The following is a 66,123-nucleotide window of genomic DNA, read 5'->3' as shown; positions in this document are numbered from 1 at the left end:
GTTCATACCCACAGAAGATCATTTTCTGGAACCTCGGATCACCTTTCTTCCATTGAGCCTTTGGCACAAGCACCCAGGCTTCACAACCGAACACACGGAAGAAATGCACCTGCGTTTTTTTCCGGTGCAACAGGAAAAACAGTGTGTCACCTATAACCGAGTTATAGGACCTATTCATCGTAAAGTTGGCCGCCCTCCACGCTTCACTCCAAAAGCTCTGAGGCAACCCGGAGTCACACAGTAGAACCTCCGTAGCTTCAGCCAGAGCTCTACTCCTGAGCTCTGCCACGCCTCTCTCCTGAGGAGAAGTGGCACCCGTCACCTTGTGACGTATTCCCTTCTTGCTGAAAAACTTCTGCAGAGCAGACCCAGTAAACTCTGCACCTTGGTCGCTCCTGAACCCCTGAACCTTGGTGGAGAACCGTAGTTCCACCTCCGCAACCCAATCTTTAATTAGTTGCACTGCCTCGCTTCGCTCCTTCAGCGAGAAAGACCAGCCATTCTGGCTAAAATCATCTGTCAGCGTCAGCACAAACCTGGCCCCACCCAGACTCGGACTTTCCATGGGCCCAAACAGGTCTGTGTGCACAAGCTCAAAAGGTTTTGTGGTTACCCTCTCCTTTCTGGGATAACTGCACACTTTTACCTTTGCCCTTTTGCATGCCCTACAATCTAGGGATCTACCACATGCTTTCAGTTTGCAACCCTTCGTGCACCTGGGCAACTTCTGGACATCTTCCAAACTGCTGTGCGACATTCTCCTGTGCCACAAGTGAACACAAGAATCATGACTGGGAACACTAGCACACCTCGCCTGTGCTGTCTTGGTGTCTCCCTCACCCTCCAGAGGTGTCTCCAGAACAAAGAGATTGTTCTTACATGCCACGTTGACTAGTTGTCTCCCACCCCTGGAAATGGAACAGACATCATTTTCAAAGCAAACCTTATAACCCTCCTTTACAAGAGCAGGTACAGATAAAAGACAACAATGTATCTCTGGCACAACGTAGACTTCCAGCTCCGCCTGTAAAAAGGAAACAAAAACATTTGCCACGTTAGACAATGGCCTCTGTGATCCATCAGCAAATACAACAGTTTTCCCAGCTGAAACAGCTCTGCAGTTCCGCATTTCGACACTAGGTGTCGCTGTTATCAGGTGATGGCTGGCTCCAGAGTCGATCACCCAGCGCATCATTCTGTCCTTACTGGAGTTGTCCTTAAGCGTTGCCATGGAAGCAGTAAGATGATAAGGACTGTCTTCACTCCCTGAGTCCTCCCTTCGCATTCCCATGCTGGCCTCCTCTCCTGGACTGGCTGCCATGGGAAATGACCTTGGAGACATCCTGCCCGGCCTCTCTGGCTCTCTGCGGACAGGATCTATGCAGATGGTTGACGGAACCACAGACAAAACATTGACGAATGGAAAAAGCATGAACAGTACTTTCAGCTGACTTGGCCCCCCCCCCTGCAACCGGATGGGCTCCCTGTGCCAGCTCGGCCCTCTCTGACACGGCGTTCCTGTTCGTCACACAAGCGTCACATACTGTCACATACTGCAGCGTAAGTTCTGCGGGATTCATCGACTCCAAAGTTAGACACAAATTGTCATAACTTTTGTCCAAAGAGCTGAGCAAAATATAAACTTTCAGTTCCTCAGAAAAGTTGACTTGCAACAGCCTCAACTGGTTGAAAACAGAGAGCATCTCAGTTACATGCTGTCTGATGCTGTCACCTGGACGCAGCTTCATCTCAAACAAGCGTCTAGTGGTGTGGATCTTTGCCCCAGCTGTGGTCCTGTGGTGCACTCTTTCTAGTGCCTGGTAGGCCTCATGAGCAGTCTCAAGCCCTTCCACCAAAGGTAGCTGTGAGCCCTCCAAACTGAGCACTATAGCTCCCAGGGCTTTCTGGTTGCACCTTTGCGAGGCATGAGCAGCTGCGACCTCTGCTGCCGCTGCACCGGCTGCAGCTTGCAGTGGGGGCCCTTGGACCGCCTCCCACAGCCCCTTGGCTACCAGCCAGGCCTTCAGTTTCCTGCTCCACTCCTGCCAGTTCTCTCCGTTCAATTTTTCGAATGGGACGGTGTATGATTCATGGCTGTCTGCCATCCTCTTCCCCGGGGCTGAGCGTACTCACGTAACAGCAGCTCCTCCGGCACCCGGCTCAGCAGACCAGATCCTCCCAGCGAGCTCCTCTCTGCCTCAAATGGTAGGCACAGCTCCAACTGGCTCCAGCTTCTCCTCAGCTGGCTTCCCCACCCCCCACAGGAAGGACTCAGCAACAGCCTCAAAGCTTGGCTGGCTTCCATAACCTATGGGGCCAAGTTGGCGTCCGGCACGCTTCTCAGCTGTGCCACTGTGCTGTCCGTGCCAGTCAAAACCTCTTCCAGCCTCTTTGGCCCTTTAGCAGAGTATACACAGTTGCAGTGTGTGGGTAATAAATCAGACTGCACGCAGGCTTTCTTGCTTATCTCCAACAGTCTTTAATCTTGTAGAAAAACATCGTAAATCCAGCCCGGCGACAAAGCGCACATCTTTCGCCTCTCGGTCAAAACCGAAAGAGAACTCACACACAGAGAAAGATTCCCGTATGTGAACATAGCCACGCCTCATGATGTGAGACGTCACTCAGAACTGTTAACCCGCCCGGTTTCGAATCTTCCGTTCCTGGGTAAGGTGATTGAGAGAGCGGTTGCTGAACAGCTTGGTATGTTTCTGGATGAAACATCGGCTCTGGATCCATTCCAGTCCGACTTCCGTGCTGGTCATGGGACCGAGACGGCTCTGGTCACCCTAACAGATGATCTCCGTAGGCAGCTAGATCGAGGCGGGTCAGGGCTGCTGATTCTTCTAGACCTGTCAGCAGCCTTCGACATGGTCGATCATGAACTCCTGGACCACCGCCTTGCCGACGTGGGGTTCAGGGCACAGTCCTTCAATGGCTGTGCTTGTTTCTCTCTGGTCGGGGACAGAGGGTGGCACTTGGGGGGGAATTGTCATCGCGCCTCTCCTTGGTGTGTGGAGTGCCTCAGGGTGTGATACTCTCCCCGATGCTTTTCAACATCTTTATGCGCCCCTTTGCCCAGCTTGTCCGGAGTTTTGGGCTGGGTTGCCATCAGTATGCTGATGACACCCAACTCTATCTGTTGATGGATGGCCATCCTGACTCGGCCCCAGACACACTGTTCAGATGTTTGGATGCTGTGGCTGGATAACTGTGGGAGCTGGTTGAAGCTAAATCCTTCGAAAACAGAGGTCCTGAGGCTGGGACGGGACTATATGGGATTGGGTGGGGGCAACTCCCATCTCTTGCAGGGATGCAATTAATGCCAGCACCGTCCGCTAAGAGTTTGGGTGTAATCTTCGACACCTCTCTTTCCATGGAGGTGCAGATTGTAGCTATAACAAAGGCAGCATTTTTTCATCTCCCCAAGCTAAGCAGTTGGCTCCTTACCTCTCTCGCCCTCACCTAGCCACTGTGATCCACGCGACGGTCACCTCCAGACTGGATTATTGTAACTTGCTCTACGTGGGGCTGCCCTTGAGACTGAGCCAGAAACTCCAGTGGGTGCAGAATGCCACGGCGAGACTCCTTACGGGGTCCTTGCTGCGAGATCACATTCACCCAGTGCTATACCAGCTGCACTGGCTCCAGGTGGAGTACAGGATCAGGTTTAAGGTGCTGGTTTTAACCTTTAAAGCCCTATACAGCCTAGGACCCTCGTACCTACGGGACTGCCTCTCCTGGTATGTCGCACAGAGATACTTACGGTCTTCAAATAAAAACATCTTGAAGGTCCCAGGCCACAGAGAGGTTTGGCTGGCCTCAACTAGAGCCAGGGCTTTTTCGGCTGTGGCTCCGATCTGGTGGAACGCTCTGTCACAAGAGACTAGGGCCCTGCGGAACTTGAAATCTTTCCGCAGGGCCTGCAAGACAGAGCTGTTCCACCAGGCCTTTGGGCAGGGCACAGCCTGACTCCCTCCTTCGGCAATCTTCGCGGAGCTCTGGCCCAATGGTTGCCATTGGTTTGATTTGAGTTAATTTTATAATGAATGATTTTACAGTGTTGTGTTGTTCTGTTGTACTGTTTTATTGTTGTTAGCCGGGCTTCGGCTGGGGATTGCAGGATATAAATAAAATTTATTATTATTATTATTAATTCTAGCACTGTAAAAGCTCTTCCATTGGACCTGCCATTTAATTCTACAGCAGCATGTGTATGTGGATTTCATTAACACCTACTAGGTTTGAATACTGAATCTCAAGTAATCATCCTCAGTAATCAATCCTACTCTAATAAACTTGACCAGCTACTTGTGCTCTAGGTAGGCATTGTCTAAAATCTCCAATACCATCTGTTTGATTGTTTGGTTAAATTCTGCCATGCTGATTTTTCTGCAGGCAGCTCATCAAAAAGCTTCTTCACTCGTTGCTCCTGCAGTATGCTTTGCTTTCTCAGGAGCTCCAGAATTTCCAGGTTGACATGCTTTGACATCAAAGGGTCTCCGGCTTTCGGTACATGTTCAATATTGTCAGGTGGGGGTGGAGGATCCATGTCCAGCATGCATTCATCGGTTATGCCAGAGCAATACTGTAATCACATACACATATGGTGGTCTTAACGTTTATTTCTCAAAAAAACATGCAATTGATAAGAAAGTAGCCAAGACAAATGTGCCACGGAAGCCCATCAACCCTTGCAAAGGCTGAATAGGTAAAGGTTCTTTTGGCATGTGGGTGGAGGAAATAAAAAGACACCTGTTAGGATGGGTAGTGCAGAAGGCAGGAATGCTAACAAGAAGAAAATCCAGAGCCACTGATTGTACTTATGCCCCCAGTCCTCGTCTATGCTGAGTACTACAATGGCAACAGAAATTGAGAAGGAGGAAACTGCCAGGCAGTGGCATCCCCATGTCATAAGTGTGAAGGCAGACAGGAAGGGCCTGGCAGAGGGCAGAATGCCGTTATATCAGTTTCAATTGCACAGCCTGAATTTGGCTCATCAACTCTAATGCAACAGCTCCCACTGGCCAAATGGACCCTTTCTCCACAGCCTATCTCAACACACCTGAATGTTTTAGAGCTAATGGCTTTGGACAGGGAAGCAACTAAGAAAATGAGAGATTGCAAAGGACTAGAAGGATCAATTCTCTTTTATCTTTTTATCATTTTGCTGTTCCTTCCTTTCCTTGGTACAGGCTATGCAGGAGAAGCCAGCTGCTTCTCCAATATGGAGGTAAGATGGTAGTGAAGGCAGCAGAAAGAAAATGGGAAATAACTGCTTCAAAATTTTACAACTGGGATAAATCATTCCTGGTATTCAGATATATGATTGGGGCATTGGGGGTTGTTGTTTTTTGTAATCCAAAAGCTGAGGGTTTTGTGGGGGGAACAAACCAGTGTATTGCATGACTTCTACTTATCTGGAGGTAGAGGGAAAGTGGGGAAGATAGTGGCAAGGTGGGTGTGGTTTAAACACATCAATGGATCCACTCCACTGATCCTGCTTGTTTGTTTATACCATGCTGACCTCGCTTCCAACTTGCGTTTCCCTCTCTACCTCCTGTTAAGCAGCAGCAATGTAACCAGTCGGAGGTCAGGTGAGCAGCTGTGCCCCATCACACCCTGCCACTGCTGTAACCCATCATTGTGCAATGCAGTGGCATGTAAGAAAATGTGTCCTGCAGTTGCTGTGTCTCCTTAATTGCTAGGTACACCCACACCTCCAACTAAGCTGGCGTGGTTTTGAAATGGGCTGGCACACCCCATTAAGGTGTTATCCACCCTGCATTGTTGAAACTCTCACTATGTGGGCAGTGAGAACTTCAATCAATGATGCTATCAGGATGACAAGAATGGAGCCACTTCTGAATGAATACCACACAAAAATTGCAACAAGTATGATTGATTTCCCATGACTGCTTACTTGACTATTTTCTGTAGATATTTCTGCAGCTTCCATTATTCTAGCATCATTATTTTAGTATAAGGAACTAGGCACTTTAGAGTAGAAAAATATTATGCACAGAGCGTGTAAGCGGATCTCGATTTTCTTGCTTTAACACAAGCAAAGCAAGAGCTGCTTACTTGGCTTCTGTCCCGCTTTGCGCAGCTCTCACTTTGCTTGCTCATCCCTTCAGAGGCATCCTTCAGCTCGCGACCGCAGCTGCAGCCGAGGAATCCCTCTGCCGTCCAGTGCTTTCGCTCCATCAAATGCTCAGACATTTCCCCTTACTTTTTAGGAAGAAAAAAGTGCTTGTTATGGAGCGGAAAATATGGTATTTCCATGGCACAATCTATGTCCATGGCACCATGCCAATGACCATAATACTGTGAGGCATCATCCCAGCTCTATTGTTACACACCCAGTGATTTTCAGATCTAAAGCTTGGCCTTTGTTCACAGGGCCATACATCATCTTCAGAAACAAATGCCCAACAAATTCTTGAATCCTGATCAGCCTACTCTGGTATTCATAACTGAGGCTATGGAAGAAAGAAATCAGCTAAGATGGAAACTTGAGTCTTTCCGGAGCTAAAAGATAAAGGAGACTGTGTGTTTGTGCGTGTGTGTGTGTAAAAGCCTAGTTGTTCTAATCACTCTGGGCAGCTTAGAACATAAAAACCACAGCAACACATCATCAATTAAAAACTTCCTGATGCAGGGTTGCCTTCAGATGTCTTCAGAAAGTTGTGTAGTTATTTATCTATTTGACATCTGATAAGAGGGTGTTCAACGCGGGGGGGGGGGGGCAGTGCTAATGTGGGGCGGGCACCAGACCCAGATTCATAGGTGTGTTGGCTGTTTTCGTTAGATCAGTCACGAATTCCAGCTATCTTTTTGTTTTCTCTACTTTTCTTGCTATAAGTTTAAAATGATTTGCATTATAGGGCTCAAATCTTGGAGCACCCTTTTATAATCATAAAAGAAGTGCCACAGTTTTAATACAGGTAATTTATAGACATTACTCTTTCACATGTAATATTATTTCATGTTTCAGTTAAACACTCGCCTTCCCATTATACTCTTTGATTCTGCCTCTATTAGTGCAAGTTCCCCAAAAAGGGGAATTCTGGGTGTATTACAGGATAGGGCAGGAAACCACTTGTATGTCTTCAAAAACGTAGGACCTTCTGCACACACAGCAGGAGCTGAGCTACTGAGCTAGGGACCCTTCCAAATAATTCATATACAATCCAGCACAATTCTGTGTATATCAATTTAATTTTAATAACATAAGTATTAATGCTTCCTATTACAGACACCTCGTCAGAAACACTGCAACTGTTTTATATGGACTAGTTAGCTTTGTAATGCTTATCAAATCGTTCTGAAAGAGCTCTTAATATATTTCCTGGCCTTTTTTGGTGTTTATCCCGAAGATTTTCAAGTGCAATCTTCGCCTGTTGAAAGAAAACCAGAGGAATACATTGTGTTAGAGGAATAGATTGCAAAATAGGTGTTCACAGTTATTAATATCTGTGAGGAAAAAGCTAAAGGGATCAGAACCAGAGGCAACCCATTTATTCCAGCTATAGAAGCACAATATGTAACTTATTTCTGGGACACACAACTGACTTTGTACACAGAGATGTGTTGCATGAGAGTCCTTGTCTCTCAACCCTCAAAAGTGGCTGCTTCAACATGGAGGTTTGGGCCGGAGCAGCCAAGGCCAGGAAACCCCACTAGGAAACTGCTCATCTCTCAGTGAATCCAGCCCACTCTCTTTATGTTTACCAAGGGCACTGTATGAGATTGGCAGAGAAACAATCAAACATATGTGCCTTGGGCTGCTTGGTACGCAGTAGTTACCTTGCATGGTTGTTACAATGTAGGATAAAAGGAGCGAACCTCAGGACAACCAAGGCATAACCCCTCGCAGAAAGAAATTTCTTATCTGCCCTTTAAACAGGCAATCAATACCTGAAACTTGATGCAGCAAGAAAACAAGCAGAAAGTGCTTGGAGAAGGATCAGGCATACTAAACAACGTTCCCACCCCGTTCCCATTAGCCACCAGGACCTTACATGCACCTCCCCTTAGCCCCCTCCCTTTGGGACTCAGCTTCCCAAGTTTTCCTTGAGGAAGGGGGGAAGTGTAACATCCCCTGCAGGAGCAGGTAGAATAAGTCATGCAATGTAATACCATACAAATAGTATCTGTGTTTGACCTTGTCTTCAGTGAAACGGCATCTCATTTAGGAGCTTGCTGATGCACGAGTAATAACAAATTACAAATTAGCTGCAGGTTCAGAGTTGATAGCTTGGTAGTTGGTCAGGAATTATGGCACCATTTAACAAAGCTGTATCCAATGCTCTCTTAAACACACATCAGTGTGTACATGCAACATATATCAATGTGTACAATGAATTGTCTTCCTCTTAAACCCTCTCCATATCCTCAAAAATTAACACTACAGTGGCTTGGAGGTACCTTATCAGGCAGATTCTGGGGCACATAGTGTAGGGTTGCCATATGTTTGGGAAATCCCAGACTGGTCCTTCTGGGGCCATCTGGGGGGTTTCTTTTTTCAATTTTAAGGAAATATCTGAGTTGTGTGTGCGCTGTTTCGGGCTCCTACGTGAGTGGCTCTGGTTCTGTTTTGTGCATGTGGGCAGTTGGGGTGTGAAAAGGGCAACCCCCCCCCAAAATCTCAACTTTCTGACCAATGGCCCCAAAGAAGCTCAGCTCAACAACTTTTTATGCAATTGACCAAAATTTTCATCAGGAGCAATTAGAATAAGATCTATTATTTGATTATTGATATACCATATTTTTCGCCCTATATGACACACTTTTTCCCCTCCAAAAATGAAGGGGAAATCTGTGTGCGTCCTATGGGGCGAATACAGGCTTTCGCTGAAGCCTGGCGAGCGAGAGAGGTTGGTGCACACCAAGGAAGCTATCCCCCCAGCCCGGCAAGCTCCGGGAGTGATGGAGAAGCTGCGCGCAACTTCGCCATCGCTCTGGGACCCGTTCTGGGGGCTGGGGTCGGGGGAAGCACAGACTTCCCCCCGCCCCCAGCCCTGCTAGCTCCAAGAGCGATGGCAAAGCTGTGCGCAACTTCGCCATCACTCTCGGACTCTCCAGGCTTTGCGCAGCTCTCAGCAAGCGGTGGGAGTTGCCTGCATGCCAAAGCCTGGGCGCGGTGAGCTCAGCGCACCAAGGCTTCAAGCTTTGCACAGCTCTCCTCAAGCTGTGGGAGCCCGTGCTGGGCTCCCACGGCTTGTGAAGAGCTGCCTGTTCTTAGGGCTGGGGTCCGGGGAAGCTTGGGCTTCCCCCGCCCCAGCCCTGCGCCTGGGGGGAAAATAATGTTTTCCCACTTTATTCCCCCCCCTAAAAAACTAGGTGTGCCTTATGGGCCGGTGAGTCCTATGGGGCGAAAAATACGGTAAACCTCCAGAATGTATTTTGTATGCTCAACCCCTAATATAGTGGGAAGAAGAAATCCCATTGCATGAGCAGATCTCTCTTTGTACTGCATAGTCCCCCCCCCCCCATTTAATTAGTTTCAACAAGTTAAGGAGAGGGAAAATTGAGTGATGGGCATAATGCACAAAAGTATATATAATGAACCCTATATCTGGTCATATAGAATGAGGAAATCAATATGTACAATAAAATTTAGACCGGAAAGAGAAACCAAGAGGAAAAGAAATATTCTGCTTTTAAACTTCCAAGTTTAGAGTTAACTTACTCTTTCAGCCAGCTCTACAGCTGTTATATTTGGATCATATGGGATGGGTTCTCCAATAAATGTCCTCAATTTCACTGGAAACCCTCCGTAAATGGGAAGAAGCATACATCGAGTTTTCTCATACAGCCATTTTGTCAGCCCTGTGTATGAAATGGAAGAAGATTCTGAAGGAAAGGGACACCATATCAAATGTGAAATTAGTTGACATTCTCAGGGTTTAGCAATTGCAATAAATAGGAAGAGAGGAAAAGTTAAATAATATGAGTGCTTGGGAAAAGAGATACAGTGGTACCTCGGGTTATGAACACTTCAACTTACTTTTTTTGGGTTATGAACGATTGTAACCTGGAAGTACCGTATTTTTTGCTCTATAACACGCACCAGACCATAACACGCATGTAGTTTTTAGAGGAGGAAAACAAGAAAAAAATATTCTAAATGAAACAGTGGATGTATGATTTTTGTGGTTCATGCTGTGGCCACAGACATGTGATCTGACGGTGAGTTTGGGGTAGCTCAATGCAAAAATACTGAGGATCCATGTGGATCCATGCTAAAATCGCCCTAAAGTCGCAGGGGCGCTGGAAGTCGCAGGGGCGCTGGGGGAGTGAACGGGAAGCAAGAGAAGGAGAACGATGCCTCTCTCTCTCTCTCTCTCTCTCTCTCTCTCTCTCTCTCTCACACACACACACACACACACACACACACACAGAGTATCAATCCCAAAGTCGCAGGAGAGCGCAGGGGTGCTGGGAGAGTGAACGGGAAGCAGGAGGAGGAGAACGATAGCTCAAGCACACACACACACACAGCCCCTACAGTGGTTAATCCAAAATCGGACAGCAAAAAAATGCAGGCAGGGACAGAGAGCACGGGGTTGTTTTAAAGCAGGCAACCCCGCTCTGCTTCTCTACCTCCTCCCCGGCTCGGCTCACTGACAGGAGCCGCTTACACCCACTTTGCTGTTTCAAAGTGAGCCACAGACTGCTCACAACTGCAGCAGATTCCCCCGCCATCCGTAGGCATTTGCTCCATAACACGCACAGACATTTCCCCTTACTTTCTAGGAGGAAAAAACTGTGTTATAGAGTGAAAATTATGGTAAATTCTTGGAGGACTCGCCGCTGCCTGGAAGCAAACCTGGACATTGGTGGGGCCTACAGAGCTCTCAGAGGCCTCTGCGAATGCAGCGAACCAAGCCCCAACATCTGAGGTGCCTGCAGGGCTCCGCGACTGCCAGGAGCCAAGCCCAGACATCCGCGGTGCCTAGAGCAGTTCTGCAAATGCCGGGAGCCAAGCCTCGAAGTCCGAGGTGCCTGCAGGGCTCCGCAAATGCCGGGATCCAAACCCCGACAGCCACTGTGGCTGCAGATGCTCTGCGACTGAGCTCCAGCTGCAGGAGCTCTCTGAGGCCTCCACGAATGCCGGGAGCCAATCCGATTGTGATTGTGGAAGAGGACTCGGAGCCCCCTGCAAACAGTGAGTTTGGAAATAAATTGTAATTTTTTTCATCTAAACTACCGTCTTATTTATTTTATAGTACAGTACATTGATTATTGCCTTCATTTTATGGATCAATGGTCTCGTGAAACAGTAAAATTTGTGTTAAATTGCTGTTTTAGGGGGTGTTTTTTCATCATCTGGAACGGATCAATCCACTTTCCATTACTTTCAATGGGAAAGTCTGCTTCAGGTTAAGAACGTTTCAGGTTAAGTACAGACTGCCAGGAGCCAATTAAGTACTTAACCTGAGGTACCACTGTACAAGATATTCAGTCAGCTCTTGTCATCTCTTTGCAATCAGTCATAAGTTGTGTACAATAGACTACAGAATATGGTATGTTTCCTGTTCAGTTCCCCTCCATGTTAGGGTTGCTCCCACATTTATCGATTATAGCTTTCTGTCAAATCTAATAGAAAACTAAGCAAGTGCATGTTCACTCAGTACTGAGGGGGGCAGCACAGCTTTTGCAGATAAGTGTAAATGGAATAAAATCTATTAAGTAAAGGAAAGGGACCCCTGACCATTAGGTCCAATCGATCCAGTCATTTTATGGATCAATGGTCTCGTGAAACAGTAAAATTTGTGTTAAATTGCTGTTTTAGGGGGTGTTTTTTCATCATCTGGAACGGATCAATCCACTTTCCATTACTTTCAATGGGAAAGTCTGCTTCAGGTTAAGAACGTTTCAGGTTAAGTACAGACTTCCGGAACCAATTAAGTACTTAACCTGAGGTACCACTGTACAAGATATTCAGTCAGCTCTTGTCATCTCTTTGCAATCAGTCATAAGTTGTGTACAATAGACTACAGAATATGGTATGTTTCCTGTTCAGTTCCCCTCCATGTTAGGGTTGCTCCCACATTTATCGATTATAGCTTTCTGTCAAATCTAATAGAAAACTAAGCAAGTGCATGTTCACTCAGTACTGAGGGGGGCAGCACAGCTTTTGCAGATAAGTGTAAATGGAATAAAATCTATTAAGTAAAGGTAAAGGGACCCCTGACCATTAGGTCCAATCGATCCAGTCATTTTATGGATCAATGGTCTCGTGAAACAGTAAAATTTGTGTTAAATTGCTGTTTTAGGGGGTGTTTTTTCATCATCTGGAACGGATCAATCCACTTTCTATTACTTTCAATGGGAAAATCTGCTTCAGCTTAAGAATGCTTCAGGTTAAGTACAGACTTCCAGAACCAATTAAGTACTTAACCTGAGGTTCCACTGTACAAGATATTCAGTCAGCTCTTTGCATTTATCGATTATAGCTTTCTGTCAAATCTACTAGAAAACTAAGCAAGGGCATGTTCACTCAGTACTGAGCCAGGCAGCACAGCTTTTGCAGATAAGTGGACACGGAATAAAATCTATAAGTGAGTAGTAAATAGATATTCTTTTAAAAAGATCATTCTATATTATTAAAATGTATATTGCCTGAGATCTCTTGATCAACCAAGGTATTTAACTTACTTGTCTTTCCAATGGTCCTGTATGCTTCACAAATGTTTTGTGTAAAAATAGGGATGATGGGCTAAAAAAAAAAAAAAAAAGATGAAACAAACATGAAAAGAAAGGCGAGGATTGGATAATTATTTTGTCCCAACCAAGCCTTAATTTTTGTTATGGATTACGAAGAATGCTTCACATTTGTGATTATAATGAGAAGCAACTTATAAATGATAATGTAATTGGCTTTAAAATTCCTGACACATCTATTCAAATATCTCAGATGAAGAAAATTCAGAAGCTGTCCTCCAGATTTTCAGGAATTTAAGGGGGGGGGGAAAGAATTTCCTGGTTTGCCCTGAGGGGGAAAGGAAGCCAGGTTCAGCCAACCGGCCGCTGCTTTTTGGAGTTTGGGGGCAGCTGATAGGCAACGAGCACCCGAAAAAGGTCTTGAATTTCCTACTCAGTGAGCAGCAGATTTCCCAGAAACTAAAACCAAGGAAAAAGGGATTTATTATTCAAGTGTCTTTAGCATTTGGATTAATTTGGCGAATTTCCAGGAGAAAAAAAGGAGAGTCTTCTCTGGAATTGGTGACTATCCTGCATAGGAACCAGATGGCTGAAGCACTGAAGGAAACAAAGAAACTCTGCCATCGGAAATAAAAGGAGGGGGACAGGGACACGAACTTTGAAAACTTTCTTTTTTTTTAAAAAAGCATTCAAACTTTTATACTCCTCCCCCCTGGATTCAACTGGCGGCAACTGTAGCATCTCAGGAACTATTAGCAGACAATTTGGCTTTAATTAAATTAAGGCAAAAAGAGATGCTTTTATGATTTAGATCTATTGCTCAGCGATCTGGTGAAGCAATAAGGGATAAAATAATTGAGGCACCTGCAAATCTTCTTGAGACTCAGAAGCAGAAGGTACATCAAGCTGTTGATCATGCTTTCAGGGTTAAATCCCCGTATGCTAAGAAGAAAACATTTCCAGGAGATTGTTTGGTCTTTTTTTATTCTAGAAATAGCAAAGACTGAGTGCTCCAGACATATTATGAGAAGGATCTTGAAATAGATGATGACTGACAGCATTAAGATAAACTCTGCAGTGTAATATGTTTTGATGGATTCAATAATGGAATACTGAATAGTATAGTTTTTGTAAAATATGCAGGGATTTACGATATGTAAAGGGTTTTTTAAAGCAGTGTTGGGGAGAGCTGTGGCACTCCAGATATCATTTGACCCCCAACAGGATATTTGCTATCCTCAGCTTTTTTGGATGCTGGATCAAGGATGTCAACACATTACGTCTTATCTAGGATAATCGTTAAGGCAATGCAGATTGCACAAAGATCACTCACCACTTTCGCCTCCAAAGCTGCCTGAGCAAAACCTGTGCGTTTACCCCACATTAGGCAGTAATCGTGACTATACAGTGCTTCTCTACCTCCACCAGGTGAAATGCCCATTAAACGGCCTTTCTTCATCATTTTCACAATTTCAGGTTTCTTGTAAGATTTCAACCCGAGCACATAATAAAACATCTGCAGCCCTGAAAAAATAAGCCCCAAATAGAAGAATGCATTTTATGTGAAACTTATTTAGGAAATAGTGTGGATACAATACAAGTGCCATTATTCCAAAGATATTGCACTATTATGGATCACAAGCATAGCTCTCTGCCAACCCATTTTAACTAGGATTTCATGGAGGGGGGCTTTATGCTAATTCCACTTTTGCTCAGTAGGCTTTTTTTGGAAAGCACATTGAGTGGGATTGAGTGCTGAGGTGGGAACTTTTTAGACATGTGTTCCTCAGGTCTGTAATACATTCAAGTTTGCATTATGATAAAAATACAGCTCAAAGTGCCTTGCTGCAGAACCCAAACCTTCAATCCCTTTAGGGTGCAGAGCTTTTGGATATAGTAGATAGACACACACGGGGGGGGGGGGAGAGATACACGAATGGCACAGAGGAGACAATGCTGGTGGAAAACTGCCCCCACCAGCAGAGATTGGTACACAGATATATGGGTGGAGGTTATATGCTTCATTAATTAACCTAGTGGAAAAACTCCAAACAGCACTCTGTGCTACTGGGTCTCTTTGGACTCCTTCCTTCAAATGACCTTTCTGTGATGTCACTGTTTCCTGGGGTGGCTGCTGTGTGCATGCAGAGGAAGATGATGTGGGGGGAGTGGCAGTGGAGGGCCATGAACACTACAGCAAGGTTGCCACATGTGTTTGATTGCAGTGTCACATGGGGGCATAAAAGCTGTGTGTGGCAGTGCTTGATTGGCCATGTGTTTGGGTGGGGCCATGTTTTCTGGGATCTGTGTGGAGATTTGGTTATAGGTTGGACTTGCTATGAAAGCCTCAGACATGTCTTTGGGGCTTCACTTGGGCTTCTGCCCTTTTCCTTAGCTGTAGCTCCTACCCCATCCCAGCTGCCACCCAGTGGTGTCTGAATACAGGGATTTTGCGCAGGTGGTTTGCTAGTGCAGATGCTCCCAAGCAGAATCCCATACTTTGTGTTGTTCTTTCCAGTAAGGAATATCCCATCTTTACTAATGACAGAACTTTGCAAAACTCTTTGTACTTGAGAAAATCATCAACTTAGGCACCCCAAAACCTACGCCTTGCCCTGTTCTGGTATTAAAGCGAACAGCAATTATTACATGAGAGCGTGTAGTCATAGCATAGGAATCAGATGACACATTATCCAGATTCCTCAATTTTTAGATCTCTGAGGAAGAATGTAGACAGAAAAGCATGGCATTTCTTCATGGAGAGCATTTCAGCTGACTCAGTTGTGAATTGGAAATAATTATTCATCCTGCATTTATTCTCTTTTACTAGCAATGACTTGGTGAGAAAGTACCTTCATCTGCACTAACTAAACTATATCACCTGTTGCTGCTATTTTATTTATCAGTTGTTTCTACCTGCTTTCCTGATGTACAGTTTTATATTTTATAGCATTGTTTCATAGCTTATAGCATTGTTTTATGTCATATTTTACATGTTTTATGTGAAAAAGCATGATTTAAATTTAAATAATTTACCTGGTATCCAATACGCGACATGATGCATTAATGAAAAGCATGCTCTCCCCGTCTCTAAAAAATATCTAGCCGCAAAAAAGACATAGCCGATAGACATAACTCCATGATGATAAATAATAATCCCTGGTCCTTTAGGGATATGTTCTATACCAGTAAGTTCATAACCTGAAAATAATACAAAATGCAACAAAGAAATATTGCAACCATTACTGGAGGAAATCAGTGTGTTTCAGAAAGAAAGAAAAAATTAAGATCAGGTTAAAAGCTCTGTTATATGCTTTTGAATTATGAAGCTGGAGGAGACTCTTGAGAGTCCCATGGACTGCAAGAAGATCAAACCTATCCATTCCGAAGGAAATCAGCCCTGAGTGCTCACTGGAAGGACAGATCGTGAAGCTGAGGCTCCAATACCTTGACCACTTCAGGAGAAGAGAAGACCCCCTGGAAAAGTCCCTAATGTTGGGAAACATTGAGGGCACAAGGAGAAGGAGACGACAGAGGACGAGATGGTTGGACAGTGTTCTTGAAGCTACCAGCATGAGTCTGACCGAACCGCGGGAGGCAGTGGAAGACAGGAGTGCCTGGTATGCTCTGGTCCATGGGGTCACGAGGAGTCAGACACCACTAAATGACTAAACAACGACGACAATATGCTCCAGCATTCTGGATGTTAGGTTGTCAACCACACGGATCAAGACTTTCTCTGTGGTGGTCCCTTAATGAATGAAGGGATTTCTCCTCTCATAGAATGTTCCTTCCTTGCTTCCTTTTGAGCACAGGTGATAACATTTTTGCCCAGTCTTTGAGTGAGCTAAAACTGTGTTTTGCTGTTTTAGTCTACTTTAAGCTTTTATATAGGGTTGAGCCCTTGAGACAGTTTAATGTGTTGTTATAGTTATACTAAAGTTTTCTGAGACTTTTTTTAATTTAAAGAGCAGTATACCCCTTCTGTTTGAGAGCTCTGCAGGGCCTGGAGTATATTTCTTCCCCGTCCCAAAGAGCTCCAACTTCAGGCATCTTCAGACCATTCTCTGAATCTCTTTCTACCAAGTGAGAAAGCTGCTTCCTAGACACCTCCCCCCCCTGACCATGCCCTAAGTAGCTACACGGTCTCATCCTTATGGCCCAAACTTGGTTTTAGTCGTGTATTTCTGATTTAAGTTTCAACACTTACAGTAACATGAGACCTGTGGGAAGCACTGAGAACATATAAAGAGTCCTATGGATCAGGCCAAAGGCCTCTGTATTAGGCCATCCTGTTTCCCGCAGTGTCCATCTAAATTGGTAGCCATACCACATCCTGTGCTGGCAAATTCCGTAGTTTGTGTACATACAGTGGTACCTCGGGTTACAGATGCTTCAGGTTACAGACTCTGCTAACCCAGTAATAGTGCCTCAGGTTAACAACTTTGCTTCAGGATGAGAACAGAAATTCGAGGCAGCCTGCTGCAGGAGTGCATTGGAGTCCAGAGATCACAGTTTGACAGCTGGTCAGCCCGGCAACAAATGGAACTGCAAACCCGTTGGGAACTCACTTTTGACCTCCATAGCAACTACAGTGGTACATCAGGTTAAGAGCTTAATTCATTCTGGAGGACCGTTCTTAACCTGAAACTGTTCTTAACCTGAGGTACCACTTTAGCTAATGGGGCCTCCTGCTGCCGCTGCGCCGCCATGGTGCAATTTCTGTTCTCATCCTGAAGCAAAGTTCTGTAACCTGAAGCGTCTGTAACCCGAGGTACCACTGTACATAGTTGCTAATTGTGTCTCTGTGAGGGGTAAAAAACATTCTCCAGGTTTCTTTTGGAGAAGAAGCATACTTAAAATGTGGTTTAAATGTATGGTGTTTATGCAGCCACCAGCTGACCCTTTCTTTTGTAATCTGTCTTTTTAATTTATTTTATCATTTATTGAATTTATATACCACCCTATATCTGGAGGCCTCAGGGGGGTTCACAGAACCGCCTTAGTTTCATACTTCATAAAATGCTTGTTTTTCTTACTACATAAATAAATAGCCATGCCTTTATTTTGATCCTTATGTAGCCAACCCAAATTTGTAGCTGTTGTGACTCTGAGGGGGGTTCAGAGGTCCAGTCCTGATTCTCTGTGGCAACTATTGTTCCAATGCTTCAAGCCTGAAATTCTGATCCTCAGTCCTATGAAATTATAATGACTCATAAGGAAGAATTATTGCTATGAAAGAAACTTTTACTCACCATGCCATATCTTTCCATATATATCTATAATATTAGCAAAAAATTTCCTTGGCTTTTTCCAAATTTTGCTATCAGGACCAGTTTCTTGGTGCTTATTCATCTTCATGTAAACATATAGCCCAAATGAGCAAGCACAGAGAACCAAATATATATCTATCATTAATGAACAAAGCAAAATCAGAAGCTTACGAATCCACCAAGGGTGAACCACTGAGCTCAGGTATTCTTCTAAATAAGGAAAACTAATCAAGTTTTGCAACATTTGAGTAAACCAGCTCATTGTTTCCTGATCTGAAGCACCAAGCGTATGCCAATGAAATAAATATATGAAGTGAAATTTTCTTCAGTTGTGATGCTATTTCCCCCACTGTTTACCTGGAAAACAGAAAATGCAGAACATTGATTTGATCTGCCATCCCAGAAACATTCATGAATACATGAAAATCTCATGCTGCTTAATATTTTCCTAGTTTTCCCCACTTTTTGTTTTGTTTTGTTTTTTGCATTTTCAAAAACCGGAACAGAGAACATGTTTAATCCAACATAGGCATGATGCCTCGAAGTAAAGTTGAAGGTCTGGTAGGGCAAACCTTCTCTTTCTTTTCATCAAGCATAATTTTAAATTTTACTCTGGGCTTCATTCCCTGCTATATGAACCTTAATACTTTTTTGTGCCACTATATGAAATATCAAATATCATTTATAATTGGAAGGGCATACATTTTGATGGCCAAAACAGTGATAGCTTCATTCTCTCCCATATTTCCAAATCTTTCTTTCTTTCTAAGCTTTTTCATAGTTGTCTTGATAGATATTTTGTTTTTTATTGTTAACCAAATCCCCAGATATTTTATTTTTGTTTCTATTTCCCACCCACATTCCGATTCAATGTCTTTCTTTCTTTGATTATTCTTTATTTTTTTAGCAGCATCTTGATTTTCCCTTTATTTTGTTTGCAGCCAGCCAATTTTACAAATCTACTTATCTCTTCTGTCACCTCCAGTATGCTCATTCTGGGTTGTTCTAAGGTTAATACGATGTCATCCGCGAATGCTTTCAATTTGTAATTTTGCTGGCCCACTGTTATTCCATTGATCTTATTGTTAATCCTGATCTTTTGAGCCAGTACTTCTAATATTAATATAAATAACAGCGGGGACATTGAGCAACCTTGCCTCATCCCTTTATAATTATACCTTTTTCTGATGTGTTGTTTACAATTATATTGGCCATCTGCTCATTATAGATTGATTTTATACTTTTTGTAAAGGTCTCCACAAACCCCACTGCTGGAGTATTAAGGAAAGTGAGAAAGGGTCACTTCTCCAAGAGCCCGGCAAGGCCCTCTGCAGCCGCAGATATATCATGTGATGTATTGAGATATTGTGGCATTTAGCTGGTAATATATTGTGATGTTATAAACCTGATATTGCCCAGCCCTAAAGCACATTGAAAGACAGACAGCATCTCTCTCTCTCTCTCTCTCTCTCTCTCTCTCTCTCTCTCTCTCTGCTGATGCCTGCACAGGAAGTGACATATAGCACAACTACTAGCACATTTGCAAATGAAGAAGGGTCCAGTATGGTTTCAAATAGAATGAGAGACTTTGATGAGATTCCTGCATTGCAGGGGGTTGACTAGATGACCCTTGGAACCCTTCCAAATCTACACTTTATGATTATCTGAACAAAAACTTTTACTTACATTCCTGGTAAGCCTAAATTGCCTTTAATTCAGTCACCTCTCTCTGGAAGCAGCAGAAGTCTTGTCTGGTGCGGTGCACTTTTTCGTTGGCTAATTTCCACCCCTATGTAGACATGTCTCTTTATGTGGCAGTTTAAAGAGACTCTGATGGGTGTGCCATCTGAAAAAGGAAATGAAGCATTGTGAAAAAAGAGGGAGTGCTTAGAGTGCCTGCTACGTGGAAGTTGTGGCCATTTGTAATTAAGGATGAGATTAAGGATGAGATCACATCTACAATAGCAGTCATATTGCGCGATAAAATATTGGGTCACAGAAAACCAGTTATTGACTAAGGAGTAAAGGTAAGAATTGTGACAAGATATGCATGTAAAAGGATCATCCTGCAATACGTAAACCTTAGTAACATGTCATGTGTATTGAATTCTAGCACTGTAAAAGCTCTTCGATTGGACCTGCCATTTAATTCTACAGCAGCATGTGTATGTGGATTTCATCAACACCTACTAGGTTTGAATACTGAATCTCAAGTAATCATCCTCAGCAATCAATCCTACTCTAATAAACTTGACCAGCTACTTGTGCTCTAGGCATTGTCTAAGATCTCCAATACCATCTGCCATGCTGATTTTTCTGCAGGCAGCTCATCAAAAAGCTTCTTCACTCGTTGCTCCTTCAGTATGCTTTGCTTTCTCAGGAGCTCCAGAAATTCCAGGTTGACATGCTTTGACATCAAAGGGTCTCTGGCTTTCGGTACCTGTCCAATATTGTCAGGTGGGGGTGGAGGATCCATGTCCAGCATGCATTCGTCAGTTATGTCAGAGCAATACTGTAATCACATACACATATGGTGGTCTTAACGTTTATTTCTCAAAAATACATGAAAGTGATATGAAAGTAGCCAAGACAAATGTGCCACAGAAGCCCACCAACCCTTGCAAAGGCCAAATAGGTAAAGGTTCTTTTGGCATGTGGGTGGAGGAAATAAAAAGGCACCTGTTAGGATGGGTAGTGCAGAAGGCAGTAATGCCAATAAGAAGAAAACCCAGAGCCACTGATTGTACTTATGCCCCCAGTCCTCGTCTCTGCTGAGTACTACAATGGCAACAGGAATTGAGGAGGAGGAAACTGCCAGGCAGTGGCATCCCCATGTCATAAGTGTGAAGGCAGACAGGAAGGGCCTGGCACAGAGCAGATTGCCATTTTATCAGTTTTCATTGCACAGCCTGAATTTGGCTCATCAACCCTAATGCAACAGCTCCCACTGGTCAAATGGACCCTTTATCTACAGTCTATCTCAACACCTGAATGTTTTAGACCTAATGGCTTTGGACAGGGAAGCAACTAAGAAAATGAGAGATTGCAAAGGACTAGAAGGATCAATTCTCTTTTATCTTTTTATCATTTAGCTATTCCTTCCTTTCCTTGGTACAGCCTATTAAGGAGAAGCTATCTGCTTCTCCAATATGGAGGTAAGATGGCAGTGAAGGCAGCAGAAAGAATATGGGAAATGACTGCTACAAAATTTTACAACTGGGATAAATCATTCCTGATATTCAGATATATGACTGGGGCAAGGGGGTTATTTTTTTGTAATCCAAAAGCTGAGGGTTTTGTGGGGGGAACAAACCAGTGTATTGCATGACTTCTACTTATCTGGAGGTAGAGGGAAAGTGGGGAAGATAGTGGCAAGGTGGGTGTGGTTTAAACACATCAATGGATCCACTCCACTGATCCTGCTTGTTTGTTTATACCATGCTGACCTCGCTTCCAACTTGCGTTTCCCTCTCTACCTCCTGTTAAGCAGCAGCAATGTAACCAGTCGGAGGTCAGGTGAGCAGCTGTGCCCCATCACACCCTGCCACTGCTGTAACCCATCATTGTGCAATGCAGTGGCATGTAAGAAAATGTGTCCTGCGGTTGCTGTGTCTCCTTAATTGCTAGGTACACCGACACCTCCAACTAAGCTGGTGTGATTTTGAAATGGGCTGGCACACCCCATTAAGGTGTTATCCACCCTGCATTGTTGAAACTATCACTATGTGGGCAGTGAGAACTTCAATCAATGATGCTATCAGGATGACAAGAATGGAGCCACTTCTGAATGAATACCACACAAAAATTGCAACAAGTATGATTGATTTCCCATGACTGCTTACTTGACTATTTTCTGTAGGTATTTCTGCAGCTTCCATTATTCTAGCATCATTATTTTAGTAAAAGGAACTAGGCACTTTGAGGAATTTTGTCAAAATCAGGATATGAATCTAAATAAAATAAATAAACCATTTAAAGATTAAGAAGCATACTGTGACCAAATTTTTACTGTATTTTTCGCTCCATAAGATGTACCTGACCATAAGACACACCTAGTTTTTAGAGGAGGAAAAAAAGTAGAAAAATATTATGCACAGAGCGTGTAAGCAGATCTCGATTTTCTTGCTTTAACACAAGCAAAGCAAGAGCTGCGTACATGGCTTCTGTTTCGCTTTGCGCAGCTCTCACTTTGCTGGCTCATCCCTTCAGAGGCATCCTTCAGCTCGCGACTGCAGCCGCAGCCAAGGGATCCCTCTGCCGTCCAGTGCTTTGGAAGAAAGAAATCAGCTAAGATGGGAACTTGAGTCTTTCAGGAGCTAAAAGATAAAGGAGATAGTGTGTGTGTAAAAGCCTGGTTGAAGCAGTCACTCTGGGCAGCTTAGAACATAAAAACCACAGCAACACATCATCAATTAAAAACTTCCTGATGCAGGGTTGCCTTCAGATGTCTTCAGAAAGTTGTGTAGTTATTTATCTATTTGACATCTGATAAGAGGGTGTTCAACACGGGGGGGGGGGGGGCAGTGCTAATATGGGGCGGGCACCAGACCCAGATTCATAGTTGAGTTGGCTGTTTTCGTTAGATCAGTCACGAATTCCAGCTATCTTTTTGTTTTCTCTACTTTTCTTGCTATAAGTTTAAAATGATTTGCATTATAGGGCTCAAATCTTGGTGCACCCTTTTATAATCATAAAAGAAGTGCCACTGTTTTAATACAGGTAATTTATAGACATTACTCTTTCACATGTAATATTATTTCATGTTTCAGTTAAACACTCGCCTTCCCGTTATACTCTTTGATTCTGCCTCTACTAGTGCAAGTTCCCCAAAAAGGGGAATTCTGGGTGTATTACAGGATAGGGCAGAAAAGCACTTGTACGTCTTCAAAAACGTAGGACCTTCTGCACACAAAGCAGGTGCTGAGCTACTGAGCTAGGGACCCTTCCAAATAATTCATATACAATCCAGCACAATTCTATGTATATCAATTTAGCTTTAATAACATAAGTATTAATGCTTCCTATTACAGACACCTCATCAGAAACACTGCAACTGTTTTATATGGACTAGTTAGCTTTGTAATGCTTATCAAATCGTTCTGAAAGAGCTCTTAATATATTTCCTGGCCTTTTTTGGTGTTTATCCCGAAGATTTTCAAGTGCAATCTTCGCCTGTTGAAAGAAAACCAGAGGAATACATTGTGTTAGAGGAATAGATTGCAAAATAGGTATTCACAGTTATTAATATCTGTGAGGAGAAAGCTAAAGGGATCAGAACCAGAGGCAACCCATTTATTCCAGCTATAGAAGCACTATATGTGGCTTCTTTCTGGAATACACAACTGACTTTGTACACAGAGATGTGTTGCATGAGAGTCCTTGTCTCTCAACCCTCAAAAGCGGCTTCTTCAACATGGAGGTTTGGGCCAGAGCAGCCAGGGTGAGGAACCCCCACTAGGAAACTGCTCATCTCTCAGTGAATCCAGCCCACTCTCTTTATGTTTACCAAGGGCACTGTATGAGATTGGCAGAGAAACAATCAAACATATGTGCCTTCAGCTGCTTGGTGCACAGTAGTTACCTTGCATGGTTGTTACAATGTAGGATAAAAGGAGCGAACCTTAGGGCAACCAAGGCATAACCCCTTGCAGAAAGAAAACAGGCAATAAACAGGCAATCAATACCTGAAACTTGATGCAGCAAGAAAACAAGCAGAAAGTGCTTGGAGAAGGATCAGGCATACTAAACAATGTTCCCACCCCATTCCCATTAGCACCAGGACCTTACATGCACCTCCCCTTAGCCCCCTCCCTTTGGGACTCAGCTTCCCAAGTTTTCCTTGAGGAAGGGGGGAAGTGTAACATCCCCTGCAGAAGCAGGTGGAATAAGTCATGCAATGAAATACCATACAAATGGTATCTGTGTTTGACATTGTATTCAGTGAAATACAATGTGTTGCAGGTTTAGAGTTGATAGCTTGGTAGTTGGTCAGGAATTATGGCACCGTTTAACAAAGCTGTATCCAATGCTCTCTTAAACACACATCAGTGTGTACATGCAACATATATCAACGTGTACAATGAATTGTCTTCCTCTTCAACCCTCTCCATATCCTCAAAAATTAGCACTACAGTGGCTTGGAGGTACCTTGTCAGGCAGATTCTGGGGCACATAGTGTAGGGTTGCCATATGTTTGGGAAATCCCAGACTGGTCCTTCTGGGGCCATCTGGGGGGTTTCTTTTTTCAATTTTAAGGAAATATCCGAGTTGGGGGGGGGAATTTGTGTGCGTGCTGTTTCGGGCTCCTACGTGAGTGGCTCTGGTTCTGTTTTGCGCATGTGGGCAGTTGGGGTGTGAAAAGGGCACCCCCCCCCCAAATCTCAACTTTCTGACCAATGGCCCCAAAGAAGCTCAGCTCAACAACTTTTTATGCAATTGACCAAAATTTTCATCAGGAGCAATTAGAATAAGATCTATTATTTGATTATTGATATACCATATTTTTCAACCTATAGGACGCACTTTTTCCCCTCCGAAAATGAAGGGGAAATCTGTCTGCGTCCTATGGGGCGAATACAGGCTTTCGCTGAAGCCTGGCGAGCGAGAGAGGTTGGTGCACACCGACCCCTCTCGCTCTCCAGGCTTCAGGAAGCTATCCCCCCAGCCCGGCAAGCTCCGGGAGTGATGGAGAAGCTGCGCGCAACTTCGCCATCGCTCTGGGACCCGTTCTGGGGGCTGGGGTCAGGGGAAGCTTGGGCTTCCCCAGCTCCACAAGCTCCAAGAGCAATGGCGAAGCTGCGCGCAACTTTGCCATCACTCTCGGACCCGTTCTGGGGGCTGGGGTCGGGGGAAGCACAGACATCCCCCCACCCCAGCCCCGCAAGCTCCGGGAGCAATGGCGAAGCTGCGCACAACTTCGCCATCGCTCTGGGACCCATTCTGGGGGCTGAGGTCGGGGGAAGCTCCGGCTTCCCCCGCCCCCAGCCCTGCTAGCTCCAAGAGCGATGGCAAAGCTGTGCGCAACTTCGCCATCATTCTCGGACTCTCCAGGCTTTGCGCAGCTCTCCGCAAGCGGTGGGAGCCCGGCGCTGGGCTCCCACGGCTTGCGGAGAGTTGCCTGCATGCCAAAGCCTGGGCGCGGTGAGCTCAGCGCACCAAGGCTTCAAGCTTTGCACAGCTCTCCTCAAGCTGTGGGAGCCCGTACTGGGCTCCCACGGCTTGTGAAAAGCTGCCTGTTCTTGGGGCTGGGGTCCGAGGAAGCTTGGGCTCCCCCCGCCCCAGCCCTGCGCCTGGGGGGAAAATAATGTTTTCCCACTTTATTTCCCCCCCAAAAAACTAGGTGCGCCTTATGGGCCGGTGCGTCCTATGGGGCGAAAAATACGGTAAACCTCCAGAATGTATTTTGTATGCTCAGCCCTAATATAGTGGGAAGAAGAAATCCCATTGCATGAGCAGATCAATCTTTGTACTGCATAGTTTCCCCCCATTTAATTAGTTTCAAAAAGTTAAGGAGAGGGAAAATTGAGTGATGGGGATAATGCAAAAAAGTATATATAATGAACCCTATATCTGGTCATATAGAATGAGGAAATCAATATGTACAATAAAATTTAGAGCTGAAAGAGAAACCAAGAGGAAAAGAAATATTCTGCTTTTAAACTTCCAAGTTTAGAGTTAACTTACCTTTTCAGCCAGCTCTACAGCTGTTATATTTGGATCATATGGGATGGGTTCTCCAATAAATGTCCTCAATTTCACTGGAAACCCTCCGTAAATGGGAAGAAGCATACATCGAGTTTTCTCATACAGCCATTTTGTCAGCCCTGTGTATGAAATGGAAGAAGATTCTGAAGGAAAGGGACACCATATCAAATCTGAAATTAGTTGACATTCTCAGGGTTTAGCAATGCATTAATGAAAAGCATGCTCTCCCCGTCTCTAAAAAATATCTAGCCGCAAAAAAGACATAGCCGATAGACATAACTCCATGATGATAAATAATAATCCCTGGTCCTTTAGGGATATGTTCTATACCAGTAAGTTCATAACCTGAAAATAATACAAAATGCAACAAAGAAATATTGCAACCATTACTGGAGGAAATCAGTGTGTTTCAGAAAGAAAGAAAAAATTAAGATCAGGTTAAAAGCTCTGTTATATGCTTTTGAATTATGAAGCTGGAGGAGACTCTTGAGAGTCCCATGGACTGCAAGAAGATCAAACCTATCCATTCTGAAGGAAATCAGCCCTGAGTGCTCACTGGAAGGACAGATCGTGAAGCTGAGGCTCCAATACTATGGACACTTCATGAGAAGAGAAGACTCCCTGGAAAAGTCCCTGATGTTGGGAAACATTGAGGGCACAAGGAGAAGGAGACGACAGAGGACGAGATGGTTGGACAGTGTTCTTGAAGCTACCAGCATGAGTCTGACTGAACCGTGGGAGGCAGTGGAAGACAGGAGTGCCTGGTATGCTCTGGTCCATGGGGTCACGAGGAGTCAGACACCACTAAATGACTAAACAACAATGACAATATGCTCCAGCATTCTGGATGCTAGGTTGTCATCCACACGGATCAAGACTTTCTCTGTGGTGGTCCCTTAATGAATGAAGGGATTTCTCCTCTCATAGAATGTTCCTTCCTTGCTTCCTTTTGAGCACAGGTGATAACATTTTTGCCCAGTCTTTGAGTGAGCTAAAACTGTGTTTTGCTATTTTAGTCTACTTTAAGCTTTTATATAGGGTTGAGCCCTTGAGACAGTTTAATGTGTTGTTATAGTTATACTAAAGTTTTCTGAGACTTTTTTAATTTAAAGAGTAGTATCCCCCTTCAGTTTGAGAGCGATCCAGGGCCTGGAGTATATTTCTTCCCCGTCCCAAAGAGCTCCAACTTCAGGCATCTTCAGACCATTCTCTGAATCTCTTTCTACCAAGTGAGAAAGCTGCTTCCTAGACACACACCCCCCTGACCATGCCCTAAGTAGCTACATGGTCTCATCCTTATGGCCCAAACTTGGTTTTAGTCGTGTATTTCTGATTTAAGTTTCAACACTTACAGTAACATGAGACCTGTGGGAAGCACTGAGAACATATAAAGAGTCCTATGGATCAGGCCAAAGGCCTCTGTATTAGGCCATCCTGTTTCCCGCAGTGTCCATCTAAATTGGTAGCCATACCACATCCTGTGCTGGGAAATTCCGTAGTTTGTGTACATACAGTGGTACCTCGGGTTACAGATGCTTCAGGTTACAGACTCTGCTAACCCAGTAATAGTGCCTCAGGTTAACAACTTTGCTTCAGGATGAGAACAGAAATTCGAGGCAGCCTGCTGCAGGAGTGCATTGGAGTCCAGAGATCACAGTTTGACAGCTGGGTCAGCCCGGCAACAAATGGAACTGCAAACCCGTTGGGAACTCACTTTTGACCTCCATAGTAACTACAGTGGTACATCAGGTTAAGAAATTACCATATTTTTTGCACCATAACACTCACTTTTCTCCTCCTAGAAAGTAAGGGGAAATGTCTGTGCGTGTTATGGAGCGAATGCCTGCGGGTGGCGGGGGGGATCTGCTGCAGTTGTGAGCAGAGGATCCATGGTTCCCCTTCCTTCCCTCCTCCGTGGTTACAAAGCATGGATCCACATGGATCCTCAGGATTTTTGCATTGGGCTACTCCAAACTCACTGTCAGATCACATGTCTGTGGTCACAGCATGAACCACAAAAATCATATATCCACTATTTCATTTAGAATATTTTTTTTTTGTTTTCTTCCTCTAAAAACTATGTGCGTGTTATGGTCTGGTGCGTGTTATAGAGCAAAAAATGCGGTAATTCATTCTGGAGGTCCATTCTTAACCTGAAACTGTTCTTAACCTGAGGTACCACTTTAGCTAATGGGGCCTCCTGCTGCCGCTGCACCGCCATGGTGCAATTTCTGTTCACATCCTGAAGCAAAGTTCTGTAACCTGAAGCGTCTGTAACCCGAGGTACCACTGTAGATAGTTGCTAATTGTGTCTCTGTGAGGTGTAAAAAACATTCTCCAGGTTTCTTTTGGAGAAGAAGAGTACTTAAAATGTGGTTTAAATGTATGGTGTTTATGCAGCCACCAGCTGACCCTTTCTTTTGTAATCTGTCTTTTTAATTTATTTTATCATTTATTGAATTTATATACCACCCTATACCTGGAGGCCTCAGGGCGGTTCACAGAACCGCCTTAGTTTCATACTTCATAAAATGCTTTGTTTTTCTTATTACATAAATAAATAGTCATGCCTTTATTTTGATCCTTATGTAGCCAACCCAAACTTGTAGCTGTTGTGACTCTGAGGGGGGTTCAGAGGTCCAGTCCTGATTCTCTGTGGCAACTATTGTTCCAGTGCTTCAAGCCTGAAATTCTGATCCTCAGTCCTATGAAATTATAGTGACTCATAAGAAAGAATTATTGCTATGAAAGAATCACTCACCATGCCATATCTTTCCATATATATCTATAATATTAGCAAAAAATTTCCTTGGCTTTTCCCAAATTTTGCTATCAGGACCAGTTTCTTGGTGCTTATTCATCTTCATGTAAACATATAGCCCAAATGAGCAAGCACAGCCAACCAAATATATATCTATCATTAAGGAACAAAGCAAAATCAGAAGCTTACGAAACCACCAAGGGTGAACCACTGAGATCAGGTATTCTTCTAAATAAGGAAAACTAATCAAGTTTTGCAACATTAGAGTAAACCAGCTCATTGTTTCCTGATCTGAAGCACCAAGCGTATGCCAATGAAATAAATATATGAAGTGAAATTTTCTTCAGTTGTGATGCTATTTCCCCCACTGTTTACCTGGAAAACAGAAAATGCAGTACATTGGTTTGATCTGTCATCCCAGAAACATTCATGAATACATCAAAATCTCATGCTGCTTAATATTTTCCTAGTTTTCCCCACTGTAACTTGCCAAGTTACCATATTGTGTTTCCAACGTCCATCATGGAGATTTACAAAATTACAAATATATGACTCCATCATTTATCTGTTGTAAACCAAGCTGGTTTTGTTCCACTGCTGAAGGTTTTTGTTTGTTTTGTTTTGTTTTTTTGCATTTTCAAAAACAGGAACAGAGAGCATCTTTTATCCAACATAGGCATGATGCCTTGAAGTAAAGTTGAAGGTCTGGCAGGGCAAACCTCCTCTTTCTTTTCATCAATCATAATTTTAAACTTTACTCTGGGATTCATTCCCTGCCATATGAACCTTAATACTTTTTTCTGCCACTCTATGAAACATCAGATATCATTTATAATTGGAAGGACATTCATTTTGATGGCCAAAACAGTGATAGCTGAATTCTCTCCCATATTTCCAAATCTTTCTTTCTTTCCAAGCTTTTACATAGTTGTCTTGATAGATATTATGTTTTCTATTGTTAACCAAATCCCCAGATATTTTATTTTTGTTTCTATTTCCCACCCACATTCCGATTCAATGTCTTTTTTCTTTGATTATTCTTTATTTTTTTAGCAGCATCTTGATTTTCCCTTTATTTTGTTTGCAGCCAGCCAATTTTACAAATTTACTTATCTCTTTTGTCACCTCCAGTATGCTCATTCTGGGTTGTTCTAAGGTTAATACGATGTCATCCGCGAATGCTTTCAATTTGTAATTTTGCTGGCCCACTGTTATTCCATTGATTTTATTGTTAATCCTGATCTTTTGAGCCAGTACTTCTAATATTAATATAAATAACAGTGTGGCCATTGAGGAACCTTGCCTCATCCCTTTATAATTATACCTTTTTCTGATGTGTTGTTTACAATTATATTGGCCGTCTGCTCATTATAGATTGATTTTATACTTTTTGTAAAGGTCTCCACAAACCCCACTGCTGGAGTATTAAGGAAAGTGAGAAAGGGTCACTTCTCCAAGAGCCCGGCAAGGCGCTCTGCAGTCGCAGATATATCATGTGATGTATTGAGATATTGTGGTATTTAGGTGGTAATATATTATGATGTTATAAACCTGATACTGCCCAGCCCTAAAGCACACTGAAAGACAGACAGCATTTCTCTCTCTCTCTCTCTCTCTCTCTCTCTCTCTCTCTCTGCTGATGCCTGCACAGGAAGTGACAAATAGCACAACTACCAGCACATTTGCAAATGAAGCAGGGTCCAGTATGGTTTCAAATAGAATGAGAGACTTTGATGAGATTACTGCATTGCAGGGGGTTGACTAGATGACCCTTGGAACCCTTCCAAATCTACACTTTATGATTATCTGAACAAAAACTTTTACTTACATTCCTGGTAAGCCTAAATTGCCTTTAATTCAGTCACCTTTCTCTTGAAGCAGCAGAAGTCTTGTCTGGTGCACTTTTTTGTAGGCTAATTTCCACCCCTATGGCAACATGTCCCTTTATGTGGCTGTTTAAAGAGACTCTGATGGGTGTGCCATCCGAATGAAGAAACGAAGCATTGTGAAGAAGAGGGACGGCTTGTGGAGGCTGATTCTTGGAAGTTGTGGCCATTTGTAATTAAGGATAACTGATGAAATCACATCTACAATAGCAGTCATATTGCGCGATAAAATATTTGGTCACAGAAAACCAGTTATTGACTAAGGAGTAAAGGTAAGAATTGTGACAAGATATGCATGTAAAAGGATCATCCTGCAATACGTAAACCTTAGTAACATGTCATGTTTACAATATTGAATCCTAGCACTGTAAAAGTTCTTCCATTGGACCTGCCATTTAGTTCTACAATTATTTAGTATAATTAGGTCTTTAACGTCCCTCGAGGGACAGCCAAATTTAAATAACAATTTGACACACAGCTGTGAGGCATTTGCGAGCTTTTTTGCGGAGAAGTTCTTTTTGCTCCGCCATGACCTCCCTGCCAATTTGGATACAATAAAGGAACTGGAGGCCCCTCGACTGTCTTTGGGCCCAGTATTGGACCACTTCGACCGGATATCCCCAGCCGATGTGGACAGACTCCTCCGAGCTGGAAAGCCCACCACCTGTCCTCTTGAAAACCCAGCCAGATGGGCGGGGTATAAATAATAAATTATTATTATTATTATTGACCTGTGCCCATCTTGGCTGATTAGAGCGTGTCCAGACAAGGTGTGGGCCCCCCTAGGGGATATCATCAATTTGTCCCTTGGCACATGGACATTCCCAGGGGAACTGAAGGAGGCAGTGGTGCGCCCGCTCTTAAAGAAAACATCATTAGATCCTTTAGATTTAACCAATTACCGCCCGGTTTCGAATCTTGGGTAAGGTGATTGAGAGAGCGGTTGCTGAACAGCTTGGTGGGTTTCTGGATGAATCATCGGCTCTGGATCCATTCCAGTCCGGCTTCCGTGCTGGTCATGGGACTGAGACGGCTCTGGTCGCCCTAACAGATGATCTCCATAGGCAGCTAGATCGAGGCGGGTCGGGGCTGCTGATTCTTCTAGACCTGTCAGCAGCCTTCGACATGGTCGATCATGAACTCCTGGACCACCGCCTTGCCGACGTGGGGGTTCAGGGCACAGTCCTTCAATGACTGTGCTTGTTTCTCTCTGGTCGGGGACAGAGGGTGGCGCTTGGGGGGGAATTGTCATCGCGCCACTCCTTGGTGTGTGGAGTGCCTCAGGGTGCGATACTCTCCCCGATGCTTTTCAACATCTTTATGCGCCCCTTTGCCCAGCCTGTCCGGAGTTTTGGGCTGGGTTGCCATCAGCATGCTGATGACACCCAACTCTATCTGTTGATGGATGGCCATCCTGACTCAGCCCCAGACACACTGTTCAGATGTTTGGATGCTGTGGCTGGATGGTTACGTGGGAGCTGGTTGAAGCTAAATCCTTCGAAAGCAGAGGTCCTGTGGCTGGGACGGGACTATATGGGATGGGGGGGGGCAACTCCCATCTCTTGCAGGGGTGCAATTAATGCCAGCACCGTCCGCTAAGAGTTTGGGTGTAATCTTCGACACCTCCCTTTCCACGGAGGCGCAGATTGCAGCTATACCAAAGGTGGCATTTTTTCATCTCCCCAAGCTAAGCAGTTGGCTCCTTACCTCTCTCGCCCTCACCTAGCCACTGTGATCCATGTGACGGTCACCTCCAGACTGGATTATTGTAACTACGTGGGGCTGCCCTTGAGACTGAGCCAGAAACTCCAGCGGGTGCAGAATGCCGCGGCGAGACCCCTTACAGGGTCCTTGCTGCGAGATCACATTCACCCGGTGCTATACCAGCTGCACTGGCTCCAGGTGGAGTACAGGATCAGGTTTAAGGTGCTGGTTTTAACCTTTAAAGCCCTATACAGCCTAGGACCCTCGTACCTACGGGACTGCCTCTCCTGGTATGTCCCACAGAGATACTTACGGTCTTCAAATAAAAACATCTTGAAGGTCCCAGGCCACAGAGAGGTTTGGCTGGCCTCAACTAGAGCCAGGGCTTTTTCGGCTGTGGCTTCGATCTGGTGGAACGCTCTGTCACAAGAGACGAGGGCCCTGTTGTTGTTAGCTGGGCTTCGGCTGGGGAGTGCGGGATATAAATAAACTTATTTATTATTATTATTAATTCTAGCACTGTAAAAGCTCTTCCATTGGACCTGCCATTTAATTCTACAGCAGCATGTGTATGTGGATTTCATTAACACCTACTAGGTTTGAATACTGAATCTCAAGTAATCATCCTCAGTAATCAATCCTACACTAATAAACTTGACCAGCTACTTGTGCTCTAGGTAGGCATTGTCTAAAATCTCCAATACCATCTGTTTGATTGTTTGGTTAAATTCTACCATGCTGATTTTTCTGCAGGCAGCTCATCAAAAAGCTTCTTCACTCGTTGCTCCTGCAGTATGCTTTGCTTTCTCAGGAGCTCCAGAATTTCCAGGTTGACATGCTTTGACATCAAAGGGTCTCTGGCTTTCGGTACCTGTCCAATATTGTCAGGTGGGGGTGGAGGATCCATGTCCAGCATGCATTCGTCAGTTATGTCAGAGCAATACTGTAATCACATACACATAAGGTGTTTATTTCTCAAAAATACATGAAAGTGATATGAAAGTAGCCAAGACAAATGTGCCACAGAAGCCCACCAACCCTTGCAAAGGCCGACTAGGTAAAGGTTCTTTTGGCATGTGGGTGGAGGAAATAAAAAGGCACCTGTTAGGATGGGTAGTGCAGAAGGCAGTAATGCCAACAAGAAGAAAACCCAGAGCCACTGATTGTACTTATGCCCCCAGACCTCGTCTATGCTGAGTACTACAATGGCAACAGAAATTGAGAAGGAGGAAACTGCCAGGCAGTGGCATCCCCATGTCATAAGTGTGAAGGCAGACAGGAAGGGCCTGGCAGAGGGCAGAATGCCGTTATATCAGTTTCAATTGCACAGCCTGAATTTGGCTCATCAACTCTAATGCAACAGCTCCCACTGGCCAAATGGACCCTTTCTCCACAGCCTATCTCAACACACCTGAATGTTTTAGAGCTAATGGCTTTGGACAGGGAAGCAACTAAGAAAATGAGAGATTGCAAAGGACTAGAAGGATCAATTCTCTTTTATCTTTTTATCATTTTGCTGTTCCTTCCTTTCCTTGGTACAGGCTATGCAGGATAAGCCAGCTGCTTCTCCAATATGGAGGTAAGATGGTAGTGAAGGAAGCAGAAAGAAAATGGGAAATAACTGCTTCAAAATTTTACAACTGGGATAAATCATTCCTGGTATTCAGATATATGATTGGGGCATTGGGGGTTGTTGTTTTTTGTAATCCAAAAGCTGAGGGTTTTGTGGGGGGAACAAACCAGTGTATTGCATGACTTCTACTTATCTGGAGGTAGAGGGAGAGTGGGGAAGATAGTGGCAAGGTGGGTGTGATTAAAACACATCAATGGAGTCACTCCACTGATCCTGCTTGTTTGTTTATACCATGCTGACCTCGCTTCCAACCTGCGTTGCCCCCTCTTCCTCCTGTTAAGCAGCAGCAATGTGACCAGTCGTAGGTCAGGTGAGCAGCTGTGCTCCATCACACTCTGCCACTGCTGTAACCCATCATTGTGCAATGCTGTGGCATGTAAGAAAATGTGTCCTGCAGTTGCTGTGTCTCTTAATTGCTAGGTACACCCACACCTCCAACTAAGCTGGCGCAGTTTTGAAATGGGCTGGCACACCCCATTAAGGTGTTATCCACCCTGCATTTTTGAAACTCTCACTATGTGGGCAGTGAGAACTTCAATCAATGATGCTGATCAGGATGACAAGAATGGAGCCACTTCTGAATGAATACCACACAAAAATTGCAACAAGTATGATTGATTTCCCATGACTGCTTACTTGACTATTTTCTGTAGATATTTCTGCAGCTTCCATTATTCTAGCATCATTATTTTAGTAAAAGGAACTAGGCACTTTGAGGAATTTTGTCAAAAAGCAGGATATGAATCTAAAGAAATTAAATAAACCATTTAAAGATTAAGAAGCATACTGTGACCAAATTTTTACTGTATTTTTCGCTCCATAAGATGTACCTGACCATAAGAGGCACCTAGTTTTTAGAGGAGGAAAAAGGTAGAAAAATATTATGCACAGAGCGTGTAAGCGGATCTCGATTTTCTTGCTTTAACACAAGCAAAGCAAGAGCTGCTTACATGGCTTCTGTCCCGCTTTGCGCAGCTCTCACTTTGCTTGCTCATCTCTTCGGAGGCATCCTTCAGCTCGCGACTGCAGCACCAGCTGAGGGATCCCTCTGCCGTCCAGTGCTTTCGCTCCATCAAACGCTCAGACATTTCCCCTTACTTTTTAGGAGTAAAAAAGTGCTTGTTATGGAGCGAAAAATATGGTATTTCCATGGCACAATCTATGTCCATGGGACCATGCCAATGACAATAATACTGTGAGGCATCATCAAGAATATGTACCTCCCAGCTCTATAATTATACACCCAGTGATTTTCAGATCTAAAGCTTGGCCTTTGTTCACAGGGCCATACATCATCTTCAGAAACAAATGCCCAACAAATTCTTGAATCCTGATCAGCCTACTCTGGTATTCATAACTGAGGCTATGGAAGAAAGAAATCAGCTAAGATGGGAACTTGAGTCTTACAGGAGCTAAAAGATAAAGGAGATTGTGTGTGTGTGTGTGTGTGTGTGTGTGTGTAAAAGCCTGGTTGCTGCAGTCACTCTGGGCAGCTTAGAACATAAAAAACCACAGCAACACATCATCGGTTAAAAACTTCCTGATGCAGGGTTGCCTTCAGATGTCTTCAGAAAGTTGTGTAGTTGTTTATCTATTTGACATCTGATAAGAGGGTGTTCAACGGGGGGGGCGGTGCTAGTGTGGGGTGGGCACCAGATCCAGATTCATAGGTGAGTTGGCTGTTTTCGTTAGATCAGTCACTTTTTTCACCAATTCCAGCTGCATTTTTGTTTTCTCTACTTGCTATAAGTTTAAAATGATTTGCATTATAGGGCTCAAATCTTGGAGCACCCTTTTATAAACATAAAAGAAATGCCACTGTTTTAATACAGGTAATTTATAGACATTTCTCTTTCACATGTAATATTATTTCATGTTTAGTTCAACACTCGCCTTCCTGTTATACTGTTCGATTCTGCCTCTACTAGTGCAAGATCCCCAGAAAGGGGAATTCTGGGTGTATTGCAGGATAGGGCAGGAAAGCACTTGTACGTCTTCAAAAACGTAGGACCTTCTGTACACAAAGCAGGTGCTGAGCTACTGAGCTAGGGACCCTTCCAAATAATTCATATACAATCCAACACAATTCTGTGTATATCAACTTAGCTTTAATAACATAAGTATTAATGCTTCCTATTACAGACACCTCGTCAGAAACACTGCAACTGTTTTATATGGACTAGTTAGCTTTGTAATGCTTATCAAATCGTTCTGAAAGAGCTCTTAATATATTTCCTGGCCTTTTTTTTGGTGTTTATCCCGAAGATTTTCAAGTGCAATCTTCACCTGTTGAAAGAAAACCAGAGGAAGACATTGTGTTAGAGGAATAGATTGCAAAATAGGTATTCACAGTTATTAATATCTGTGAGGAGAAAGCTAAAGGGATCAGAACCAGAGGCAACCCATTTATTCCAGCTATAGAAGCACAATATGTAACTTCTTTCTGGGATACACAACTTGGAGAAAAGCAGGAGAAAAGGGGGGGGGGGACTTTGGAAGTTTTAGATATGTAATCTGGGATTTGTGTTGTTTTCTTTTTTCTTTTTATCCTTTTGTTGTATTGTTGTATTGGTTTTTGTGTTTTTCTTTTCTTTTTCTTTTGTCTATTATAGTGTTGTTTTTTAATGTTTTTTCTTTTTATAATTCTGAAAACTACTAATAAATATTATTATAAAAAAGGAAATAGTGTGGATACAATACAAGTGTCATTATTCCAAAGATATTGCACTATTATGGATCACAAGCATAGCTCTTTGCCAATCCATTTTAACAAGGATTTCATGGATAGGGACTTTATGCTAATTGTTCTTTTGCTCAGAGGTTCTGACAGTAGGCTTTTTTTGGAAAGCACATTGAGTGGGGTTGAGTGCTGAGGTGGGAACTTTTTAGACATGTGTTCCTCAAGTCAAGTCTGTAATACATTCAAGTTTGCATTATGATAAAAATACAGCTCATAGTGCCTTGCTGCACCATCCAAACCTTCAATCCCTTTAGGGTGCAGAGCTTTTTGATATAGTAGATAGACACACACGCGGGGAGGAGGGAGATACACGCATGGCACAGAGGAGACTATGCTGATGAAAAACTGCCTCCACCAGCAGAGATTGGTACACAGATATATGGGTGGAGGTTATATGCTGCATTAATTAACCTAGTGGAAAAACTCCAAACAGCACTCTGTGCTACTGGTCCTCTTTGGACTCCTTCCTTCCTTCCTTTAAATGACCTTTCTGTGATGTCATAGTTTCCTGGTCTAGCTGATGTGTGCATGCAGAGGAAGATGATGTGGGGGGAGTGGCAGTGGAGGGCCATGAACACTACAGCAAGGGTGCCACATGTGTTTGATTGCAGTGTCACATGGGGGCATAAAAGCTGTGTGTGGGAGTGCTTGATAGGCCATGTGTTTGGGTGGGGCTATGTTTTCTGGGATCTGTGTGCAGATTTGGTTATAGGTTGGACTTGCTGTGAAAGCATGTCTTTGGAGCTTCACTTGGGCTTCTGCCCTTTTCCTTAGCTGTAGCTCCCACCCCGTCCCAGCTGCCACCCAGTGGTGTTTGAATACAGAGGATTTTGCACAGGTGGTTTGCTAGTGCAGATGCACCCAAGCAGAATCCCATACTTTGCGTTGTACTTTCCTTTAAGGAATATCCCATCATTACTAATGACTGAACTTTACAAAACTCTTTGTACTTGAGGAAACCATAAACTTAGAGACCCCAAAGCCTAAGCCTTGTCGTATTCTGACATTAAAGTGAGCAGCAGTTATGGAGAGGTTCATTGACTGTGAATGGAATACTTTGACAGATAGCTAAAGAAGAGAAATAAACTGATTCCAATGTTGCCTTTTGCATTCTAAAGAAACAAAATATCTGAAAAATGAAACTAATCTTCCTTTGTTGGACTTGCCTTAAAAAGATGGATACAAATAGAAATTGTCTCCTCTAGAGGGAGCTTGCTAAATTGTTGCTGCAGTCTACTTGAGGACTCTATAGCTGTGAGATTAAGATCGTGGGACCAGTCCTTTTGACCTTGACTAAACATGAGCTGGGAGGAAGTTTTGGTGCTTGCTTTATGCAAGACAAGTGCTTTGTTGGAACAGATGCATGAAAAGATAGATTTGATGAATGAGAAAACGGATTTGATGACTGTTGTGGTCAATAACTGTGGACAAACAGGGAATATTGATACAGAAACCATTCAGGGACCAACTCATGAACCTGTACTGACTGGGCAAGCGCAGAAGATAATGGAGGAGGCTGCAGTTGCACCTCAAATAATACAAATGGAGAGATCCGAGGCCCTGCAGGAGCATAAGCCGCTGTTTTTGAAGATTGAAGTTGGAGTGGGCCAGGGGGAGCCTGGAGCTGAGGAGGTTCTTAACTTTGGAGAGACTTTGAAATATGCTCTTCAATATTTTTTGGATTACATTGATGACTGTGGGGAGTGGGACTGTGGGGAACGGGCTGGTTTGATGAAGGGAGACGGAGATAATTTTGGGTTGGAACCTCCCAGAGACCTACTCCTCAATGAGAAAGGAAAGAAATTAAGAAAGAGACCAACAAAAGACAAGGAAAAGTGCAGGTATAAACAAGAAGAAGAAGATCTGCAGAAGGGACATGGAAGAGACTGATTCAGATGTTCTGCCCCCCCCCCCACTTAATGGATCCAAATGACTTCCAAAGAGTGGTAGGGGATGCTTTACCCCATGCTGATGGCTTTTCAGCTGATTCCCTGGTGGCCCGCTGGAATGTGGAGTTAACTAGGGCTATTGACTGTTTGGCTCCGAAGCGCCCTCTCCGATTGCATGGAGCCTGGACAGCCCCATGGTTTTCCATGGATCTGAGGGCAATGAAACAATCGCTGAGACGACTAGAGTGCCAGTGGCGGATAACTCATTCTGAAGCTGACCGGACATGGGTTAGAGCTCAGTATCGAGTCTACCAAGTGGCGATAGCAACGGCGAAGAATACTTTCTTCACCGCCTCTATTGCATCTGCAGAAAACAGCAGCAGGAGACTTTTTCAGGTGGTTTGCAATTTAGCAGAACCACCTGCTCCATCGGGGCACAGTACGAGCCACATGATCTCCTGAAATTTTTTTGCAGGTAAAGTTGTTCAGATTCAGGAAAAGGTAGACTCCACCGTGGGAGCAGAGCCGGGGCGGGAGAGTGCTAGAGTCCTGTCTAGTCATGTTGCATGGGATCAATTCCAATCTGTTACCTCTGAGGATGTGGACAGGCTGCTTAGACGAGTGAAACCAACTACCTGTCTCCTTGATCCTTATAAAAGCTAGTTGGGAAGGGCTGGGCGATGGGCTTTGCGGGGTGGTGAATGCTTCTCTCTGTGAGGGAGCCTTCCCAGACCTGCTGAAAGAGGTGGTCATTAAACCGCTTCTTTAAAAAAACAACTCTAGACCCAGCCAATATGGCCAACTATCGTGCAGTCTCAAATCTTCCACTCTTGGGCAAGGTGACTGAGCGAGTGGTTGCTGAAGAACTTCAGGCATGCCTGGAAGAAGCGGACCATTTGGATCCCTTCCAGTCAGGATTCAGGCTTCATCATGGGACTGAAACTGCCTTGGTCGCACTGGTCGATGATCTCCGGCAGGCTAGGGACAAAGGTGAGAGCTGTTTCCTAGTTCTGCTGGATCTCTCAGCGGCTTTTGGTACCATTGACCATAACATCTTTCTGGACTGTCTAGAAGGGCTGGGAGCTGGGGCACTGTTATACAGTGGTTCCGCTCCCTCCTCCTGGGCCGTGTCCAGCAAGTGGTGGTAGGGGATGAGTGTTCAGACCCTGGGCTCTCACTTGTGGGGTGCCTCAGGGTTCTGTCCTCTCCCCCATGCTTTTTAACATCTACATGCAGCCATCAGAGGGTTTGGGTTGGGTGTTCATCAATATACAGATGATACCCAGCTCTACCTCTTTCAACCAGTGAACCAGTGAAGGCGATGAAGGTCCTGTGTGAGTGTCTGGAGGTAGTTGGAGGATGGATGGCAGCTAACAGATCGAGATTGAATCCTGACAAGACGGAAGTACTGTTTTAGGGGGACAGGAGGCGGGTGGGTGTGGAGGACTCACTGGTCCTGAATAGGATAACGGTGCCCCTGAAGGACCAGGTGCACAGCCTGGGAGTCATTTTGGACTCACAGCTGTCCATGGAGGTGCAGGTCAATTCTGTGTCCAGGGCAGCTGTTTAACAGCTCTATCTGTATGCAGGCTGAGATCCTATCTGCCCGCGGACTGTCTCGCCAGAGTGGTGCATGCTCCCGTTATCTCCTGCTTGGACTACTGCAATGTGCTCTACGTGGGGCTACCTTTGAAGGTGACCCGGAAACTACAACTAATTCAGAATGTGGCAGCTAGACCAGTGACTGGGAGCGTCCACCGAGACCACATAACACCAGTCTTGAAAGACCTACATTGGCTCCCAGTATGTTTCAGAGCACAATTAAAAGTGTTTAAAGCCCTAAACAGCCTCGGTCCAGTATACCTGAAGGAGCGTCTCCAGCCCCATCGCTCTGCTCAGACACTGAGGTCTAGTACTGTGGGCTTTCTGGCGGTTCCCTCTCTGTGAGAAGCCAAGTTACAGGGAACCAGGCAGAGGGCCTTCTCGGTAGTGGCACCTGCCCTGTGGAACGCCCTCCCACCAGATGTCAAAGAGAAAAACAACTACCAGACTTTTAGAAGACATCTGAAGGCAGCCCTGTTTTTAGGGAAGCTTTTCGTGTTTAAGAGACTACAGTATTTTAATACTTTGTTGGAAGCCGCTCAGAGAGGCTGAGGAAACCCAGCCAGATGGGCGGGGTATAAATAAATAATAATAATAATAATAATAATAATAATAATTATTATTATTATTATTATTATTATTATTATTATTATTATTATAGCATAGGAATCAGATGAGACATTATCCAGATTCCTCAGTTTTTAGATCTCTGGGGAAGAATGTAGACAGAAAAGCATGGCATTTCTTCATGGAGACCATTTCTGCTGACTCAGTTGTGAATTGGAAATAATTATTCATCCTGCATTCATTCTCTTTTACTAGCAAAGACTTGGTGCGAAAGTACCTTCATCTGCACTAACTAAACTATTTCACCTGTTGCTGCTATTTTATTTATCAGTTGTTTTTACCTGCTTTCCTGAGATACAGTTTTATATTTTAAAGCATTTTTTCATATCTTATAGCATTGTTTTTTGTCATATTTTACGTGTTTTATGTAAAAAAGCATGATTTAAATTTAAATAATTTACCTGGTATCCAATACGCGACATGATGCATTAATGAAAAGCATGCTCTCCCCGTCTCTAAAAAATATCTAGCCGCAAAAAAGACATAGCCGATAGACGTAACTCCATGATGATAAATAATAATCCTTTAGGGATATGTTCTATACCAGTAAGTTCATAACCTGAAAATAATACAAAATGCAACAAAGAAATATCACAACAATTGTTGGAAGAAATCAGTGTGGTTCAGGAAAAAAATGAAATGAAAAAATGAAGGTTAAAAGCTCTGTTATATGCTTTTGAATTATGAAGCTGGAGGAGACTCTTGAGAGTCCCATGGACTGCAAGAAGATCAAACCTATCCATGCTTAAGGAAATCAGCCCTGCGTGCTCACTGGAAGGACAGATCCTGAAGCTGAGGCTCCAATACTTTGGCCACCTCATGAGAAGAGAAGACTCCCTGGAAAAGACCCTGATGTTGGGAAAGATTGAGGGCACAAGGAGAAGGGTTCGACAGAGGACAAGATGGTTGGACAGTGTTCTTGAAGCTACCAGCATGAGTCTGACCGAACCGCGGGAGGCAGTAGAAGACAGGAGTGCCTGGTATGCTCTGGTCCATGGGGTCACGAAGAGTCAGACACGACTAAATGACTAAACAGCAATGACAATATGCTCCAGCATTCTGGATGCTAGGTTGTCATCCACACGGATCAAGACTTTATCTGTGGTGGTCCCTTAATGAATGAAGGGATTTCTCCTCTCCTGGAATGTTCCTTCCTTGCTTCCTTTTGAGCACAGCTGGAAACATTTTTGCCCAGTCTTTGAGTGAGCTAAAACTGTGTTTTGCTGTTTTAGTCTACTTTAAGCTTTTATATGGGGTTTAGCCCTTGGGATGGTTCAATATGTTGTTTCAACACTTACAGTAACATGAGACCTGTGGGAAGCATTGAGTCCATATAAAGAGTCCTATGGATCAGGCCAAAGGCCTCCATTTGAGACTATCCTGTTTCCCGCAGTGTCCATCTAAATTAGTAGCCATCTCCTTTGCTGGCATATTCCATCGTTTGTGTACATAGTTGCTAATTGTGTCCCTGTGATGTGTAAACAACATTCTCCAGGTTTCTTTTGGAGAAGAAGCGTACTTAAAATGTGGTTTAAATGTATAGTGTTTATGCAACTACCAGCCGACCCTTTCTTTTGTAATCTGTCTTATTTATTTATTTATTTTAAATAATTTTTATTAACAGGCCAATCACATCACATAATCCATATCACATTGTTTCCAAATTATACAGCCAAATTTTAAATTTTGTTAGGGGTACCCATACATCAAGCTCAGCTCGAGTCCAAAACAGCATCACTTATCTTACTGCATTAATTAGACAGTTCTGTCCAGTTTGATCCGGACAGACCTTTATTACTTCCTTTCTCTTCTTGTTGTTATCATAAATTCCTTTCTTTGCGATCTCTGATGATTTTCACAAGCAGGTTAAAAGCTGGCATTCTATGTGGATTTTGTACTCTTCCAAAAATCATATCGATCCGGGACAGCCTCTTTACAACGCTTCAATAAACAAAATTACTCTCCGATCTGTCCTTTATTTTTCTCAGGCTTACCGAATAAATCAAATGAGTCTGGGGATTCTGTCAGGTCAAACTTACATTCCAGCATTCCTTCTCATTCAAACAATCCTGATTCTCCTCCTCCAGTCCTTCTTCTAACCTGTCATGGCGAGACGCCATTTTTTAACTGCGTCATAATTTTTTTTCTCTTTTCTCACCGTTCTCCAGTCTTCTTTCCTGTTATACTCCGTCCCACATAGTTCTTAAAATCCTGCCTGTGATTCATAGAAACGCTAGGATCTTATTTCTATCTGGGGTGAAGGGTTATTAATGTCACATCATGCAGAAAAAAGAGAGTTTTTTCCTCCCCCCCCCCCCCTTCGTTCCAAACATACAGTCTCCTTATGGTAATTCATCAGAAGATTTACTTATCCGTCCGTCACTCCTGGTCGCAGAGATCCATTAATCAGCAGTCTTATCAGTCGAGCCTTACTTGATGTACGTGCTTTCAGCTTCATTTCCAAACGTATGTTTCCAATTATAATTCCAAGCTGCAGCAACCAGCACACGCTGATTGGAATCGGCGTCAGGAAGATCTGACTTCACCAAGGGCCTGTGCCAAGTGTTCGGCACCCCCATCACTCGTTTCAGGGGGTGCATTGTGAACACCGCTGGCAGGACAGCACTCCCCCACATCCTAGGGGAGTTTAGGAAGGCTGCATACTTCCCATAGCAGCCCCTTAGTACCTCGTATGGGTCAGAGAGATGTTATTGTCGGCCATCTTCCAACGCACCACCTGGTGGCCCCCGTCTTATTTATTTATTTTATCATTTATTTATTGAATTTATATACCACCCTATACTTGGAGGCCTCAGGGCAGTTCACAGAACCACCTTAGTTTCATACTTCACAAAATGCTTTGTTTTTCTTATTACATAAATAAATAGCCATGCCTTTGTTTTGATCCTTATGTAGCCAACCCAAACTTGTAGCTGTTGTGACTCTGAGGGGGGTTCAGAGGTCCAGTCCTGCCTGATTCACTGTGGCAACTATTGTTCCATTGCTTCAAGCCTGAAATTCTGATCCTCAGTCCTATGAAATTATAATGACAGTCCTATGAAATTATAATGACTCATAAGGAACAATTATTGCTATGAAAGAAACTTTTACTCACCATGCCATATTTTTCCATATATATTTGTAATATGAGCAATAAATTTCCTTGGCTTTTTCCAAATTTTGCTATCAGGACCATTTTCTTGGTGCTTATTCATCTTCATGTAAACATATACCCAAATGAGCAAGCACAGCCAGCCAATTATATATCTATTATTAATGAACAAAGCAAAATCAGAAGCTTATGAAGCCACCAAGGGTGAACCACTGAGATCAGGTATTCTTCTAAATAAGGAAAACTAATCAAGTTTTGCAGCATTTGATTAAAGCAGCTCATTGTTTCCAGATCTGAAGCACCAAGCGTATGCCAATAAAATAAATATATGAAGTGAAATTTTCTTCAGTTGTGATGCTATTTCCCCCACTGTTTACCTGGAAAACAGAAAATGCAGAACATTGATTTGATCTGCCTTCCCAGAAACATTCATGAATACATGAAAATCTCATGCTGCTTAATATTTTCCTAGTTTTCCGCAGTGTAACTTGCCAAGTTGCTGTATTGTGTTCCCAACGTCCATCATGGAGATTTACAAAATTACAAATATATGACTCCATCATTTATCTGTTGTAAAGCAAGCTGATTTCATTCCACTACTGAAGTTTTTTTTTGTTATTTTTTGCATTTTCAAAAACAGGAACAAAGGGTATATTTAACCCCTACACCCACCCCGTCCCACTTACAACCATACCAAATACAGCATATCTACTTACACCATGTGACTTCCCTTTCACACTTTTCCTGGTTCCATTTGCTTTTCTACTACTCCACGTAATCCACATCTTTTTCATCATTTGGTACTTTATCTATTTCGACTCTGCTGAATTTCCACGAGACCTGCTAAGCTATGTATTTGTCTGTACCTGTATTGGTTCTGTAAATAGTCAATAAACATTATCCCTTCCTCCTTATATTCCTTATCTCCGTTTTCTCTTATCCTGTTCATGAGACAAACCAGTTCAGCATATTCAAACAATTTACACTACTGTTCTTCCTTAGTGGTACTATACTTCGTCTTCATCTTTGTGCCAATAAAGTTCTAGCTGTAGTAGTGGCATAAAGTAGTAAACTCTTTTGTTTTTTGGGACCTCCGTTATTACCATTCCCCAAGAGAAAAATCTCAAGTGTTTAGGGAAAAGTTTTTTTTTAATTATCTTTTCTAATTCATTAGATATAGATTCCTAATAATCCTTAATTATTTTACAGGACCACCACATGTGAATTAAAAATCCCTCAAGTTCCCTTGCAAGGTATATGCAAAATATACCTTTTTCTTTTTTTAGACATCTTTGCCAATCTGTTGGGTGTTAAATCTCTGGGCCATTTTGATCTTATTTTTTTTTATTGCATAACATGCCGTAAAATTCATATTTATTTTCCACAATCTTTTTCCATAATATATAATCAATATTGTGACCCACATCTTATGCCCACTTAATCATGCTTGATTTCACAAATTCATCTTTAGTTTCCCACTCCAACAGCCGTTTGTATATTTTTGATAATACTTTTATATTTGTATCTAATAGGTATTTGATAAACTGAGACTCTTGTTCTGCAAAGCCATTTTCCCTATCAATTTTAAACAATTCATTAATCTGATGTACCTGTAGCCAATCTGTAACCAAATTTCTTAATTCCTAGAGATTTATCAGTTTTGGTTCCTGTCCTGCAAGGTCACTCTAAAATTTCACTGTAAGTTAACCAATGCTTTTCCATATTTGTTTTTTTCCTGATAGTAGCTTCTACTGGGGATATCCATAGTGGTGTTTTTCTTTCTAGTAAATTTTTATACTTTTCCAACACTCTAAATAGTTTTTTTCTAATTACGTGATTTGTAAAAGTTTTATATTTTTTGCTTTTCTATACCATAGGCAGGCGTGCCACCCAAACTGTATATCATGTCCTTCTAAGTTTAACAATTTTGTATTTTTCAACAAAATCCAATCTTTTATCCAACATAGGTAGGATGCCTCAAAGTAAAGTTGAAGGACTAGATGACCCTTGGAGCCCCTTCCAACTCTACACTTCACTGAACAAAAACTTTTACTTAAATACCTGGTAAGTCTAAATTGCCTTTAATTCAGTCACCTCTCTCTGGAAGCAGCAGAAGTCTTGTCTGGTACAATTTTTTGTTGGCTAATCTCCAACCCTATGTAGACATGACCCTTTATGTGGCAGTTTAAAGTGACTGTGATGGGTGTGTCATCTGTATGAAGAAATGAAGTACTGTGAAAAAGAGGGAAGGCTTAGAGTGCCTGGTACTTGGAAGTTGTGGCCATTTGTAATTAAGGATAACTTAAGGGATCACACCTACAATAGCACTCATATTGCACAATAAAATACTGGGTCACAGAAAACCAGTTATTGACTAAGGAGTAAAGGTAGGAATTATAACAAGATATGCATGTAATAGGATCATCCTGCAATACATAAACCTTAATAACATGTCATGTTTACAATATTGAATCCTAGCACTGTAAAAGCTCTTCCATTGAACCTGCCATTTAATTCTACAGCAGCATGTGTATGTGGATTTCATTAACACCTACTAGGTTTGAATACTGAATCTCAAGTAATCATCCTCAGTAATCAATCCTACTCTAATAAACTTGACCAGCCACCTGTGCTCTAGGCATTGTCTAAGATCTCCAACACCATATGTTTGATTGTTTGGTTAAATTCTGCCATGCTGATTTTTCTGCAGGCAGCTCATCAAAAAGCTTCTTTACTCATTGCTCCTGCAGTATGCTTTGCTTTCTCAGGAGCTCTAGAAATTCTAGGTTGACATACTTTGCCATACAGTGGCGTGTAAGAAAATGGCTTCTGCAGTTGCTATGCCTCCTTAATTGCTAGGTACACCCACACATCCAACTAAGCTGGCGTGGTTTTGAAATGGGCTGGCATACCCCATTAAGTTGATATCCACCCTGCATTGTTGAAACTCTCACTATGTGGGCAGTGAGAACTTCAGTCAATGATGCTTGGCAGGGGGTTGGACTCGATGGCCCTTGTGGTCTCTTCCAACTCTATGATTCTATGATTCCATGATTCTATGATGCTATCAGGATTACAAGAATGGATGAATACCACACAAAAATTGCAAGAAGTATGATTGATTTCCCATGACTGCTTAATTGGATATTTTCTGTAGATATTTCTCCAGGTTCTATTATTCTAGCATCGTTATTTTAGTAAAAGGAACTAGTCACTTTGAGGAATTTTGTCAAAAAGCAGGATATAAATCTAAATAAATTAAATAAACCATTTAAAGACTAAGAAGCACACTGTGACTAAACTTCACCAAATTATTATTTCCATGGCACAATCTACATCCATGACACCTTGCAAATGACCATAATACTGTGAGGCGTCATAATGAATATCTGACTCCGAGCTCTGTAATAACATTCCTCAACACACCCAATGATTTTCAGATCTAAAGCTTGGCCTTTGTTCACAGGGCCATACATCATCTTCAGAAACAAATGCCCAACAAATTCTTGAATCCTGATCAGCCTACTCTGGTATTCATCACTGAGGCTATGGAAGAAAGAAATCAGCTAAGATGGGAACTTGAGTCTTTCAGGAGCTAAAAGATAAAGAAGATATTGTGTTTGTGTGTGTGTGTGTGTGTAAAAGCCTAGTTGCAACACATCATCAGTTAAAAACTTCCTGATGCAGGGTTGCCTTCAGATGTCTTCAGAAAGTTGTGTAGTTATTTATCTATTTGACATCTGATAAGAGGGTGTTCAACGCGGGGGGGGGGGGGCAGTGCTAATGTGGGGCGGGCACCAGACCCAGATTCATACTTGAGTTGGCTGTTTTCATTAGATCAGTCACGAATTCCAGCTATCTTTTTGTTTTCTCTACTTTTCTTGCTATAAATTTAAAAGGATTTGCATTCTAGGGCTCAAATCTTGGAGCACCCTTTTATAATCATAAAAGAAGTGCCACAGTTTTAATACAGGTAATTTATAGACATTACTCTTTCACATGTAATATTATTTCATGTTTCAGTTAAACACTCGCCTTCCCATTATACTCTTTGATTCTGCCTCTACTAGTGCAAGTTCCCCAAAAAGGGGAATTCTGGGTGTATTACAGGATAGGGCAGGAAAGCACTTGTACGTCTTCAAAAATGTAGGACCTTCTGCACACACAGCAGGTGCTGAGCTACTGAGCTAGGGACCCTTCCAAATAATTCATATACAATCCAGCACAATTCTGTGTATATCAATTTAGCTTTAATAACATAAGTATTAATGCTTCCTATTACAGACACCTCATCAGAAACACTGCAACTGTTTTATATGGACTAGTTAGCTTTGTAATGCTTATCAAATCGTTCTGAAAGAGCTCTTAATATATTTCCTGGCCTTTTTTGGTGTTTATCCCGAAGATTTTCAAGTGCAATCTTCACCTGTTGAAAGAAAACCAGAGGAATACATTGTGTTAGAGGAATAGATTGCAAAATAGGTATTCACAGTTATTAATACCTGTGAGGAAAAAGCTAAAGGGATCAGAACCAGAGGCAACCCATTTATTCCAGCTATAGAAGCACTATATGTGACTTCTTTCTGGGATACGCAACTGACTTTGTACACAGAGATGTGTTGCATGAGAGTCCTTGTCTCTCAACCCTCAAAAGCGGCTGCTTCAACATGGAGGTTTGGGCCAGAGCAGCCAGGGTGAGAAACCCCCACTAGGAAACTGCTCATCTCTCAGTGAATCCAGCCCACTCTCTTTATGTTTACCAAAAGCACTGTATGAGAATGGCAGAGAAACAATCAAACATATGTGCCTTGGGCTGCTTTGTACACAGGAGCTACCTTGCATGGTTGTTACAATGTAGGATAAAAGGAGCGAACCTCAGGACAACCAAGGCATAACCCCTCGCAGAAAGAAATTTCTTATCTGCCCCTTTAAACAGGCAATCAATACCTGAAACTTGATGCAGCAAGAAAACAAGCAGAAAGTGCTTGGAGAAGGATCAGGCATACTAATCAATGTTCCAACCCTGTTCCCATCAGCCACCAGGACCCTACATGCTCCTCCCCTTAGCCCCCTCCCTTTGGGAGTCAGCTTCCCAAGTCTTCTCTGCTTGGACTCTGTCTTGTGTGGCGTGGGCTCTGTTTCGCACGTGTGGGCAGTTTGGGAAGGGTGCAAGAGGGCAGTTGATCAGTGGCCCCAAAGAAGCTCAGCTCAACAACTTTTTATGCGATTGACCAAAATTTTCATCAGGTGCAATTAGAATAAGATCTATTATTTGATTATTGATATAAACCTCCAGAATGTATTTTGTATAGTCAACCCTAACATAGTGGGAAGAAGAAGTCCCATTGCATGAGCAGTTCTCTCTTTGTACCATATAGTTTTTCCCATTTAATTAGTCTCAACAAGTTAAGAAGAGGGAAAATTGAGTGTTGGGCATAATGCACAAAGGTATATATAATGAACCCTATATCAGGTCATATAGAATGAAGAAATCAATATGTACAATACAGTTTAGAGCTGAAAGAGAGAGAAACCAAGAGGAAAAGAAATATTCTGCTTATATTATATTATATTATATTATATTATATTATATTATATTATTATTATTAGAATATCACAAACTCAATACTCTATGACAGTCAATGAAGAAATTAGTTGGAAGATAAAAAAATGAAGCAGACATATTTTGAACACGCCAATAAATCAGGAGAATTGTTAGTGTGGCAATTGAAAAAAAGTGAACAAAGAAATTTTATAAGCAAAATTAATATAATGGGAAAATTACAGAGAAGATGAAGGAAATAAGAGAAGCATTTGTGAAATGTTTCTCAAAACTGTATAAGAAAGGAAAGGAGTTTTAAAATAGAGGAATATATACTGTAAAAAATAGTAATCTGCCAAAAATAAAAGAGGAACAATTTGTGGCCTTACATACCCAAATAACAGCTCAAGAAGTTTTAGATGCAATAAATTGGACAAAAAGTGGTAAGTCTCCAGGACCAGATGGATTAACGGCAAAATATTATGAAAAGTTAAGTGAACCATTAGTAAATCCATTGAATGAATTGATGAATGAGATCTTAATGACAGGTGAAATCCCCAGAACATGGAAAGAAGCTTATATAACATTGATCTCAAAACAAGATTTGGATTTAATGCAAATAAAAAATTACAGGCCTATTTCATTATTAAATAATGGTTATAAATTATTTGCAAACATATTAGCGAATAGGATGAAAAAAATCTTAGGTGAATATATACATCAACATCAGGCAGGGTTTTTTTTTCCAGGCAGACAAATGAAAGAGAATATAAGAAATATTTTGAATGTGATAGAATACCTGGAGGTAAAAAATGAAAAAAAAAGCAGCAATGATGTTTATAGGTGCCAAAAAAGCTTTTGACAATGTTTCCACTGTATTTTAATACTTTGTTGGAAACTGCCCAGAGTGGCTGGGGAAACCCAGCCAGATGGGCGGGATATATTTTTTTTATTAATTATTGTTGTTGTTGTTGTTGTTGTTGTTGTTGTTGTTGTTATGATTATGATTATGATTATGAATATTTCCTGGGACTTCATGAAAAAAATACTTGAAGAAATTAATTGTGGATATAAATTTTTAAAAGGGTTACAAGCAATATATTCAGAACAAACTGCAAAATTAAGTGTAAATCAGGTGATAACGAATTAATGTAAAATACAAAAAGGAACTATAGGCAAGGATGTCCGTTGTCACCGCTATTGTTCATCCTGGTCCTAGAAGTACGTGCAAGAAATATAAGCACAGACAAAGAGATTAAAGGGATAAAAACTGGGGCGGGGGGATGAATTTAAGCTGAAAGCCTTTGCTGGTGATTTAGTAATCACAGTAGAAGATCCAAAAAATTCTCTTCCTAGAGTAATAGAGAAAATTCAAGAATTTGGAGAAGTGGCAGGATTCAAATTAAATAGAAATAAAATTAAATTATTAGTTAAAAAATTAAAAGAGGAAGAGAAAAAAATTTGGTGCAAAGTATTGAGATAGAAATCCATAAAAAAGTAAAATATTTAGGGATATGGTTAACTACAAGAAATATAAACATGTATAAAGACAATTATGAAAAAGTATGGTCTGAGATAAAAAGGAATTTAGAAATATGGAGTAGAATGATCCTTTCCCTACTAGGAAGAATTGCAGCGGTAAAAATGAATGTGTTGCCAAAAATGCTCTTTCTCTTCCAGACAGTCCCAGTAATGGTTAAGGATGATTGCCTCAAAAGATGGCAAAAAGATATCTCTAAGTTGACTTAGGGGAGTTCTTTTGGCTGAAAGAGCCCCGGTGCATTGAAGGCTGGGGAGACCGTGAGTGTTGCGGTACCCCGGAAAAAACCTCAGATCGAGCATTCTGAGGATCTGGTGTTTCTGCGGGTGCCCAGAACGACTCCCCCCGCTCCCCGGTAAGCTCTTGTAAAGAGCCCCGAGAGCGAGTTGGGCACTCTGGAATCAACTCGCTTTCTTCATTGCGTGAAGCTCCGAGTCCGGCATTCGTGAGCCGCCAATTTCTCAAAATAAATTTGGAAAATCTTCAGTAAAAAGGACTTAAAATTTGGACATTTAATTTGACAGGAAGGGACTTAAACACGGAGGTTGGTCCCTTTCCGCTGGAATAAAAGTGAAAACAGCTACCGCTGCCCGAAGCCGTGAGCTGAATAAGACTTTTAGAAAAAACCAAACTGGAAACGGAGTTGTTAGATACTAAAGTTAAAAATTTATCTAAAATGTATAATCTGCTGTTGGAGTGGCATACGAAGGATGAACAAGTTAAATCTGTTATTATTGATTGGGCAAGAGATGTTGGACACAATATAATGTTGGAAGATTGGGAAAGGTTGTGGAAGAAAGGGGTTAAGTTTACTGCATGTACTGTATTAAAAGAAAACGTCATGAAAATGATGTATAGATGGTACTTAACCCCAGTAAAATTGGCAAAGATCTGCCACACGAATGACAATATATGTTGGAAATGTAGAGATGTGGGTGGCGCCACCGGCAATGGCGGACTCCCTCTGAACTGGAGGGACTGGCTCCGCGGTAAACAGGGTCTTCTCCGCTACGGCGAAGCGGGGACCCTTTTAAAATCACAGGCGGATGAAGCCTGTGACCATGGGACTCGGTGGGCACCTCTAGCACCCCCCCAATCCGCTAAGGAGCCCACTAATGGGCTCCGAAGTGAGGAGGGGAAGCGGCGCGGTACTGTGAGTCAATCGCTATTTCCGAAGAATGAAGCCGCATAGCTGTTGCCGGAGAGTGCTGCCTTTTTCCTGGGACAATTTGGACTCTAAAATAAGCACCTGTGAGTACCGAGAGTTTGAACAATTGGATATCAAACAAAGATTTGTGAGTAGGACAGAATCGGACTTTAAAAAACTTAACTTGAATTTGGTACGGAACGGAAAGGGCTAAACAGGAAGTCACCCTTCCGTTCTTTGGTAAACAGAACAAAGCAAAGGCAATTTAAACTAGAGCTTAGAAAATCGTTTTTAAAAGCTTGGATTTCAACATTTTAAATTGTGAACTTTTTTTTTTTTTTTTTACTGTTTGAAGTGATTTTAAAGGGAAGTAATTATCCTCCGTCCTGACCCTGGAGTGGGGTGTCAGGACTGACGTGGAAGTTCATTGACCAAAGACAACTGCTTTTTGACAGATAGTTAAAAGAAGAGAAATTTTGCGATTCCACTGCTTCCTTTCGCATTTTAAAGGAATATATATGGACAAAGTATCTCAAAAAAGGAAATTCTGTAGCAAGAATAAACATAAGTCTTCCCCCTAGGGGAAGCTTGTGAAATTGTAACTAACTCCAGGGAACCGACAGCTGTTACAGAATAACCGTGGGAACAAGTACGTGACCTTGTAGGACAATGCATTCAGAAGCCTTGTTGTGTGCTTTTTACAAAACAAATGCTCTACTGGAAGAATTATATGAAAAGGTGAACTGGATGGTGACTTCGACTAGAAATCTTCAACAGGCAGTGGAACATTTTGACCAGACAGTGGGAAAACATGTGGAGCCCACTCAGGATTTAAACCAGGAGTGTGTTTTGACAGAACAGGAGGTTGTGGCATTAAATCAGGAGTGTGTTTTGACAGAACAGACCCAACAGGAGTATGATCTTTTGGATTGTACAAATGAATTTGGAAAAAGCCAGATCTGGAAAGGAAAAGCTTGGTGTGGTTTGGAAATGGGGGGCTGGATTGACCCCCCTATGTTGGGATGTCTGGACTTTTTAAATATGGTAATGGGCTGCGAAATGTTCGGGACTACGGGGGCTCTCAATTTTGGAGGGCCCTTGAAACATGCTTTTAAATTCTACATGGAATGCAGCGACGAATACGGGAAAGGGTCTGATCTGTCGAGAAGGGTTAAAAACATTGTCAAGTGGGAGCTACCACGAGCAAGAGACATTGTCAAGCTGGAGTTACCACGAGCAGGAGATAAGGGAAATTACAGCTATAAATATGAAGAAGAGCCGCGGAAGGGCCATGGAAGTGACTTGAGGGCCTCGGACATAAGGCTACCAGGTTAATGGGCTAGTCTGATGAGAATAAGGACTGACAAAACCCGGAACCAGGAGGAAGGGATGTTGGAAAAAAATTGGATTTGTTTGTACCTTTCTTCTTTTTTTTATTACTAGAATGTTTTATAAAGTTGATGAATGATAGAAAAAATATTGGAAGAAATTACCTGGCTTTAGCAAAGATGCTTAAAGAATTATGAAAGAATATTATGATTATAAGAAGCTGGTAAGGTTAAGACTTAAGTTTTAAATTTTAAGGTTTATTCTATTGTAGAAAGATAGGATCAAAATAGTCTAGGGTAATGTAATGACAGAATTTTATGAAACATGGAATGGAAAGGATTTGCTGGGATAATTACCGTATTTTTCGCTCTATAACACGCAGATTTTTGCTCCTAAAAAGGAAGGGGAAATGTCTGTGCGTGTTATGGAGCGAATGTGTGCTCCCTGGAGCCGAAAAATGAGGCAAAAATCAAACCGCGCTTCAGGGAGAAGGGAGCTCCGTGAGACAGGAAGCTGCTGCTTTCCTTCATTCTGCCTCAGGGTCTTACTGCCCACCCTGCTCTGTTTCGTTGCTGTGTTTGCTCAAACGGAACAAAGAGCAGGGAAAGCCCCTCCCCTCCAGGCAAGTAGAGAGGAGAGCAGAGCGTCCGAACAAAGAGCAGGGAAAGCCCCTCCCCTCCAGGCAAGTAGAGAGGAGAGCAGAGCGTCTCTCTAATTCTGAAGAAGTGCGCATGCACACGAAAGCTCATACCAAGAACTAACTTAGTTGGTCTTTAAGGTGCTACTGGAAGGAATTTTTTTATTTTGACTATGGCAGACCAACACGGCTACCTATCTACTCTCTAATTCCTCTCCCTGCTCCGGAGGGAACAATGTTTGTGAAGGGAAGAGAGATTACAGGTTCGGCTTAAAATTCTGATTTGACTTCCTACTTTTTGTTTTTGGAGACACACAGCATTCAAATATGCTTTCTTCCATTTAAAAGGATGAAATCCTTAAACAGTGTTTTGCCTGTAAATTCATGCGATCTGGAAGATTACAGTGTCTGTACCTCTTAAGGGATGGCAAAGCTTAGGTTTCGCTGCTAAATAGTTCTTAATGCAGTTAAAATGCTTTCTTCTGTCATGCTGGTGGGAGGGAGAGAGAGAGAGAGAGAGCGCACGCTGGCTGGCTTGGGTGGGTGGGTGTGGGGAAACTTTTGCCTTCCTTTCCTCACGTTATAGCCCTCTCCTGCATTCTTAGCCTTCTGTGTTTTTCCTTCCCTCCCCACTTAAAATGTGGTTACAAAGCATGGATCCACATGGATCCTCAGGATCTTTGCATTGGGTCACCCCAAATTCACCATCAGAGCACACAGCATGTCCATGGCTACAGCCTGCCCCCCCAAAATCACACACCCATTGTTGCCTGGGGCTGCAATGGTGCAAAAACGTGGTTACAAAGCATGGATCCACATGGATCCTCAGGATCTTTGCATTGGGTCACCCCAAATTCACCATCAGAGCACACAGCATGTCCATGGCTACAGCCTGCCCCCCCAAAATCACACACCCATTGTTGCCTGGGGCTGCAATGGTGCAAAAACGTGGTTACAAAGCATGGATCCACAGGGATTCTCAGGATTTTTGCATTGGGTCACCCCAAATTCACCATCAGATCACATGTCTGTGGCCACAGCATGAAGCACAAAAATGATACGTCCACTGTTTCATTCAGAATATTTTTTCCCTTGTTTTCCTCCTCTAAAAACGATGTGCGTGTTATGGTCAGGTGCGTGTTATAGAGCGAAAAATACGGTAATAACTAGGATACAAAGGAAGGGAGGAGGAGGAAGTCTAAGAAAGAAGGCTATGACAGTTAAGGGTCTGAAAACAATGAATTTGTTTTTAAATGTTTTTAAAGGTTAGGGTTTTTTGTATTTTTGCCACTTTTTGTTTTCTTTTTATTGATTTTTTTCTTTTTTGTTCTTTTTTATACGGTGGGAAGGGGTTTACTTTTTTCTTTTTCTTTTTACTCTGTTAATTATTTTTATTTTCTGTATTTCCTTTTGATTCTACTTGGTTTTTTTTGTAATATATTGAAAACTTAATAAATATCTTATTTTTAAAAAAAGGAATTGTAGAGAAAAAGAAGGTCCTTTTTTCACATGTGGTGGACGTGACCCAAGGTGAAAGACTTCTGGGAAAAGATTTATAATGAATTGGAAAAAAATGTTGAAAAATACATTTATTAAGAAACCAGAGGCCTTTCTACTTGGAATAATAGGATTGGAATTGCGCCCCAAAAGATGTTAGATTATTTTTGTATACAACCACAGTGGCAAGATTGTTATTAGCCAAAAAATGGAAATCCCAAGAAATCGCAACGGTGGAAGAATGGCAGATGAAGATGCTGGATTTTTGGGATCTAGCTGACCTGACTGGAAGAATCCGCGGCCAGAAAGAAGAGGATCACCAAGAAGATTGGAAGAAATTTAAGGATTATTTAATTAATTTAATTTAATTTAATTTAACTAGTAGTCACTTGAAAGTACCAAATAGAGCTAGGATTAAAATAAGATTGAATTGTAACTAATTTGGATTTGGAATATTAAGACATGAAAGAAGATAGTTAATTGACATGACAGAATTAATTTTAGTAAAAAAATGATATTGGAGAGCTGTTATAAGGTGATACAATGAAATTCAGATAGGAGGGATCTGAGGAAGTCAATTAACAATTAAAGATAAATTGGGTTTCACAAGTAATATGTGGTATAATTTTTTTGTTTTGCTTTTCTAGTATTTTAATGTGTTTTTCTTTTGTGTGTTTTTTCTCTTTTCTATGTTATATTTGTTATAATAGTGGAAAATCTAATTTTAAAAAATTGGGGGGGGGTTATCTGGGGGGCAAAAGGCCAAGGATTAAACATAAAATACTTACAGATATAAAAGAAAGAGGAGGCTTTGCCCTCCCAGATTTTAAACTATATTATGAGGCTGCATGTTTGGTCTGGATTAGGGACTGGATAAAACTGGAAAGGGAAGAAGCATTAGATTTGGAAGGTTATGATAACAGATATGGATGGCATGCATTTTTATGGTATGGGAAAGGGAAAGTACATAAAGGATTTTACAATCACATAATTAGAAGATTATTAATGAGAGTGTGGGAGAGGTACAAAGATTTAATAGAACAAAAAACACCTTGGTGGTTATCACCAATTGAAGCTTTGTTACTCAAACTGCTTGGCAAAAGGGGAAAGTGGCCCACATATAGAGTCCTACTGAGAGACCAAGAAGGAAAATGGAAATTAAAAGATTATGAGGAAATTAAAGATCATGTGCAGAGTTGGTTGCATTACAGACAAAGGTTTTAGCTATACAATCTCTAGATTCCAAAAGGAGGTTATAGAAGAAGTGAAGTTATTGAAGAAAGCATATAGTATTCTGCTAGAATGGGAAACGAAAGATGAGGAGGTTAAATCAGTCATTATTAAATGGGCACAAGACATAGGACAAAATATACAATTTGAGGATTGGGAAAAGCTGTGGAAGGTAGTTTTGAAATTTACAGATTGTGCTCTTTTGAAAAAAATTATATGAACATAATGTATAGATGGTATATTACACCAGTAAAAATGGCAAAAATGTATAAAACTGGGTCAAATACATGTTGGAAATGTAAAGAAAAAGAAGGTACTTTGTGGTGGGAATGTAGATAAGTTTTTTTTTAAAATTGGGAGGTGATATACAATGAATTGAAAAAGTGTTCAAAATGACATTTGTAAAAAAGAAGAACATTTTTGTTAGGGATTTTAGGACAACACCTGCCAAGAAAAACAAAGAACTTATTTATGTATGCTGAAACAGCGGCAAGAGTCTTGTTAGCACAAGGAAGGAAGAATGAGGAAATCCCAATGAAAGAACAATGGTAAGAAAAACTGATGAGCTATGCGGAGTGTCAGAGAACTGACATCGGAGCGAGAGGCGAAGGGGAGGCTCCCAGATTATGCTGGCGAAGGACCCAGCAGCAGGGGGAGAAACAGCTCAGTAGAGGGGGAAGCCAATCAGCGCAACACCGGGGATAAAGGGAGGCAGACGGGGGAAGTGGAGAGAGGGCTCCAGGACTCTTCACTGGACATCAGTGAGGATAGCCCAGGTCCTCCGCTACCCATGCCTTCCCTGCGCAGAAGACTCTCGCTCAGTGAGAGGAGGAGGAGACTTGGTGTCAAACAACTTTTATGTTGGAAGAGGTTCAAGAAACGCCCACTGACGGATTCTGCCAGTGACTGAGGCAGCCACCATGAGGAGAGGCTGTGCAGTCAGAAAGTTTTAACAAGGCAAATTAATCAAGAAAGGCACCAGTTTACGCACGAGTAACTCATACCCATTACACGGAGTTAGCAAAGTTAACACATAAACTGCGTGAGAAGGACAACCGTGCCTTCAATGAAGAATGGGAACTATTTACAAAACTATTCAAAAAGACAACAAATGGATTTGGATTCCTTGGCAGGTTTTGAATAAACATCCACAAATTTCGTAGTAGAACATATGACAGAAAAGGTAATGATATGTACAACTTTACAACATGCAGAGAATCATATGTATGAACAAATCAGAGAGGGGAGCTGAAGGTCTCTGGAGGGTGGGAGAGGGAGGGGAGAAATGTAATTGGTTATATTTGATTTATAATTTGATTTGTTAAAAATGCTTAATAAAAATATTTTTTAAAAGAAATATTCTCCTTTCAAACTTTCAAGTTTAGAGATAACTTACTCTTTGAGCCAGCTCTACAGCTGTTATATTTGGATCATATGGGATGGGTTCTCCAATAAATGTCCTCAATTTCACTGGAAACCCTCCGTAAATGAGAACGAACACAATTCGAGTTTTATCATACAGCCATTTTGTCAGCCCTGTGTATGAAATGGAAGAAGATTCTGAAGTAAAGTTACACCATATCAAATTTGAAATTAGTTGACATTCTCAGTGTTTAGCAATTGCAATAAATACATCCCAGAGAGGAAGAGTTAAATAAAGTGAGTGCTTGGGAAAAGAGATACAAGATATTCAGTCAGCTCTTCTCAGCTCTTTGCAATCAGTCATAAGTTGTGTACAATAGACTGCAGAATATGGTATGTTTCCTGTTCACTTCCCCTCCACGTTAGGGTTGCTCCCACATTTATCGATTATAGCTTTCTGTTAAATCTAATAGAAAACTAAGCAAGGGCATGTTCACTCAGTACTGAGGCAGGTAGCACAACATTGCAGATAAGTGTACATGGAACAAAATCTATTAGTGAGTAGTAAATAGATATACTTTTTAAAAGATCATTTTATATTATTAAAATGTATATTGCCTGAGATCTCTTGATCAACCAAGGTATTTAACTTACTTGTCTTTCCAATGGTCCTGTATGCTTCACAACTGTTTTGTGTAAAAATAGGGATGATGGGCTAAAAAAATAAAAGATGAAACAAACATGAAAAGAAAGGTGAGGACTGGATAATTATTTTGTCCCAACCATCCTGCCTTTATTTTTGTTATGGATTACCAAGAATGCTTCACATCTGGGATTATAATGAGAAGCTACTCATAAATGATAATGTATTTGGCTTTATTTATTTATTTTAATTACTTTTTTGATGTTCAAAAACAAAACAAAATTAAATCAAACTTTAACTTTAACATTCAACCTTTTTTATCTTTTTATTTACCCTGCGCAATTTCGCGCCCCGACTGTTGGGAAAAAGCACCAATGCAAAAGCCAGCTCCAGATGGCTTGAATGCAAAACAGGATGTTGTGGTTTGCAGATGTACTGCTGGGGAAAAGGTGGAGCCTATTCTCTGTACTGAGCACCGGATGTTAGCTCAGTGTGTCATCTGACCTGTGCTGGAAGTACAGGGGATGAGTGTGTGACTCTTCTGATGGAGTCTGAAGGGTGCAGTCACATTTCCATGTACTGTTGAGTGACAGGAATAAAACATGTAGAAAGGACTCCTGTCTGTCTCATTTCTCCTCCCTGGGAGAATGCAGGGAGGGAGAGAGAAGCAGAGGGTGTGTTCTTCTCACGACTAATGAGAAGAATCGCCGGGTTTGTTTACCTAGCCTGCCGGGGTCGCAGACGGACGGTAAACACAGTATCTCGCTCAATTGCCTCGGGGGAGGCCAGGTACCTCTGCCTGTGAGCTGAAGATACTTCCCTGCTTTGGTTTTCCCAGTTTACATCCATTCCTGCAGATTCTTAATTACATTCTATATACATCATGTTAGCCCTGCTACAGTTTTTAAACTTCTACAGTTATTTCGTATATACACAACAAATTTACTCCACTCCTCCTCAAACTTTGTCACTTTTTGGTCTCGAATTTTATAACTCATTTTTGCCAATTCAATATACTCGAATAATTTTGTCTGCCACTCCATTAGGGTTGGTAACTCTAGGGAATCCTTGCAGCAGTTGTGGCATACAAGAATAATTTGCAGTCTTCTTTTCTCACTTCATCTCCTATTATCCAGCAGAGGAAACAGAGCCCAGAATAACTAAGGAGATAGTACAAGAATACTTGGCTAGTTTAGATGTATTCAAGTCTCCAGGGCCAGATGAACTGCATCCAAGAGTATTAAAAGAACTGGCAGATGTGATCTCAGAACCACTGGCAGTCATCTTTGAGAATTACTGGAGAACAGATGAAGTCCCGGCAGACTGGAGGAGGGCAAATGTTGTCCCTATTTTCAAAAAGGGGAAAAGAGAGGACCCAAATAATTATCGCCCAGTCAGTCTGACATCAATATCAGGGAAGATTCTGGAGCAGATCATTAAGCAAACAGTTTGTGAGCACCTAGAAAGGAATGCTGTGATCACCAATAGTCAGCATGGATTTCTGAAAAATAAGTCATGTCAGACTAACCTGATCTCGTTTTTTGACAGAATTACAAGCCTGGTAGATGAAGGGAACGCAGTGGATGTAGCCTACCTTGATTTCAGCAAGGCATTTGACAAGGTGCCCCATGATATTCTTGTAAAGAAGCTGGTAAAATGCGGTCTTGACTATGCTACCACTCAGTGGATTTGTAACTGGCTGACTGACCGAACCCAAAGGGTGCCCATCAATGCTCTTCATCCTGGAGAAGAGTGACTAGTGGGGTGCCACAGGGTTCTGTCTTGGGCCCAGTCTTATTCAACATCTTTATCAACGACTTGGATGATGGACTCAAGGGCATCCTGATCAAATTTGCAGATGACACCAAACTGGGAGGGGTGGCTAACACCCCAGAGGACAGGATCACACTTCAAAACGACCTTGAAAGATTAGAGAACTGGGCCAAAACAAACAAGATGAACTTTAACAGGGATAAATGTAAAGTATTGCACTTGGGGGGAAAAAATGAGAGGCACAAATACAAGATGGGGACGCCTGGCTTGAGAGAAGTACATGTGAAAAGGATCTAGGAGTCTTGGTTGACCACAAACTTGACATGAGCCAACAGTGTGACGCGGCAGCTTAAAAAGCCAATGCAATTCTGGGCTGCATCAATAGGAGTATAGCATCTAGATCAAGGGAAGTAATAGTGCCACTGTATTCTGCTCTGGTCAGACCTTACCTGGAGTACTGTGTCCAGTTCTGGGCACCACAGTTCAAGAAGGACACTGACAAACTGGAACGTGTCCAGAGGAGGGCAACCAAAATGGTCAAAGGCCTGGAAATGATGCCTTATGAGGAACGGCTAAGGGAGCTGGGCATGTTTAGCCTGGAGAAGAGGAGGTTAAGGGGTGATATGATAGCCATGTTCAAATATATAAAAGGATGTCACATAGAGGAGGGAGAAAGGTTGTTTTCTGCTGCTCCAGAGAAGCGGACACAGAGCAATGGATCCAAACTACCAGAAAGAAGAATCCACCTAAACATTAGGAAGAACTTCCTGACAGTAAGAGCTGTTCGACAGTGGAATTTGCTGCCAAGGAGTGTGGTGGAGTCTCCTACTTTGGAGGTCTTTAAGCAGAGGCTTGACAACCATATGTCAGGAGTGCTCTGATGGTGTTTCCTGCTTGGGAGGGGGTTGGACTCGATGGCCCTTGTGGTCTATTCCAACTCTATGATTATACGATTCTATGATTCTATCCCTAATAAAAAAAAGCCTCTGGTTTCTTTGGGAATGTATATTTGGGGGAAAAAATCATTTCATTGTATATCTGTCAGGGAACTGACATCGGAGCTAGAGGCGGAAGGAAGGCTCTCAAATGATGCTGGAGAAGGGCCCAGCAGGGAGAGAGGCAGCTCCGCAGATGGGGAAGCAAATCAGCGCAACACCAGGGATATAGAGGGGCTGATGGGGGAATCGGCGAGAGGGCTCCAGGACTCTTCACCGGACACCAGTGGGGAGAGCACGGGTCCTCCGCTACCCACGCCCACCCTGCGCAGAAGACTTCCGCGCAGAGAGAGTAGGAGGAGACTGGGTGTCAAACAACTTTTATGTTGGAAAAGATTTAAGAAACGCCCACTGACGGATTCTGCTAGCGACTGAGGCAGCCATGAAGTGAAGGGCTGCCCAGACTGAAAGGTTTTCAAGGCAACAAAGCCTAGAGAGGCGGCAACTTACGCACGAGCAACCCATACACATTACAGCAATCCGTCAGTCCCTGACGTCGCTCGTGCACAGCGACAGGCAGGCAGCATCATGAGCAAAACCGGAGAAGCTGGCGCCCCGGAGGGAGCAGCTGGAGGGCAAAATCTGGTGGAGAGGAACCGAGATTTGAAACAGCATGTGGCTCTGCTGACGGCGCGGCTGGACGAAAGGCGGTCTCAGGATGCTCAGGTCAAACCCACCCCTGTAGCAAGGAAGGTACCGGAACTGGTACACAAGTTTGGAGGGAAACCCCAGGACTGCAGTGCATTCCGAACGGAAATAGAGTACGCTTTGGAACTGCAACAGAATGATTTTGCAGACAATGGGGAGAGGGTTGCCTATATTGTTGGACATCTGCAGGATGGGGCCAGAGATTGGATCAGGCCCCTAATGGCAATGCAGAATGCCGCCTTGAAAGACCTGAGGAAATTCTTCCAGGTGATGGATGCGATGTATTCCAGTGATGTACAGCAAAGTGTGACTCAGCGGGAATTGATGGGTTGCAAACAGGGGAACCAGTCAGTTAGAGACTACTGGTCACGCTTTGCCATGTTAGTCCACCGGCTCAGGTGGGATTTGGACTCGGAACCTATTCAAATGCTGTTCGAGGAGGGGTTGTCCCCAACGGTGAAGGACGAGCTTTCCCGCGCACCCCGCCCACAGTCGATGGATCAGCTGACCAAGGCTGTGCTTGCGATTGGTGTAAGGCAGGAAGCGCGGGCCCAGGAGAAGCGGGAAGGGAGAGAGCAACGTTACCATGACTACCGCATTCCTGAAATACCAAGGCAGCCTTCCCCGCCAGCAGAGCCCATGGAAATAGATGGGGTGCGCGCGAGGGAGATTTCAAACTCCAGTGAAGGTCGCAAGAGAGAGGGAAAGGATGGGAAAACCACCAAGAAGTGTTTTCTCTGCCAGCGGCCAGGGCATTTTGCCAGGGTCTGCCCGCAAAGAAAGGCCTGGCAAGGGATGGTGGGAGCTGCAGGGGGTGAGGAGGAGATGGTAAAGGAGCAGGGAAACGCCAAAGCTTGGCTGCCACTCAGCGGGCACAGCAGCCAGGCCAGCAACTAATAGAAGTGCCCAAACCAGACCCCCCCCCAGGGCGGCTATAGCCATAGAAGTGGTGCTAGAACTCCCAAATGGGCACCCAGTCAAGGTGAAAGGGCTGTTGGATTCAGGCAGTTCCTGCAATTTCTTCAGCAAGGACTTTGCACTAGAGCACCAGCTCCACCTGCTGCCCCTGGATTTCCCCTTGCAAGTAACCATCATTGATGGCAGGGAGCTTCTGGGAGGGGAAGTAACGCACCAGACCCCACCAATGAGAATGAGGGTGTCCAGGCACTCGGAGACCATCGCCTTTCACGTAGCCTCACTGGCAGAGCCCCCAATAATATTAGGGATGAGCTGGCTAGCACAACATGATCCAGTAGTGGCATGGCATCAGAGAACGGTCACCTTTGGGTCCGCTTACTGCTTGGAACACTGTCTAGGGGGAGAAACCCCAAGGATGACTGTGGCCAGGGTGGCTGGGATAGCTGTGGAGCCGAAAGGGGCGGTGCCACCACAATATGCTGACCTGCAGGAGGTCTTCAGCAAGAAGGAGGCAGATAGACTACCACCACATAGGCCCTTTGACTGCCAAATCAACTTGCTCCCAGGGGCGCAGCTGCCGGTGGGTAAACTGTATGCCATGTCGGACAGGGAGATGAAGGAGTTGTGGGAGTTTATTGACAAGAACCTGAAGAGGGGGTTCATAAGGGAATCAAAGGCGGTGGGGGGCAGTCCGGTGTTCTTTGTGGACAAAAAAGGGACTAACCAGCCCAGATTGGTCGTAGATTTTAGGGCGTTAAATTTGGTATCAGAACCCGTGACCTTCCCAATGCCCAGGATTGACGACATTTTAACACGGGTGAGGCATGGGAAGATTTTTACCAAGCTGGACCTCAGGGGAGCCTACAATTTGATTAGGATGAGGGAGGGGGACGAATGGAAGACCACAATGTTCACCCCCCTGGGGACCTTTGAGTACTTAGTTATGCCATTTGGATTACAGTCAGGCTCCGCCTGTTTTCAAGCTTTCATGCACCACGTGTTGGGGTCCCTGCTGTACAAGAACTGCGTAGCCTTCTTGGACGACGTCTTAATCTATTCGGACAATGAGAAGCAACATGTCAGAGACGTCAGGGAAGTGCTGAAGAGACTGCAGAAGCACCAGTTGTGGGTCAAGCTGGAGAAATGTCAGTTTCACTCCAGAGAAGTCGAGTTTTTGGGGTACATGTTGTCAGACAAAGGCTTAGCGATGGACCCAAGCAAGGTGCAGGCAATGCTGGAGTGGAAGGCTCCCAAAACCCGGAAGGATGTGCAGAGGTTCCTAGGGTTCAGCAACTTCTACAGGAAGTTCATCAAGAACTTCGCCCACTTGACAGCACCCATCACAGACTGTCTCAGTAGCAAAAGGAAGTTCGCCTGGACAGAGGAGGCCCAACAATCCTTTGAAAAACTGAAGAAGGCGTTCGCATCGGAAGAGCAGCTCCTGCACGTGGATGTGGAGAAACCCATGAGGCTAGAGACCGACGCGTCCGACAGAGCCATTGGGGCGGTTCTTTTGCAGCCAGGGAGGAGCAAGCAGGAATGGATACCGTGTGCCTTCTTCTCAAGAAAGCTGAACAAGTCGGAGCAAAACTATACGGTGTATGACCGCGAACTGCTTGCGATCTATGCGGTGTTTTGGCGGTGGCGACATCTACTAATAGGGGCGCAGCACAAGATCCAGGTTTGTACAGATCACAAGAACTTGGAATACTGGAGGACCGCACGAGTGCTCAACCAGAGACAGATTTGATGGGCAGAGTTCTCCAAGTTTTCCTTCGAAATCCGATACGTGCCAGGAGAGGAAAACGTGAGAGCAGATGCTCTCTCCCGGAAACCGAAGTACTTGGAAGGAGAGGGGCCACCGGAGATACAACACGTGATCCCCGAGGACCGATGGGTGTGTGTGGGAACCTTGGTGGGGCAACGAGAACTGGCTGGACTTACTAGAAATGACGTGTTCGCACAAACTAAAATCCGGGAACTCCGAGACGGAAGAGAGACCCAAGGAGGGTTTGAGGAGAAGGAAGGGGTGCTGTACTATAAGGGGGCGCTGTATGTACTGGGGGAGATCCTACGGGGGAAGGTACTCAAACAACTCCACGACAACCCCACAGCGGGGCACTTTGGACAGCACAAAACCATGATGCTCGTCATCAGGCAGTTCTGGTGGCCCAGGGTGAGGGAGGATGTACGGGAATATGTACGGGGTTGCGACCGCTGCCAAAGGGCAAAGGGGCAGCGGACCGCCCCAGCAGGATTACTGAAACCCTTACTCACGCTGGAGAAACCTTGGGAGGTGGTATCCATTGATTTTATGACTGATTTGCCCAAGTCCTGGGGAAAGTCAGCGGGTGAAGACTTCCGCGCAGAGAGAGTAGGAGGAGACTGAGTGTCAAACAACTTTTATGTTGGAAAAGATTTAAGAAACGCCCACTGACGGATTCTGCTAGCGACTGAGGCAGCCACGAAGTGAAGGGCTGCCCAGACTGAAAGGTTTAGCAAGGCAACAAAGCCTGGAGAGGCGGCAACTTACGCACGAGCAACCCATACACATTACATATATTATATCCCAAAACTTTTTCATTTTTTTGCATGTCCACCACATGTCGAAAAATTCTCCATCCTTTAATGTACACTTCCAGCAGGCTGTATCTCACATTTTATACATTTTTGCCAATTTACTCGGGGCTATATACCACCGATACATCATTTTACTTAGGTTTTCTTTTAGAGTGGAACACGCTGTGAATCTCATACCTTCATTCCATAGTCTTACCCATTTGTCGTAGTCAATGTTATAACCGAAATCTACTGCCCATTTCATCATTACTTCTTTTATTAGTTCATCTTTGGTATCCCATTCCAATAAATGTTCATACATTTTAGATAGTTTTGTTCTGCCTTCTAAAATTTCAATTTGGTATCTTGATTTCCCCCGCTAAATCCCAATTTCTTATCCTCTTTTAATAAACCATTCACCTGGTGATTTTGTATCCATCCCATAAAAGCACTTTTTATATTGTCATATGGTTTTAGCTTCCACCCGTTCTCAGCTTTCTCTAAAATATCTTCATAAGTTAGTCTCTTCCCTTCCATATTTAACTTTTTTATTGTCAGTACATCTATCGGGGATAGCAACCAAGGTGTAGTTCTTTCTACTAAATTTTTGTTCTTGTCCCGTACCTCATACAGGACACCCCTAAATATATGGTTTGTAAATCCTTTATGTATTTTCACCTTATTATACCATAAGTAGGAG

The 66,123-nt window shown here is 43.1% G+C and overlaps 2 protein-coding genes across 2 annotated transcripts; both read right to left on the bottom strand.

Annotated features, from left to right (window-relative positions):
- Window positions 1–7,202: 7,202 nt before the first annotated feature.
- Window positions 7,203–19,789, bottom strand: LOC310713599 (DGAT1/2-independent enzyme synthesizing storage lipids-like). The gene is made up of 7 exons (XM_083518033.1): window positions 19,632–19,789; window positions 17,928–18,302; window positions 15,709–15,873; window positions 14,006–14,196; window positions 12,667–12,727; window positions 9,695–9,834; window positions 7,203–7,400 (listed from the first exon to the last, which is right to left on the bottom strand). The coding sequence occupies exons 2-7, from the start codon at window positions 18,205–18,207 to the stop codon at window positions 7,296–7,298; spliced, it is 942 nt and encodes a 313-aa protein (XP_083374159.1). The 5' UTR covers window positions 18,208–18,302; window positions 19,632–19,789; the 3' UTR covers window positions 7,203–7,295.
- A 3,130-nt stretch (window positions 19,790–22,919) lies between these two features.
- Window positions 22,920–30,414, bottom strand: LOC310713813 (DGAT1/2-independent enzyme synthesizing storage lipids-like). The gene is made up of 5 exons (XM_083518381.1): window positions 30,239–30,414; window positions 28,411–28,785; window positions 25,851–25,994; window positions 25,629–25,768; window positions 22,920–23,117 (listed from the first exon to the last, which is right to left on the bottom strand). The coding sequence occupies exons 2-5, from the start codon at window positions 28,688–28,690 to the stop codon at window positions 23,013–23,015; spliced, it is 669 nt and encodes a 222-aa protein (XP_083374507.1). The 5' UTR covers window positions 28,691–28,785; window positions 30,239–30,414; the 3' UTR covers window positions 22,920–23,012.
- Between the last annotated feature and the right edge of the window lie 35,709 nt (window positions 30,415–66,123).

This window comes from Podarcis liolepis (assembly GCF_965112155.1).
Source record: "Podarcis liolepis genome assembly, chromosome: 8".
NCBI classification, from domain to species: Eukaryota; Metazoa; Chordata; class Lepidosauria; order Squamata; family Lacertidae; genus Podarcis; species Podarcis liolepis.
This window is presented reverse-complemented; position numbering and strand designations above follow the sequence as displayed.

Excerpts from the sequence above, each read along its gene's own strand:
- LOC310713599 (XM_083518033.1), bottom strand. The coding sequence starts at position 18,207 with ATGAGCTGGTTTACTCAAATGTTGCAAAACTTGATTAGTTTTCCTTAT. Across the intron at positions 12,728-14,005 it reads CAGCTTTGGAGGCGAAAGTG|CCCATCATCCCTATTTTTAC; the intron begins GTGAGTGATCTT and ends TTTTTTTTTTAG. Across the intron at positions 7,401-9,694 it reads CTGTAGAGCTGGCTGAAAGA|GCGAAGATTGCACTTGAAAA; the intron begins GTAAGTTAACTC and ends TTCTTTCAACAG.
- LOC310713813 (XM_083518381.1), bottom strand. The coding sequence starts at position 28,690 with ATGAGCTGGTTTACTCTAATGTTGCAAAACTTGATTAGTTTTCCTTAT. Across the intron at positions 25,769-25,850 it reads ATGCTTTTCATTAATGCATT|GGCTGACAAAATGGCTGTAT; the intron begins GCTAAACCCTGA and ends TTTCATACACAG. Across the intron at positions 23,118-25,628 it reads CTGTAGAGCTGGCTGAAAAG|GCGAAGATTGCACTTGAAAA; the intron begins GTAAGTTAACTC and ends TTCTTTCAACAG.